This window comes from Electrona antarctica, assembly GCF_951216825.1.
Source record: "Electrona antarctica genome assembly, chromosome: 2".
In the NCBI taxonomy this organism is placed as follows: domain Eukaryota; kingdom Metazoa; phylum Chordata; class Actinopteri; order Myctophiformes; family Myctophidae; genus Electrona; species Electrona antarctica.
This window is the reverse complement of record NC_136807.1, coordinates 14,330,114-14,402,202: the sequence shown is the minus strand read 5'-3', so window position 1 is coordinate 14,402,202 and position 72,089 is coordinate 14,330,114. Positions and strand designations below refer to the sequence as shown.

At 42.8% G+C, this 72,089-nt stretch overlaps 2 protein-coding genes across 5 annotated transcripts; both read right to left on the bottom strand.

The window, feature by feature from the left end:
* Window positions 1-3,577: 3,577 nt before the first annotated feature.
* On the bottom strand, window positions 3,578-25,805 carry LOC306918522 (uncharacterized protein). 4 transcript variants are annotated; one of them, XM_079496082.1, is made up of 10 exons: window positions 25,338-25,805; window positions 24,582-24,830; window positions 18,847-18,915; window positions 18,377-18,520; window positions 17,744-17,929; window positions 17,141-17,226; window positions 12,543-12,696; window positions 8,344-8,760; window positions 7,375-7,738; window positions 3,578-6,617 (listed from the first exon to the last, which is right to left on the bottom strand). In XM_079496082.1, coding segments are annotated over exons 1-10 (1,764 nt in total). In that variant the 5' UTR covers window positions 25,431-25,805; the 3' UTR covers window positions 3,578-6,615. The 4 variants fall into 4 exon arrangements, with proteins under 4 accessions (XP_079352208.1, XP_079352209.1, XP_079352210.1 ...); XM_079496083.1 differs by having other exon boundaries at window positions 7,375-7,735; XM_079496084.1 differs by having other exon boundaries at window positions 7,375-7,735; window positions 8,353-8,760.
* Window positions 25,806-29,170: 3,365 nt separating this feature from the next.
* On the bottom strand, window positions 29,171-69,700 carry LOC306932194 (immunoglobulin-like and fibronectin type III domain-containing protein 1; the record flags this gene model as incomplete). Its single annotated transcript, XM_079513891.1, has 26 exons — window positions 29,171-29,302; window positions 29,557-29,755; window positions 31,212-31,339; window positions 31,520-31,816; window positions 32,397-32,589; window positions 33,554-33,639; window positions 34,659-34,967; window positions 36,295-36,423; window positions 36,608-36,787; window positions 37,119-37,284; window positions 37,607-37,737; window positions 48,683-49,003; window positions 49,705-49,849; window positions 50,562-50,686; window positions 51,567-51,653; window positions 58,393-58,908; window positions 59,508-59,683; window positions 60,857-60,953; window positions 61,210-61,345; window positions 63,110-63,320; window positions 64,221-64,263; window positions 64,353-64,394; window positions 65,973-66,072; window positions 66,556-66,695; window positions 67,458-67,565; window positions 69,658-69,700. 26 exons carry the CDS (start codon window positions 69,698-69,700, stop codon window positions 29,298-29,300), a joined length of 4,113 nt encoding a protein of 1,370 aa, XP_079370017.1. The 3' UTR covers window positions 29,171-29,297.
* Between the last annotated feature and the right edge of the window lie 2,389 nt (window positions 69,701-72,089).

Here is a 72,089-nt window from a genome sequence, read left to right as displayed (position 1 = left end):
CCCAACATGTAATTCCTGGAAACGCCTCTGGTGTAATGTCTCAGTAAACTATAGGATCATAGAATGCAGAGAGACAGTGTAGTGTCTCAGTAAACTATAGGATCATAGAATGCAGAGAGACAGTGTAGTGTCTCAGTAAACTATAGGATCATAGAATGCAGAGAGACAGTGTAGTGTCTCAGTAAACTATAGGATCATAGAATGCAGAGAGACAGTGTAGTGTCTCAGTAAACTATAGGATCATAGAATGCAGAGAGACAGTGTAGTGTCTCAGTAAACTATAGGATCATAGAATGCAGAGAGACAGTGTAGTGTCTCAGTAAACTATAGGATCATAGAATGCAGAGACAGTGTAGTGTCTCAGTAAACTATAGGATCATAGAATGCAGAGAGACAGTGTAGTGTCTCAGTAAACTATAGGATCATAGAATGCAGAGAGACAGTGTAGTGTCTCAGTAAACTATAGGATCATAGAATGCAGAGAGACAGTGTAGTGTCTCAGTAAACTATAGGGTCATAGAATGCAGAGAGACAGTGTAGTGTCTCAGTAAACTATAGGATCATAAAATGCAGAGAGACAGTGTAGTGTCTCAGTAAACTATAGGATCATAGAATGCAGAGAGACAGTGTAGTGTCTCAGTAAACTATAGGATCATAGAATGCAGAGAGACAGTGTAGTGTCTCAGTAAACTAGGATACCAGGTCAACAATGAACCTGGCATCTGTCTGAACAACATACTATATCACAGTCCGTATGGTCGTCAAGGCTAGATCACATGCTATGGGCTGAGCTGGAGTCGGAATCCATGCTGGATCAATATTTATAACACACACACACACACACACACACACACACACACACACACACACACACACACACACACACACACACACACACACACACACACACACACACACACACACACACACACACACACACACACACACACACACACACACACACACACACACACACACACACGGTTGCGTGAGGGTGTAGTGCGCTGTGAGCTTGTGGATCGACTAATTTCATCACACAGCTACGCAAACACCATGACGGCACCATCGCGGCCCCGCCGAAATACATTTTAGTCAACTAAATAGATTGTAGATTTAGTCGACTAAAATCTTATATTTAGTCGACTGAAACTAGACTAAAGCTTAAACATTTCAGGTGACTAAAATGTGAAGGGAATTTTATTCTAAATACTCTAAAGACCAAAAAAAGCTGTCAAAATGAAGCCAGTTTAAATCTGAGGCTTAGCAGACGTTATGAACATAAGCAAGGATGGAAAGATGGATGGATGGACCAAAACTGATATGTCCAAAACTGTTACTTTTCACGATTCAAATGAAAAACCATCAAAAGTAGCAGATTGTGCTGCGTTTCTTGTGACGCTGCAGTAGGCTATAATAGATCAAGTAAGGGTGTTCACAACAACAACAATAATAATAACAATAATAATAATAATAATAATAAATATAATAATAAATACAAAAGTTAAAATATGGATATATTGTATTATATTGTAGTCACTGTACCTGATGGGGAAGAAAGCTTGCATGGTGATGATGATAATGGAGGAACTGCAGATCTGAGAGAGAGAGAGAGAGAGCTAGGGAGAGAGACTTGGGGAGACAGAGCAGTCAGTTCAGTCAGGACATTGTGTCTACAAAAGTCTGATGATGCAAGCACTTCTGTCGCGCACACACACACACACACACACACACACACACACACACACACACACACACACACACACACACACACACACACACACACACACACACACACACACACACACACACACACACACACACACACACACACACACACACACACACACACACACACACACACACACACACACACACACACACACACACACACACACACACACACACACACACACACACACACACACACACACATGACCACTTCATCCATTGGTTCAATATGTATGACCCCGCCCACACACTTAAAGGACCACTTCACCCATTGGTTTAATGTACTGTATGACCTATCCACAAACTTAAAGGATAATTTTCAACCTATATCGTCATATAACCGGTCGTCACTAATGCTCATGATATTTTGGTCCGCACGCATCCGTCTCGTTGACGGCAGACTGCTGGTCGAGCGCTGGCGCTTTGGAATGGGGGTCAGATCAACATGGAATTAATTCTGTACTGGCTGGCCCACATGTCTTGTACAGGGTTTGATGAGGTCAGATCAACATATGGAATGTCAGAACAGGTCAGCTCCATGTATGGAGATCTAAGGGTGGTAGGCCCGGCCCTGGGGTACTTTTCGGTTAAGGTTAGGTTTAGCTTTACTGAGGTTAGGTGGTCAGCTATTTAAAATGCTCATTTGTTAATTGTAATGTCTTCTTTCTCTCACCTTCAGTGTTCTGTTTATATGGTTTATTGAGTATTGCATATCGTTTTTTGAACTATGCCTAACTGCTCTAATGACTGGCCACGTGTGTGTGTGTGTGTCGTACAAACAGCTGCAATACCGCTGGCTGACCTAAAGTGGCACTGTTGAGCAGCCTAAAGGGCCATTCACACCGAGCACTATAACTATAACTGCAGCCAGCCAGCTGTGTTGTTGAGCAGCCTGCACTGCTCAGTTCACACGTGTGTGATTTTTCATATTGCTTGGCCCCGTCTTACGATGCTTGCAGCTATATTCTTCCTCCCCCCCCCCCCCCTTCTTTTTGAGGTACTAAAAAGGTCTTAAAGTTCTTATAGTCACTTTACTGTCATCTGAGGACCCCCCAAAAGATCATGTGGGTCCCGACCCACAGGTTGAGAACCCCTGGCATAGAGTACTGTTTACTTTACTGTGCTGGCATGACTGGCACTTTCAAACATCAACTGTGGCACTGCCAATATGTCAATGTTTTGGGTCAATGTGAAGCTTGTTTTATGTGTACAACTTTGTATATGAATGTCTCAGTACGACATTGACATTGATCAGTTGAATGTTTTTCTCAATGAAACGTATGTTAGGATGTGCATTATTAATAGCACAGCCAGGAGACTAGGAGGAGGCTGTTTTGTTCTCCTAGATTATTATTATTATTACATCACATCTGCATGATTTGTAGTCTAATTCCATAGACAGTCATGTCTACATGATTTGTAGATCTAATTCCATAGTCACATCTACGTCCATCCATCCATCTTCAACCGCTTATCCGGAGTCGGGTCGCAGAGGCAACAGCTCCACCAGAGAGCTCCAGACTTCCCTCTCCAGAGCAACATTAGTAACTTCTTCCTGGGGGATCCCAAGGTGTTCCAAGGCCAGTGAGTCGATGTAATCCCTCCAACCGCTCCTTGGTCTTCCCTGGGCTCTCCTCCCAGTGGGACATGCATCGAGGACCTCCCTAGGGAGACGCTCGAGAGGCGTCCAAACCACCTAAGCTGGTTCCTTTCCAAGCGAAGAAGCAGCGACTCTGAGTCTCTTTCACGTGACTGAACTTCTCACTCTATCTCTAAGGGAGACGCCATGATTTGTAAATCTAATAACATCTGCACGATTTGTATATAATACAACACACCAAAACACCAGTTGAGTGTAAAAAATGGAGGAACCAGTTTATTCAAAACAAAAACAAAACAAAAGAAAACAAGTGAAAAGGAGCAGACTTGAAACCAACACCTTGGCAGTGAACAGGTTAACAGAGTGAACATTTCCTAGACCTTGGCGTTAAAATGTATCTTTTAAATTCTACAGGTGTTTTAAACTCTGTCCAGCCGGAATTGTATAATCCATTAAAAAAAGTGCAAACAATACAGTATGAGCCAAACTTTATCAAAATCACACCTGCAATATTTAAAGAATTATTAAAACACCAAGTGTTTGTTTACAGACATCAGGTCAAAAAGAAAAGGCAAAAAAAGGATCGTCTATTAGCGAGACTTTCAGTTTGTCGTCCGTACGTCCGTGTTTTGCTCGTGTAAACAAGTGCGACACAATAAATTACTTCCTCTATCCCCCTTTTTTAAAGGGATACTTCACACCCATAATGCATTTCCCCCTATCATTAAACTCATATTTAATACTGAAGCCTTGAATACATGAATCTGTTTTATTCTTTTTCTTTCTTCTAGTACCCTCTAGAGGCAGTAATGTCACACTTTAGTTCTCTAATAGCCTCCTATTTTCTTCAGTTTTCTTCATTCATTTTCTCTTCTGTGTGTATTGTTCATGCATTAATGCCACATCGACCTTTACTTGTATTCCTGGCTTCATGGGGCAAGTAGGGGGGGAAAGAAGGTAGGCTGTCCGCACACCGTTCTTAAGCTCCCAGTAGTTTTATTTAGGATAGAAGGACTCAACGTCTTCATCAGGAATTATTCATTCCTGATGAAGACCCGATAGGGTCGAAACGTTGAGTCCTTCTATCCTAAATAAAACTACTGTGAGCTTAAGAACGGTGTGCTGACATCCTACCTTCTTTCTGTATGTATATTTTTTGTTCAGCACCCGTCAACTTTTTCTGAGATGTGTGTGCTTCCATTTTGGATCTTATCTCGCAAGGGGGGGCATTTTGGGGGATGAAATACCCCTTTAAAGAAGTTAAACACATATCCACATCAGAGCAAAAACTGGCTCAACATAATTATTTGTCTATGGCTTCAAGTGATGTTGTTAAAGGAACACTTCGTCCATTTCCAACCTTATCTTCATGAGATTGGTCCTAACCCAGGGGTCATCACCATGTTGGCTTGTGGTGGAATTCTTTTGCAAAAAATTTAATTTTTGCCACGGACATACAAAATGAGCATTACTAGAAACACGCAAAGAGATAGCCCTGAATGACCATAACAGGCCTGTAACCCTGAAAGTGTACAAATGGAAACAGATGGAACCACAGTGTCAGAGTTATGGTTGTCCTTGTGAATAAAACGTCCGCGAACCATGAACCACTAGTCCTAGTTGTATTCCTAATGTGCCATAGTGTGGCATATATTCAACCTGGAGACTTTACATTCAGTAACTGGGTCTTACATTAAGAACATTATAATGGTGTGTAAAAAGACATGTTGATGACCCCTGGTCCTCACTAATGCTCGTTATAAGATGCCACCATTTCTGGTCTACTCACTCTGTGTCACATTGGAGGACTGTAGACAGTTCAGAAAGCTGCCAAACAGTGACATCATCAATGGGAATTCCAAGCTAATAGAAATTGCATCTATTAAAAAAACCTCATCTGGACAGGCAATGAGCATTGCGAACGACATTGCACGTTTTTCGTGCAATATCGCACGAAAAACTGTCCTGATATGGAGCGTCTGCCATTGCGTTGCGACATAGCCTGAACCAATCAAATCTCATTGGGACAAATGCAATTTGTGGAATGGAATCATACATGCCACACACAGGACATGGCCGCGAAACATGGCTGCGAGTGAATATAGGAGGGGTATAGGAATATAGGAGGGGTGGACAACTTCGCTGCACGGCGCGTTGTCACTCGCGGTACATCAGGACAGTCAGTGAAAAACATGTATTCTAATGAGATTTCATCGTTGGCTCGCTCGCATCGCTGACAGTGCAGATGGGGTGTTAGTGAGGACCAATTATATGAAGGTACTCCTACCCACTTTCCTTCATAGAGCACATTTAAAACCAAAGTGCTGCACACTCAGTAACACATACATAGATATAAGGAAGGTTGAAAATGGGTGAAGTGCTCCTTTAAGTGTTTAGTTTAACCCATTGGCTTGTAGTTTTCCAGTTTGGTGAAAAGAAGAATTGTGTGAATTCAAACTAAAAGGCTTTTTAAACGGCAGAAAAAATAGTTTGAGACCTTTTCAATTGCGGAAAATACCCTTTATGTAAGAAACGCCCCAGACCCCCTGTTGAAGACCCCTGGATTAAGGCTTTTTGAGGTCGGTGTCGGCAGGCGCTGTCAATGTCGTTGGTTAACTAATCATTTATTAAAGACAAAGTGTGCAACTTTGCTCCGTGTTTACATAATAAAATTATATATATATATATATATATATATATATATATATATATATATATATATATATAAAACATTCATGGGTTTCAAATGCATATACCTACACCTGCCACGTTGAGGACCAACACAGGTGTTTCAATTTGTCTGAACAGTCAGTCTGATTGGCGTGAGATTAATTCATTTGTTTGCAAATGTAGCCCTAAACCTGCCATGTTGAGGACCCAACAGGTGTTGTGACAAATCAATTAGTTATACGCCAATCAAACTATATATTGTTTTAGTACGTAAACACATGACAAAGTTACACGCCACGCCTTTAATCAACCCTTCATGGGCCACAACCTGACAGCCGTCTCGCTGCATGAGCTACAGGGAGCCGTAGAACTGACTCTAGAAGGACTTTGCTGGATTCTTGTGACCAAGTTCATGCCTCAGACACTGGCCAACATTCATGTTGCGTTTATAACAATCCATACAGTACAATATGACTGCTTCTCTCCTCTGACACGATGGAGACTGTCTTCTATTTATAATAATCCATACATTACAGTATAACTGATTCATATCTTCTTCTTTCTTCTGTGAGACTTGATCAGGTGGAATTCTGTCCTTTATTCTGCATACAGTAACTCTCTGTTAAAAAAAAAAAAAAAACATCAAAACATTATTAGCTATCTAATATAGTATATTCGTTTCATATAAAATAGTCTCTGGCTAACTTCACACAGGCAGGGAGCGAGTAATGCAGGCGTTGTTGGATGGATCAGCGACAAGGATAGCTCCAGGTCTGCTCATGACTGAGGGGCGCAGGACGCATAGCGTGCAGAAAAAAAAGCTCACCACAATCCAGGTCTAATCGCCCACGGGCGTACGCATGAAACGAGCACTTTGTGACAATTTCACAGGATCGTGTCCGTGAAAATATGCTTGCGTAATCGCCCAACTCCGCGCTTCCATAATAAAAGCACGCCTCACACTGAAAATTAATTACTACTGGAGAACACAAGTCTATTTTTTTCGTATTCATTTAAAATGTGCATACAGAGCAACTGTTTTGGCTTTGACTTGCAAAACAAATGCAAGTCGACGGGCGCGGTCACGATTCTGGCAGTTAATGAGTTATGCTCTTGTGATGATCAAGCGATAAAGTGGATGTGAAGCCTCCTCCCCACTTCCGTTTTGTGTCTCACGGTCGTGCACATTTATCCTAATATAAATGAAAATCATAAATAGTTTGCTGCATAGCAGAAATGGAAATAAAAATAACTAAATGTAAAGATATTTTAAAATACAATTTCGTGAACGGAGGTGTATTTTTATATAGCATTCAGAGATTGTGGAATAGTTGTCTGGCTACGCAAGACTAGTATCGGTCAGAACAACTACTTACATTCTTCATCAGTAACCTCCTGCTCTTCCAACGGTTCCTCCTCTACACTCTCCTCCTCCTCCTCTTCTACTGGTGTCTCCTCCTGCACCTGTTCCTGCTCACTGTCCTCCTTCTCCTCTGTCTCCTCCTCTACGGCAGGCTCTCCTGCAGAAACCTCCTCTGCTGTCTCCTCCTCCACAGCAGCTTCTCCTTCAGAAACCACCTCCTCTGCTGTCTCCTCCTCCACAGCAGCTTCTCCTTCAGAAACCACCTCCTCTGTCTCTTCTACCGACACCTCCTGTTCTGCTTCAGCTGCCTCCTCCTGCTGCTGCTCTGGTGCGTTGTGCGACTCCTCCATGACCTCTGGCACCTCCTCTGGCACCTCCTGGCAGCAATACATTTTGACAGCAATTTAGTGTTTTTTAGTCTTCAGAATAAAATCGCATCTGGTTTATGTTTTAGTTTTTAAGTCAACTTAAACTACAGTTGATTAGAGGGGGATAAGGTGACCACCAAAAACTACAGCGATGTCACGCCGCGGTGGTAAGCGACTCACCACTCACCCAAAAACATCTCTGTTTTTACTAACCACCGTTTCAGTGGTTAGTAAAAACTCATCACCTAAAACTGGAGTATGAATAGGCCTTCAGTTAAACAAAACAAATATTTAGGCGGGCCGTGATGGCGTCGTAATGGCTGATTCATGAAATAGTCAATCTACAAGCTATTGTGTGACACCCACATAATACAATTACTTGTGTTTTAGTTCTACTGTATCTCTTCTCCACTATTCCCTCCTTGACATTTTAGTCTAGTTTTTATTTGTCATTCAGTCTCTAATTTAGTCATCGTAGCTCAGTTTTTATTTCGTCATCAAAAAAGTAGTCGACCAATAGGATCCACCACTTTTTTCGTGCCGGCAATCCGCCCCTCTAGACCAGAAATCACACAGGCTGGGCCAGGCTAAATGAACACAGACTCCTGGCTCACCTCGTCCACCTCCTCTCCTATTGACTCCTCCTCCTCTGAAACGGGGACCGCCTCCTCTCCTGCTGACTCCTCCTCCTCTGAAACAGGTACCGCCTCCTCTCCTTCCGCCTCAGTTGCAGGAACTACTTCCTCTTCTGCAGGAGGCTCCACCCCCTCTCCTCCTCTCTCCTCCTCCTCTGAAACAGGGACCGCCTCCTCCTCTCCTATTGACTCCTCCTCTGAAACGGGGACCGCCTCCTCCTCTCCTCCTAACTCCTCCTCCTCTGAAACAGGGACTGCCTCCTCTCCTCGTGACTCCTCCTCCTGTGAAACAGGGACCACCTCCTCCTCCTCAGCTGCGGGAGCTACTTCATCTTTGCTCACCGACTCCTCCTCTTCCTGTGGTGAAGCGGCCGCTACTTCCTCTACCTGCTCCAACTGTAAGATAAGATAAGATATAAGATCAAATAAGATAAGATAAGACAAGACAGTGACTGTCCGTTGTGGAGGACCCCCATGTTGAAAAATATATATATCCTGAAGTGCCAGGCTTTTCATATTTACTTACTTTTTAAGTTGTCACAGAATATTAGTCTTCACTACGATTGCATCCCGGACCATTTATAATGAGCCCCATTTTCTGCGTGACCGCGAAAAAACATCTGCTTGTAAATCTGATTATGTAATCCATAGTTAGAGCCAATTGAAAGTTCAATGGCTGCCACGGCAAAAGTGGAACGATCCAGGAAGAGAAAAGAAAATTCACATGTGCGAACTGAGCGGTGCAACTATACTTTGGAGTCGAGCTGTTGCTTACTTAAGCTGCGTTCACACGAGCAGATGCAAAAGATACAAAGATACAAAGCTACACAGCGTATTTGTAGCTTTGTATCTTTGTAGCTGAAGTTGAAACCAGCTCAACTTTTGTGTAGCTTTGTAGCTGTTGCTGTCGCTGGCTTCCATTGAAAATTAATGGTAGACTGTATCTTTGCATCTGCCCGTGTGAACGCAGAAAGCCAGTGTGTTTATACATGTAGCAGTAAATGCCTTTACCAGAAGTTAGAGAATAGAGCTAGTGATAACATTACAGCAGCCTAATATCCATGCGCAGTCATCATGCACTCAAATCACATTATTGCATGCACACACACACGCACGCATGCACACACACAGTGAGCAGTCCACACTAGTGCAGTTCACTAACTAGTAACTATGCAACGTACATTACATCATGGACGGTAAATTAAAATCTTATCGGCCACCTTGGTCAGACAACAATCTAGCTGAAATCCTGCTCTGCTTCTTAAATGTTGTATTCCTGCATTCCTGTACTGTACTGTCCAATCCACACAGTACAGTACAGTACAGTAGAGTACAGTACAGTACAGTACAGTACAGTACAGTACAGTACAGTACAGTACATACAACATAGTATGCAAGTACATTGACAGTACAGTACTACCTCTATTGTACACTTCAGCTCTCTCTGTGAATCCATCAGATTTAGGTCAGGCTGATTAATTAACCTCTTCATCTTAATGAGATGTAAATGTGTCATCAGTGTCCCCGGTGGAGACATGGTGAACTAAAATAGTCCAGCGAGCTCACCAAGGCCTCGTTATATCTTCACGCTAATTATTGAAGTCTCTGCCTTCATTAGCAAGCCAGCGTGTCCGGCGAGGAAGGGCTGTGGCTGGCAATTCTGTCTTGGTAGCGGTTTCGGCTGTTATCAGACGATTTAATAGCCGTCATCACACCATGCCATGGTGCCAGTATGGACATTTCCTACAAATTGACGTTGTTGTCAGACATTGTCCGACATCGTGTTGTCTGACTACTAACCCTATTACTAACCCTAACTCTAACCCTAACCTCAGACTTACCCGGACAGTAAACATAAAGCAAAGTTGCTGTATAGCCCAGTTTCACTTTGCTTTCAGTTCGGCTGCAGTATTTTCACTTCTAGGTGCCTACCTAGTCGGAGCATATTGGTGATTATCGCCGGTTGATAACATCCGAAGCGGAGGACCTTGGTGCCTTGACAAGATGCCAGGATGAAACTCATTGTCCTGTCCCCCCCCCCCCCCCCCCCCCCCCCCCCCGAGTCTAAACATAGTAATACAGTCACCTAGCAGGGACCCCCTGACTCTATAAATAGTAATACAGTCACCTAGCAGGGACCCCCTGAGTCTAAACATAGTAATACAGTCACCTAGCAGGGACCCCCACGAGTCTATATGTTCAAGCCCCTAGCTGGGACCTATACCTTTATGGAAGGAATATTTGTATATTTCAAACATGTAACTTTATAATTTTGTGGGACATAATATGCTATATAGTTGTTAAACTTAAAAAGGTGTAGTAGTAGCTGCTTTAAAGAACAACATGAGTTAACTTTAGTTCTAAACATTAGAACTGCAAAGCAGGGTGCTATGGGGGCTGCAGTTCCAAACATTAGAACTACAAAGTGGGGTGCTATGGGGGCTGTATTTCTAAACATTAGAACTGCAAAGCAGGGTGTTATGGGATGTAGTTCTAAACATTGGAACTACAAAGCTGGGTACTTTGGGGGCTGTAGTTCCAAACATTAGAACTGCAACAAAGCGGGGTGCTATGGGGGCTGTAGTTCTAAACATTGGCGACAGCGTCACATCATTGAATCCCACTGTCAATGCGGCTTTTATTCAATTGTATCACGTTACGCAGTGTTTGTGAGGTTAAGGTTAGGTTTAGTCCTAGTTTTTGTGAGGTTAGAGTTAAGGTGAGGCATCATTTTGCAAGGTTAGGGTGTTAGTGAGGTTAGGGTTAGGATTTAGTTCAGGTTGAGGCAGAGTTGCAGAAACGCAAGGGCAGTGAGTACTGGCCAATCACAGTGGGCCTTTGCTGAAGTGCTATAGGCTATGGTAGCAAGCATTTATTCATCCACTAGCATTGAAAACGTATTTTTAATTATATCAGTTATATCTCCGTTGCTGACAATATAGTTACTGGGCGTAGGGTTTAGTTTTCTTCCAAAAACTGGATGTTTTGGGATATTTTTCAACTTTTGATCAAACTCGGCACAATCAACCAGGAGGAGGAACAAGGCGTAAGAAGCGTGCTGATTAGTCGGTCAGGGACCAATCGGAAGTAGGGTTGGGATCCTTGATGAGTTTTAGCGATTCCGGTTCCTTAACGATTCCCTCATAACGGTCCCATTCCTTAACGGTTCCTATAATGGGTTTCCAAATGGACCCTTACAGGACTGTAACTCTGAGAGTGTAACAAATGGAACCAAATGGACCCTTACAGGTCTGTAACTCTGAGAGTGTACACATGGAACCAAATGGACTCTTACAGGACTGTAAGTCTGAGAGTGTACACATGGAACCAAATGGACTCTTACAGGACTGTAAGTCTGAGAGTGTACACATGGAACCAAATGGACTCTTACAGGACTGTAAGTCTGAGAGTGTACACATGGAACCAAATGGACTCTTACAGGACTGTAAGTCTGAGAGTGTACACATGGAACCAAATGGACTCTTACAGGACTGTAAGTCTGAGAGTGTACACATGGAACCAAATGGACTCTTACAGGACTGTAAGTCTGAGAGTGTACACATGGAACCAAATGGACTCTTACAGGACTGTAAGTCTGAGAGTGTACACATGGAACCAAATGGACCCTTACAGGACTGTAAGTCTGAGAGTGTACACATGGAACCAAATGGACTCTTACAGGACTGTAAGTCTGAGAGTGTACACATGGAACCAAATGGACCCTTACAGGACTGTAAGTCTGAGAGTGTACACATGGAACCAAATGGACCCTTACAGGACTGTAACTCTGAGAGTGTACAAATGGAACCAAATGGACCCGTGCAGGTCCATTTGGTTCCATTTGTACACTCTCAGAGTTTTGGTGGTCCTTGAAATTAAAAAACTTTGAGAACCACTGGTATTGTAATTATATAGGGTATAGCAGTGGTGGACATTTTCTGGTTCCGTTGATCCAGAGCCCTTTCATTTTTCCCATAATTTCAAAATATATATATTTAGATGGAAAGCTTGATTCTAGGCTTAAAATAATTGATATACATATTTTGTTTGAAATATCTATGGGGAGAGTTTCCTCGATGTTGGATCCGGTTCCGAATCCCAACCCTATATAAATCAGCAGGCTGTCAAAGGTAGCTCCATTCCAGTGTGTGGACTGACTCCTCACGTGGATTTTTTACCTCCTTCTGGATGCTGTCCAGCTGAGCAGAGAGCTGTTTCTCTACAGCGTGGGCTGAGGAGCTCTGCTCCTCTAAGCTCTGACGTACCGTGTTGAGATGTTCCTCCACTCTATCCTGCTGGTCCTTCTGGAGGTCTATGGCCTGCAGCGTGGCTCTGAGAGAGAGAGAGAGAGAGTTACTACATGATCATCATCATTTTTCGACCGCGGTCGAGATCATGTATTCCACAATGCTACGCCAGACTTCCCGGTCCTTCATTGCCACCCCCAGTTCCTGCCTACTGAAGCACCGGTCCTTCATTGCCACCCCCAGTTCCTGCCTACTGAAGCACGTGTCCCTAGCGATGACATCAGGGAACGACAGCTTTCTACCTCTGGTCCGATATAACCTCATTGTCAAGATATAACCTCATTGTCAGCTCTGTAGCAGTGGCCGGCAAACTGCACTCTTCTGGATAGGACCAGTGAAGAAACACGGGGAAGGTTGCCGTATATTAGATTAGTCGATGGGTGGCTCTTCCAAGACAGATTTTGCGCTCTCATTAGAAGGTGGGTGTAAGTGCCATCCAACCTACAAGTTACTACAAGGGACTGAACTGTCGGTCTCCCCTCTACCTCCTCAAACAACATGTCCCCTATCGCTCCCTCACGTCTAGCGATGCAAACCCCCTGGAGGTCCCAAAGATAAATAAGGGTCCTCCATTTTCAATTCATCAAAACATTTGAAGACATACAAATATACAGTTCTATGCAAAAAAGAAACAATCATATACAAGGTTAGAAAAAAAGAATGTGTACAGTATAGAAATAAAGAGGGGAGGGGGGGACTTTTTAACTCTTTTACGGGGACCAGTTTCAAATTGCAGCTGCCCGTAATAAGTGCTCTTTAGGGCGTGATAGTGTAGGGATTCACATTTCTTAACGGCTGTTGGAGGGCATTCCTCATTTTCGTGGAACGCCCTGTTGCTATGTACAGTAGGCCTATATAGCAATATAACATGTTTGTAATTTTTTAATAAATATAGTTTTTCAGAAAACTTAGGTCAGGATTTACTGTAGAAGGCATTTTGAGAATCGGCCCCAGTCCTAAATGGGAAAATAATATGGTATTATTGGTATTAATAATGTATAATATGGTACAATTTTTGTCAACTCACTCTGTGTCTCAGAGGATGGGGAATCCAAGCAGGCTATTCCTGGAAAGTTAACATGCGTGTGTGTGTGTGTGTTTCGAGCTGGGAAGACCTTGCTCGAAATAGAAGAACATGGAGGAAAAGTCTATAAGAGGGAGCCATGTTCCACGAAAGCAATCTCCACCGGGCTGCCACAGTCAAGAGGCAGCAACGAAAGGAGAGAGCAGCAACCACCATCAGAGAGGCCGTTCCACATCCCACCCCCAGTACCTCACACCCATGCCCACACTGCACAAAAGTGTGTGTTTCCGGAATTGGACTTCTGACAATAAGGACCCCCCAGGAGGACCATCATACTCGACACAGAGTGATCGCCGATGATGGTGTGTGTGTGTGTGTGTGTGAGGGGGTGCGTGTGTGTGTGAGGGGGGTGCGTGACTCCACTGATATGATTGGAGGGGTAATTTCCTCCGGAGAATGTGATCTTTCTCATTTGCTTCCATGACAGTCCATCATACTATTGCTTGATAAATCACAAACAGATGACATGGCCGTAAGATGATTCCTGGGCACCGAGTTGAGCCGCTTCCATTGATAAATGAATGAGGGCCAGAGTCTCAAATTACTACCGTACTATACATGTGGTGGCATATGGTCCACCCCTCACAAGTATCATGACACGTACACACACACACACGCGCGCGCGCGCGTTGAAACACGCACACACATGTTGAAACACACACGTGTTGAGTAACTCCAGGAAGAGGCCCCTGCATGCTTTCACAACAGTGAACTCTCTCTCTGCTAAAAGTCCAGGGGGGAGAGAGGGGAGAGAGACACTGAGTTCAGGTGAGAGAGAGAGAGGGGGGGAGAGAGAGAGAGAGAGACTTAAACATTAACATAAGCACCTCCGTTTACTCTGTTGACCGGGGGTCCCCCAGGGCTCTGTACTTGGACCCCTCCTTTTCCCCTCGAGCTATACACCAAACCTCTTCACAGAAAGTCTTCTAGCTGAGCTTGCATATCGTCTATAGTATTTTGGCTGAGTGACGGCCTATGATGACAGACAGGCCCAGGCACCACAGAACATTCCACAGATTCCTAAACCACATTCAGCTTTTTCAAAGCTGGCCGTGAACTTGTAGATCTGCTCCCTCCTTTTGACGTTCCCTCAGTCTACACCAAGTCACAAAAACATAGGCGATCTACAAAACATGTGGTTGCAAGTCTTCCAAGTAAATTATGTATGGTTGGCATTAAAACCTATTCAAAAAAATATTCCTTAGATTTCTAAGCCCGTATAGAGAGACATATTATTTTAGTGAGTTAGTTGTAAGCTTGTAGATCTGCAATTTTCACATAATTTTACCTATGATGATGCAATGCCCAGCCCGAGGGCCACCAAGGTTTATGGGGTTAAATTTGAACCGCCTGTGAACCAGTACATTCACGTTTGACCTGCGCATTTCACATCACACAGTAACATTTGGGCCGCAGTTATGTCAAACTATTTCTATACTAGAGCCCACAAACCAGTTGTTACTGTTAGGGATGTTTAAAAGTGTCCAAAATGAAAATCGAGTGATGTTCTTTTTTTATTTTATCATCATCATACTAAAATTAACCAAATGTCTGAATGTCTGAATGCGTGTCAGAAACACTGCCTTAGCTCCTCACTGCCTGCACCAATCACTCCCACTTTTCACACAGGCATTGACCATAATAATATGGAGGTCTTAACGAAGCCCTTTTTTCAATTTAACAAATTATAGATTAATATTAGTGAATTAAAAATGCGAAAACGCACCCAGGGCGCAGTACCCCCCGCGGCCACAGGGCGCAGTACCCCCCGTGGTCACCAGGCGGCAAATATTTCACAACAGGTAAGGGCTAGTTTATATAAACCATAAAAAAAGCATCAGTTGTGGGGGAAAAAATAATCAGTTATCCATCCACATAAATGTTGCCTCAATCAGGCTAATGATAACAGATACCATTACCAATTACCATCAATACCAATAATGCAGGCACAATATACTGTAGCATTCAAGTCACCTGCAGTAGGCCTGAGCTAACAAAATAAATGGTATCCTCTAAAATGTAGTTACTATGGGCAGAGTTTGGATTGACAATATTATATCCTTTGCAACACATTTTCTTTTCATATACACAAACAAATATGTAATCATTTTTCTAATAATCGATTTCGATCCAATTAACAATTAATCAATTACCGGTAATCAAGACCCATCCCTACTAGTTACTATGCTTACTATTAGGCATGTAACGATTAACTCAACTCACGGTACGAGTCAAATCACAATACTAGGTTCACGATACAAAACTTTCACTACTTTAACAGTTTTTTTTCCTGAAAAATGTTTTTTTGTATTATCTTTCTGCCACAAATCCAGTATTTTCTTCCCTCTTTTTATTTGCATTTATTTTTTACTCTGCCGTTTGCATCACGATTCAAATTGCGATTTAATCACGGTTGAAATCGTCACCAGTTTAAATCGATTTTAGTCTATTCACAACATAGCATTACATGCCTAGTAGTTACTATGGTTATAAAAATGATGTTAAGGCTAAACTCCTCCTATACTAGGGGCTACAGAGCAGTTGTTACTATGGTTATTAAAAGGACGTTAAGGCTGAACTACTCCTATACTGGAAGCTACAAAGCAGTTGTCACTGTGTGAAGGTAATCTAACACGGGGACTATATGGGGCCCGTGAAGTGACACCACATCAGAGCGAAGCAGGCAGCAGACAGGAGGCTTTGACTGTGTCAACATCAACTTCTTCTTTCTGCCTCAGAGGAGAGAAGCTATTTGATCCTCACAGGCTGCAGGATAGTGGTCATATTGACAGCAAATGTGGATGCAGTTTTAGTCATAGTCTTCTGAATAAAATATAATTTAGTTTTAGTCATATTTTAGTAATCTGAAATGTTTCAGTTTTAGTCAAGGTTAGGTCGACTAAGTATCATAAGATTTTATGTTTAGTTGATTTTGTCGACAAAATTGTGCAACGTCATCAAGACAGACCTTGATGGCGTTGTAATGGCTGATTTTTCTGATGCAGAAAATAGCAGATCTACAAGCTGACAACTGAAACCCCTCAAGCTATCCAACAGAAGCACCGAAAATACATGACTGAGTTGCATACCGTTTCTCTAACATTTCCTCGTATTTCTAGTTTATTGAAATAACGTCATGCACATTTGTCCAGTGCATAGCCTACTGCAGGCCTGGTTGACTAGATTTAGAAGACATTTTGAAGCTCTTGCTACAGAAATGATCGATTATTTATATGGAGAAATCCCGTCATTTAACATATCAATGGGTGAGAGGGAAAAGCTTGCCAATGTCTCCTCTCTTAGTAACCGTTGCTAACGTGCCTATTGGACAAGGACGGGTTGGGGAGGGACTTAGCGAAGGGCTAATTGACAGAGCTTCCTGTACCTGACAGCGGTCATCTCCAGTGAGCTGGTGTCCAGATGTGTCTTGTATTGTTCCAGCTGTTCCTTCATCGCCACCAACTGAGCAGCCTGACAGATCATGACATGTGAATTATGACATAATGATTTCATCACATACGATTGTATGTACAGTAGGTTTACCAGGGCAGTGAATCTTCAGCTATCTCACACAGTATTTGATTCAGATTGTTGCTGGGGTCACAATTTGATTTAAAATAAATAAATAAAAAAGACTAATTTAAACTCACAAACTATCAAGTATATTGTACCTGCTGTATCAGTGTACTGAGTGTATTTGTAGCATGTTGTATGAGTGTAGAACTCAGTGTATTTGTACCTGTTGTATGAGTGTAGAACTCATTGTATTTGTACCTGTTGTATGAGTGTAGAACTCAGTGTATTTGTACCTGTTGTATGAGTGTAGAACTCAGTGTATTTTGTACCTATTGTATGAGTGTAGAACTCAGTGTATTTGTACCTGCTGTATGAGTGTAGAACTCAGTGTATTTGTACCTGCTGTATGAGTGTAGAACTCAGTGTATGTGTACCTGCTGTATGAGTGTAGAACTCAGTAGTGTATTTGTACCTGTTGTATGAGAGTGGAGCTCAGTTTCAGGACCAGGTCACTCTTCTCCTCCAGTTTGGAGTCTGCCACCCGCAGGCTGGAGGTCAACGTCTCCACGTTCTGGGACAGCTCCGCGCTCAGCGCTGCCAGACCCTCCACCTGCAGCCGCACGCCCTCAAACTCCTCGCTCTTAGCCCTGAGAGCCGCCTGCATGTAGATTATACAGTCTGTTAGATATAGGACTCTTATAGCCCTGAGCGTCGTCTGCATATGGATTATACGTTCTGCTAGATATAGGACTCTTATAGCCCTGAGCGACCGCCTGCACATGGATTATACGTTCTGCTAGTTAGACAGACCCTCAACCTGCAGCCGCACGCCCTCAAACTCCTCGTTCTTAGCCCTGAGAGCCGCCTGCATGTACATTATACATTCTGTTAGTTATAGGCCTCTTATTCCTGAGTCACAATTATTACATAATCACCTTGACATAATCATCATACTCGTTTCCAGGTTGAAAAATGTTCACACGTTTTCAATTTTTTTCCAGAAATAACAGAAATAGTATAATAGGAATAGTATACAATTATTACAGTAAATATGTCAGTAATGTATTTTTATGTTTACTGTAAGTTACTCGGCCCTAATCCATACCTGCATCTGATCCATGGTTTCCATGGAGACGGTGGTATGTTGCATCTCCTGCAGTCTGGTCTTCATCTCCGTGTGTAGAGACAAGACCTGAGCCGGAAGGTCTGAGGACTTCAGCTGCTCTGCTGTAGCCAGAGCCATACCCACCTATAAAACACATAAATATTCATATTAACAAGTAAGACGCGTGAACGCGGGAAGCGAACGCAGCTCGTAAATTGCAATAACAACAATTAGAATAAATTACGTACTTTTTTAAGGGTCTTTTTTTAAAGATTTATTTTTAAGTTAAGTATTTATTATATATTATTATTATTCCTACCTTGTTTCTGAGCCAGAGAGTAGGACTGTTAATAAAGACAATTTATCCTACCTGTTTCTGAGCCAGAGAGTAGGACTGTTAATAAAGACAATTTATCCTACCTGTTTCTGAGCCAGAGAGTAGGACTGTTAATAAAGACAATTTATCCTACCTGTTTCTGAGCCAGAGAGTAGGACTGCTCCAGACCATTCAGACGGTTCTCCAGACCATCTGAGATGCCCTGTTGGAAACAGAGACACAAACACGGTTAGTTTAGGGTAGGTTTAACCATAGATATTATAAAAAATAGATGCCTCACTGGCCGTTGCAGTTCATTGGAGCGACGTGTATCCCAATGAAGGCGGAAGTGCAGTGCTGAAGGCTTTTTTTTTTTTAAACAAATCTTTATAACAGTCATGACAATATACTGTACATTACAATACAAAACAAGACAAACAAACAAACACAAACAACAAAGGTATTAACAATACAACATCAGAGCCAGGGGGGATTAGATTACTAACAGAAAACATTAAAGAGTGAACACAAAGCAACAGTTCTCCGCAGCTTTCTTATTTAGAAGTGCTGAAGGCATTTGCTGAAGGCGACTGTGTCGCTGCCCAAGTGACGTCACTCATGCGACTCCTCCATGTCTCTCGCTGTCACTCAAGTGACTACTGGCCAATCACAGCGCGTCTTTTCCGGGACTTATGTTACGCACGCGGAAGCTTGACAAGCTTCCGCTAATGCTTTGCAAGGAATGTCGGGAAAATTGTGCCTTCAATGGTGACACGCGCCTCAGAGCCGGAAAGGGCGTCTACGTATATATGTCTATGGGTTTAACCCTATTTGTGTCCGGATATCTCAGTCGGTAGAGCTCTCGCCTTTGGACCACAAGTTCATAGGTTCGATCCCAGGCACCGTCAACTTAGCGTATGAGTAGCATGGCTTGTGTGGTACTGGGAGCTGATGGTAGGTGTTGCGCTCCACCTCAGCAATCCATCTCCCAGGGGTCTAGCGCATTGTGACGTGGACAGACTCCCACGTGTTACTGGCTGATACCGACAATAAGCCACTCCCGACCTACTTATTAAGCCTGGTCTAACCCTAACCCTGGTGTAACCCTAAGCCCGGAAACAGAGACAGAAACAAGTGTTAGTTCAGTTGTTCTGACAATGTAAACATTCTCTGTGCAAAATAAGAGAACCACTTTGATTTAACCCATTAAACCCGGGAAATCTGTGTAATTGTAGATGGTGGCGTTTGGCTATTCAAAACTAGCAGATATACAAGCTTGTATTGTCACTTCGTGCCACGCTGGCGAGCTATTTTTGAACGCTTTTGAAAAAAGCTTTAAAGTGTGAGTACTCCTGATTTAGAAGGCCTTAGTAGAATCGGTCTCAGGTCTTAAAGGGTTAAGTAATGTTATGTTTTCTTTCTTCTCTATCGATGTGCCGTTGTTGCTGACGATACAAATAAAATAAGTTTCATATATGCTAAACATATACATTATGGCTGAGATTTCAGTTCCTTCTTTCTTAGTTTCTTTGTCAGGAGAAGTCTTGTCAACTGATCTGCGGTTTGTCATGACATGAGATGTCTTTCCGAGTTCTTTGTTCACCACTACTGTATTGTTGTTACTAAAGAGAGACTGACATCTTAATCTAATCTTAAATCCCTTTATTTTAGATTTGTTTAGTAATAGTATAACATAAACATTACAGTCAGAGACTTTAGTTGTCACTGTACAATACTTTAAACAGTTGTCATGTTGCACACATGCCTAAAATTGCTGATATTTGCGCCGCTCTCATTGAAAACAATGTATTTCAAACTCCATATTGTCACAATCCAGCTCTGCTTCACTAGCGCTAGAGCGCTGTTTTCTGCCCCCTCAATGACGCCACTCTCCTCTACACCACTCTGGTTGGTGCGTTCTTTTTCAGCCGACAGTACACCCGACAGTACAGTACAGTACAGTACAGTACAGTACAGTACAGTACAGTACAGTACAGTACAGTACAGTACAGTACAGTACAGTAGAGGGACCCCCTCGGGACCCCCACACGGTAAACTCACGGTCCTATCTCAACCATTTCGGATGTGGGGCGGCTCGCTGTTCCGGGGACCCCTGGGGATCCCCACACAGTAACTCTGACATCTCTGGACCGTTTCGGACACGGGGCGGCTCGCCGGAACCGGGCCGGCACCCTGGGCGCGTTCCTGTGGGCCTGGAACTTCCGGGGACCCCTACACAGAGTTGCAACACTCACTTCACACGGGTGTGATTTTCTTTTATTATTTTGAAAAACATTTTTAGAGCTACAAGCTCACAACATGTTGACATAGATGGGCTAGTTGAACAACTTTAAAAAGTTTTGCAAAATAGTAAAAGAAAATCACACCCGTGTGAAGTGAGTGGTGCAACTCTGTGTAGGGCAAAAATAGGGCCCCCTTAAGTCTCTTCACCAAATATAGAAGATCTACACTATTTTGGTGAATGTTCCCCCCAGAACACGGATGCTGGGTTTTAAGTACTTTAACTTTTTTAGTAAGTAATTTTCAGTCTGTCTGTCCTAATGAAAACGAATATTCTCTACAGTTATCCTCGTTACATAGGCCTATTGTATCTTAGGGGGAAAGATTTACATATTTACGTATCGTTAATATGACAAAAGGTGCTATAAAGTAACACTGTAATTCAGGTGGTGACCTGAGACAAAGACGTTTGAGAACCATCGATGTACACTTGTACAGTACTCACGTGTGTTTTTCCACCTGTATGCACAGTACTCATATTTATTTTTATACCTGTATGCTCATATTTGTCTTTCTTCTCTCTACCAGGAACTGTTTGATGAGCTGACCTTTGTTTCTATCCTGTTTTCTTTGCTCCTCTCTCTCTGTTATCTCTTATTCTTATTCTTCTTTCCTGGAAAACTACAACTGATGGGGTTTGTAGTTTGCATGATAAACATAACTCCACCCACTTACACATACATATTAAATGGTAAATGGTAAATGGTGCATTTATATAGCGCCTTTATCCAAGGCGCTTCACATAGATTGTGCATTACATTCACCCATTCATACACCGATGGCGGCGGAAACCATGCGGCGGAAATTGCTCAAGGACACTTCGACACTAACTCTGGGGGAGCCCGGGTTCGAACTGGCGACCTTGCGGTTACCATCCGGAAACTCTACCCCTGAGCCACCGCCGCCCCCATATTCATTTGGGGGTCCTTGACATGAAAATATTTTACATATAATATGTAATATGAAGTCAACATGCACCAGTGTGTAACTACCATAACAAGAAGTTAGAACAAATCAGCATGCACCAGCATTTTCAATATAAACACATTGACAAACCTCTCAACTGTTATTCCATACCAATAACTACAACAGGCTAAATTTAAACTGTATCGCTGTACCAACCTACCAGTGACAGAGAGACGAGACAAGTGTTGAATCTACCAGTGAGTCAAACCAGTAGCCACACGACCAATAGAATAATGCTCGCCCCAAAACCCTGGGTCAAATCCTGCTGCGACCTTAGAACGGTCACCAGCAGGTATTCCTAAACTTAAGATGAAATTGTGGACTAGTCTACTTCCTGGAGCCTCCGACCATCGGCTGGCATTATCACACCTCATTAAAACAATGAAACCGAACCTTATTCCTAAACTTAACCTCATTAAAACTATGTATATAAACCAAACCTTATTCCTAAACTTAACCTCATTAAAACTATGCCTATAAACCGAACCTTATTCCTAAACGTAACCTCAGTAAAACTATGTATATAAACCAAACCTTATTCCTAAACTTAACCTCATTAAAACTATGTGTAAACCGAACCTTATTCCTAAACGTAACCTCATTAAAACTACTGTATGTCTTAATATTCCTTATTCCTAAACGTAACCTCAGTAAAACTATGTCTAGTATAAACCTAACCTTATTCCTAAATGTAACCCCAGTAAAACGAATACAAGAATACAAGAACTGATAGGGGTACTAGGCTATCCCATGCTGGAATAGCCTAGAGCTGCATGTGTGTAGTACACATAAATGTTGTTGAGTGTAGGCCTACTACCAATAAAGTCAGTACGTTGTATGAATGTGAACATTGTAGGTCAAACATAACCCTCTCGTTATGAACGTCAACAGCTGCGTGACCCGTATGCTCACCTTGTGTCATAGGCGATAGAAATAGAACTGCACACGCTCACGCACGCACACACACACACGCACGCACGCACGCACGCACGCACGCACACGTGCAAAAACACAGCGGTTTGTATTACTAATACTTGTGAGGACATCAACGTTTTAAACCGTAAGCCTAAAGCCGAAACATAGCAGATCTACCAAGCTCGTAGATCGCTTATTGTTCGCTACATGATGTGCGCAACTTTAATTTTAAACATAGTTTAAATGTGGCATGATTCTATCTCTAATCCATAAACATAACCTCTAAATGTCTGATCATAACCCCACGCTGAATCTGAACTGTAAATGTATCTCTAAAAATATTATAATCAACCATAAAGCAAAGGAACAGGGAAATGGTTCCTTACAAATATAACACACACACACACACACACACACACACACACACACACACACACACACACACACACACACACACACACACACACACACACACACACACACACACACACACACACACACACACACACACACACACACACACACACACACACACACACACACACACACACACACACACAGCAAAGAGAAATATGATAACAGTCTGCAGAGCAGCACGGATCAACTTTCCTTCCTATACTTCCTCCCTGTACTTGCATCAGTCTGCTCACATGTGGTGGTGGGGGTAGGGGGGTCGTTTCTGATCACATTATTCAAAGTGTAAATATGTAAATATTGTTTTGGTAAATCAATGCAGAACAATGGCATTAATAAGTGGCCAAAATAACTTTTGCATATTGTGGTAGTTTGGTAAGCTATGCATTACAGGCCACTAGACCATAACTCTGAGAGAGTTATGTGTTACACTCAGAGTTACAGACCTGTAAGGGTCCATTTGGTTCCATTTGTTATACTCTCAGAGTTACAGACCTGTAAGGGTCCATTTGGTTCAATTTGTACACTCTCAGTCTCTGAATTACAGACCTGTAAAGGCCTATTCATACTCGGTGATGAGTTGTTTGTGTGAGCGGTGAGTCTCTTACCACCGCAGCGTGACGTCATGTTGTAGTTTTCGGTGGTGACCTTATCACCTAAAACTGGAGTATGAATAGGTCTTAAGGGTCCATTTGGTTCCGTTTGTTACACTCTCAGAGTTACAGACCTGTAAGGGTCCATTTGGTTCCATTTGTACACTCAGAATTACAGACCTGAAAGTGTTCATTTGGTTCCATTTGTACACTCTCAGAATTACAGACCTGTAAGGGTTCATTTGGGTGCATTTGGTACACTCTCAGAGTTACAACCTATACTCTTCGTCAGGTGACAAAGGGGAAATGGGGGGTCGAAACGTTGTCATCCTTCTAAATAAATAAAATTCCTGTGGGAGCTACGAAACAGTGTGCGGACTACTTCTCCTTCTCCTGTACGTCTTTGTGTTCAGCACCTGAAAGTTTTTTAGAGATGTGGATTCCGTTTCACAACCTATACTCTCACCTTCATCACCTGACCTGCGGACATAATCGTGTGGATATTAGCCTATACTCTCTCTCTCTCTCATAATAGTTACATTGAATAAACAAATCGATAAACATATTTAACATAATTAATCGCCTTATCACCTGCAGTGCAGACATAATGGTGTGGATATCAGCCTATACTCTCTCATAAATCAAAATAGTTACATTGAATAAACACATCGATAAACATATTTAACATAATTATAATAACCTTATCGCCCGCCCTGCGCACCTCCTCGTGCGCGGCCTGCAGGCGGACCACTCTCAGCTGCATGGAGGTGAGGTTGTCGGTGAGAAAGCCGATGGTCTGGTGCTGCTGGAGGCAGAACCAGGAGGCTGAACCCCCCGTCACTATGATCATCAGGAAGAGGATGAACAGCAACGTGTAGTGGTGACCGCCGCCCCCGGAGGAAGAACCACCACCACCCCGGCCCGGTTCTGGTTCTCCGTCCAGGCCGTCCTGTTTGGAGGGATGGGACCATAATATTGTGATTAAAAAACAAACAACAACAAAAAACTCACAATCCTCCATCATACACTAGGATGAATGAATATTTGTTCAATATGAATGAACAGTTTGCAGAATTACAGTACAATTCAAGCACAACTCAATACAAAGACTGTTAACTGTGAGTGGACGACCCAATAAAGCATTACACTTGATTACAAGAGGGTCCACCTTGTTCAATGCGCTTGTAGATAGGCTATTTTTGGGGGATCTACAACAAGCCACAAGTGTTGCGTTGCAGCACGTTTTGTGCACTTGTAGATCTGCTATGTTTGACTTGTAGATCGGGCATTTTTGGGGGGGCTAACGTTACCCCCAGAATAGGGATGCTGGTGGGTTACTTAAAGTGATAAATAAAATAATATCATTAATTGCGCCACATTTAAATTGGCCACAATTAAATAATCGTGAAGTCAGGTGTAATTTTCTTTCATAAAGGTCACATCCTCAATTCCCCACCTGTTTGGAGAAGAAGTTGTCTTCATGGTTCTTATGGTTGTTGCTTTGGTTGTTCTGGCTGCCCTTCCCTTTGCCCCGGTGCTTGGCTGTCATCCTGCCCGCAGAAAGGACACAATGTTCCGGCTTAATGTTCTGCAAGGAGCCGCTGATCTGGAGGTCCCGGTCTGGACGGTGTTGATTTGAACCTTCGTGTAATCCGGCGGGTTTGTTGTTCTAAAGAGTTTTCTAATGGAAGCAGCACCCTAGGATCGGTACCAAACAGTCCGGCGCGGTCCGGAGCGGAGGTCCTCTGAACAGCGGTGTTTCGGTGGGGATGTGGGCCGGGCTGGGGGCTCTGGGAGGCGGGGTTAAGGTCCTCCTAACAGCGGTGATTCGGTGGGATGTGGGCCGGGCTGGGGGCTCTGGGAGCTGGTGAAGGGGGCGTGATGCTCCTGCGAAGCCGTGGTTCCTCCACGCTGTTGGAGTGGTTGCCAGGTTTGTTTCCCCGAGCGAAAGAAATAAGCACACTAGGTTTATGGGGAAAAAAAACACAAGCCCTATTTTGCAGTGATGGAAAAAGTTGCCTACATTTTTTTTTCTTAAGTAAAAGTATCAATTTAGAAATAATCTGTTACAAGTAAAAGTCCGGAATTCAAAATGTACTTGCAAAACTATCGGAATCAAAAGTAGAAAGTACTCATTATGCAGAAGGTCCCTCCCATTTCACAAGTAAACATCTTTTGACAATAGCAGATCTAAAACCTCACAATGTCAACACATTGTGAGCTTGTAGATCTGCTATTTGCATGTTTTGTAATAATAATCCATGAATCCATATCTACAAATTAATTAGTAATAGTAAGTTTTCATATAAATGTAGTGGAGTACAGTATTTGCCTGAGATGTAGTGGAGTAGGCCTAGAATTAAAAGTAGGGCCTACTGAAAACTGGAAATACCGGTAGACCTATGCCAGTAAAATAAAAAAAATAATACCTCAAAATTGCATTTAAGTACAATGCACTTGAGTAAATGTACTTTGTTATACTTGTTTACACCACTGCTATTTTGATTGATTGATTGATTGATTGATTGATTGATTGATTGATTGATTGATTGATTAATTGAATACTTTATTAACAGTTTGCTAATAGTGTGGTTTGATTATACATTATACAATTATGCTAAAATGATAACACAAAAAGCCTGAGGCCTTGTGGTTGTGTAACTTGTACGTGTGCACAGTGCGCATGCACGCATACACACACGCACACGCACACACACGTGGCTATTTGAAAATATAGCCAATCTACTATAGGCTAAGATTAGAGCTACAAGCTCTCATTGTTGCAAGGTGTGAAATATTAGGATCGCACGAGGGTTTGGCACAAAATAGTTCCAGACAGCAGTAGGCCTATATGTAATACATATACATTTTGGATGTACGACTCCTTGACTGAAAATGTTTGAGAACCACTGGTTTAAACAACATTAGGAAGTAAGCCCAAATAAGCAAATCTTTTTTGTTTTATTTATATTTATAACTACACTCCCCCCAACTAAATTGTTTTAGTAAGAAGAACAAAAAACATAAAAACAAAACAAAGCTAAAATGTGCTTATAATAAGCAGACATGGCAACAACCAGAGCAACGTGGGAGGCGTGGCACATGTGAATAGGCTAGAAGTACTCAGATGTTTTTACTTTAAGTATACATAAATAGGTAAAATAAAAAAGTAATTATACAATTTTGAAATATATGTTGCCCTGGAGTCCCTGGATTCAAAATTTCTAAATACAAACCTAACGAGTCAAGTAAAGTAAAAAAAATACATGTATATATATTGAAAGAAAAAAACATATTTATACTTAATTACTAGTCTCCAGTATGCTTTGGTAAATGTACTTTTCAGTGAGGGGGCGTGGCCTCTGAGCGACCATGTGGCTGCAGCAGCAGCATCCTATATAACTATTTGCATCCAATGAGAAGATGACACGTTATTACCAGTGGTGGAAAAAGTAGGCTATAGTACTCATTGTTTTACTTAAGTAAAAGTATCAATACTGCAACGTAGAACTCCATAGTAAAAGTCCGGAATTCAAAATGTAGGCCTACTTGAGTAAAAGTACAAAAGTATCAGCATCAACATTTCTCCATTGCTCTGTAAAGCACTTTGAGCTGCATTTCATGTCATGAAAGGTGCTATACAAATAAAGCTTTATTATTATTATTATTATTATTATTATTATTATGTACTAATGTAGGATACTTAAAGTACTAAAAGTAAAAAATAGTCATTATTCAGATCATGTGCCATTTTCAAGATTTCAAACATCTTTTGAAAATAGCAGGTCTACAAGCTCACAATGTGTTGCATCGCGACACATTGTGAGCTCTAGATCGGCTAATTTCAAATGGCCGAAATGTATAGGCCTGAAGTGGTTACTGTAGCCTAAAGGCTAATAACAATCAAAGTAACTAGTAACTAAAGTTTTTAAATAAATGTAGTGGAGTAAAAGTATATTATTTGGATCCGAGATGTAGTGGAGTAGAAGTAAGAGTAGGCCTATTGGAAATTGGAAATTCTCCAGTGAAGTAGGCTTACAAATACCTCAAAATGTTACTTAAGTACATGTACTTAGTTACATTACACCACTGGTTATTACTGACAGAAATATGATTTAATAGTGTTTATTACACATTTATTATGTTACCATAGTTTATATTAAACACATTCATATTCTGTTTATTACACATTTAGTGTACTGTTTCACAATGAAAGAACGCATGATGTACTGTAGTTTAGCAGGGGTCATCAATATGTCCGTACATTTGTCCGTGGCAAAGACTTGGCCTTGTCCATGGCAGATTTTTTTTACGATTTTGCAACCCATTTTTTCACCCAGTATCAATTATCTAATGTAATCCTGTGCGCTACACTTCCTCTGCCAACCTGGGGAGTTCAGCAGACTGACCTCATGCATGCTTCCTTCGAATACTGGACAACTCACCCCGGTGCTTGCCCGTTTTTCCTCCCGGAATTTTCCCCAGTGAGGGGGATAACTTTGTAATATGCTATTGGCTGTTTGTATTCTTTTTGGACAAATATAAAAAGATACTCCTGTGGAAAGGCTATATTATTTTACTTATATTGACCCTATAAACAATTTAGTATTATTTAGTATATGTAAGATTTTTCCCACTCAAATGGTACCTCGTCAGATAATCCCCACATAGCCTACAACAACTTCTGTGAACAGACTTCACTGTAGTAGCTTTTCATAAATTATATTTGTACTTAGGCTGTCTGCTGTCGTGAAAGTTTATAGTTAGATAAATTCAAAGTACAGCCGTCTGCTGTCCAGCCTCTCCCACCCCTCACTGGGGAAAATTCCGGGAGGAAAACAGAAAAGGGGTGAGTTGTCTTGTTACCCTTCCTTCTATGTATGAGGAGTCCAAGCTGCTTCTTTTCACCTGACAGGGGGGAGTTTACCCGGCCAGACGTAGCGCGTGTAAGGAACAGGAACACATTAGTACAACCAGTTCCTTTCCCTTTTTTTTTTTTACACATTTCACACATTTGGGTCCATATACCTATTTTGGGTCCATACTGTATATCTAAATACCTAATTGAGTTATAATGTAAAAGCAACATGGCACTGTAGCAACTTTACTTCCAACTTATACATGATTCATCTTTATGTATTAATTAATTTCATAGACCTACAAGTAAATGGACTTGTGCAATGCAATCTTTTATTTGTAGTCAGTGAATAGAGTTACATTTAATTAAAAAAAACAAAAACAATAATGTATCTTGTTCCTTTGCTACAACCAGTGCGTGATATTTTAAAGCACATTTACAACCATCATGCATTTTTGAAAACACAAATAATTCAAACTGAATTTCCGACGTCCTGAATATTATGATAACTATTGTTGAACACTGGATGTTTTTTATTTCACCAATTGGGCTGTTTCTTCATTCTGTGGGAGGAAGAGAAACAAAGAACATGTGCATGAATGCTTTATTCTGTTCAGTTCTTACACTAATTTAAACACTCTTATACAGAATACTTTTTTTTGCGGAAATAGCTGATCTGCACCCCCCTGTGTGAAATGAGAGGTGCAGTCTGCTCAACAACACTTTTTTTGCAGCTGTTCATACTACAAACATACAGACACATTGTCATTGGAGCGATTTGGCACCACTCAAAAAGTGAAGTCCCTCTGGCTATTACCTCTGACACTGAGGATAGTGGAGCACAGTGCCCTCCCCAGGTTGTTCTCTGCACTGACGCTGTACTCTCCCATGTCCTTGGCTCCCACACGCAGGATGAGCAGAGAACAAACCCCACAGGTGTTGGAGATGTAGTAATTGGTGTCTGTGTTCAGGCTCACGTTGTTCCGGAACCACGTGATGCGAGGCTTGGGGTCGCCCTGAGACAGACAGACAGACAGACAGACAGACAGACAGACAGACAGACAGACTGTGTCATGAATTGTTGCTCTTTTTGATTGATTGATTGATTGATTGATTGATTGATTGATTGATTGAAATATTTACAGTACATTTCAAGCACAAACTCAATACAAAGACTGTTAACTGTGAGTGGACGACCAAATTAACCATTACACTTGTTTACAAGAGGGTCCACCTTGTTCAATAAGCCTATCTCACAGAATTTCCCCGCCCCCCTTAATACGCCCCCTTTCGGGGTTAGTGGTGATAGCGTGACGTCACTCCATAGACGCTTCATGTTAACAGAGGTAATTTAAGAAGTCTACAACTTTTGTTTTCTCAAGGTAAGGTTTGTTCTATCTGTTCGAGCTGATTTACCATCTTGTTTGCTTCATAATAATATTGGTCTGTCACATTTTTACATTAGAAAATGTACTTAGATTCTCCAGAGAAAAAAACGTGTAAATGCTAATGTTAAAGACACCACTATTTACCGGAAGTGGGCGTGGAAAGCGGGCTGTGAGATAGGCCTATTCATCAAAACATTTAAAGATGTACAAATAGACACTTCTATATAGACAAAGAACAGAACAGGAATTCATCATAAGGGAGGTCAAAAGGGGAAAGAAACATATACAGTGAGGGGGAAAAAAGTCAATGTAGCACACACTGGACTGACATCCTGTCTGGGCGTCCATCTTTAATGCTAAATAAATAGTGTCAATGCTAGCGAGCATATTCGAGGGATGACTTCCGCACACCCGGTTCAATTTTATAGCAGGTGCATATAGGTCCTGGCAGTACAGCAAACGTTATGAGGAAGGAGGAGAGACCCGCACACCGCCACTTGCTGGTTCAAGAACTTTATTTTAAAGAGTCATAGCAACGTTTCGGCCTTTCGGCCTTCTTCAGGCATGCTAGCGAGCTAAAATGAAGCCATCCATGCTCTAGAAACCACCGGATAATCAGCAAAGACCTCCGAACATCGCACATTTTATCCAAACCATGGAGAGCTCCGTAGATTTAGAGTTATTCCGCTTTTTAGTCAGCCTGTACAATGGGAGGTGGACAGCAGTGCGGTTGCGCAATCCGGTCTAGGATCGATAAAGAAGGAAAGGCCAAGCCAAAATAATAATAAAATGATATCAATAATAAAGCTTATCAGACGGAACATTACGCCTGAAGCAGTTGCTGGTTGGATTCCTTATGACGGAACGTTCGGCCAGGAGCAGTTAATTTGTTAAAAAAACACCCTGTGCTTATAGCAAAACATGAACAAACAAACTCACCAATCACAGTGTCATTATATCGTCATTAGGTCATTGTGTCATTATGTCATTAGGACATCACAGAATACACTGATATGTTTACCGTGACCACAGTGATATCGGTGCAATAACCGCAATGTAAAACGTTAATTAAGTAGTTGCTAACCTTGACGGCACAGCTCATGTAGCACTCGTACCCCTGGGGGGCGCTGTGGAGTTTCAGTGGAACGAAGAAGGCCGGAGCGCAGCGCAGGTCGCAGTCCTTCTGCGTCGGGACGTTCACCACAAATTTTTCTACCAGGAAAAGAACAAGCATGCAGAGATTTGAAGATACTTGGGAACGACGCAAGTTGGGATGCAATACCCATTTTCATAGAACCAGCTTTAACCGTCTTGTCTGTCCCTTTTGTGCCCATCTCTGTCTGCCTGTATCTGAAGAGTGCAAACTGACTGTGAAAAGTGCACTGTGTGTACCTTTGGTTTTCTCCCGTCCCCAGGTGGGAGACTCGGATGGGACGGAGGTTCCCATGTCGTTTCGGGCGTACACCCTGAAGTGGTATTCCCGGCCGGGCATGATGTTGCACACGGTCAGCTTGTGGTTGAACAGTCGCTCGGCCACGGTGCTCCAGGTGCGCTTGGCCGAGTCCAGCTTAGACACCACGTAGTGGAGGCGGTCGTCTCGCTTCTCGTCCGGAGACGGATCCCAGCTGACGGTCACCGTGCCCGACACGTTCTCCTCCAGCTCGATGGGACCGGGGGGTTTGGGGTCATCTGGAAGGTTAGAATCACAATCATTGGGTGAAATGTGTTTTATGTGTAGTTTTCAGGAAAGGAAAGAAGAATATAGCCTACATAGAAGTATGACACCTGATTTATTAGTAAAATAACACCTGAAAGTTATGCGGGAACGACTACTGAGTGGGGAAAAAAACAGAAAAGTCTGATTGCATTAAACAACGTTAAACTGACCGTTAAACTGTCACTCACTTTATGCCTGCACATATGCTCTATAATTAAGACAAGGACCACCTGTTAGAGAAGGTTATTTAATATATGAATATAATTAGGGTTGTCCCGATCCGATCACGTGATCGGAAATCGGGGCCGATCACGTAATTTTCACATGATCAGGAGCAAAAAAAGGTGATCGGGACATCCCGATCCCTAGTATCAATATTATATCCATATCATGATATTAGACTGGATGTTGCCATTTTGGATATTGTACTACTGTGATATGGCAAAATACTCAAAATCAAATGATCGGAATCAGATCGAAAGAAAAAAATAATAATAAAAAAAAATTATCTGGACATCGATCCCTAAATATAATAATTCTGAGCGGGCGCACCTGTGACCCGGACCTCCATGGACACGGTCTCCTGGCCCACCATGTTCTTCACCAGGACGGTGTAGACCCCCGAGTCGGAGCGCTCCGACGTCGGGATGAGCATCTGAGACGAGCCTTCAGAGTTGCTGACGGTCACTCGCTTGGAGACGGGGGCGTTGTCCTTCAGCCACAGGACGTCAGGACGCGGAGACGCCTGGTCATATGTACCGTAAACAATATGTTCATGTCAATATACTTTTTTTTCCAGTGACGAATGGATACGGGACTACAACTTATAAGGTAAAATGACCTTACAAGTCAAGGGTTTGATGAGGGCCCGGCGCTACCTGGGCCCTCATCAAACCTTGTAGGCCTACACTCAAGACACTGCCCCCGCTGACACCCTTAGATCTCCATATATGGAGATGACCTGTTCTGATATTCCATATGTTGATCTAACCTCATCAAATCCTGTGCACTCAAGACACGCTCCATATATGGCCAGACCTCATCAAACCCTTTACACTCAAAACACGCTCAATATATGGCCAGTACAGAATTCATTCCATATGTTGATCTGACCCACCATGCCAAAGCGTGAGCGCTTGCGCAACAGTCTGCCATCACCCAGGCGGATGCGTGCTTCTCGCCCTCAGGGCGTTTTACTGGTAATAATAATAGCTTGAATTTATATAGCGCCTTTCATGAACTCACGGAGAAAGGAGGTCTTTTGCCAAGTCTGACCTGGCAAATCAGACACGAAAATGTGTGTGTGTGGGGGGGGGGGGGGGGTGGGGGGTCTCAATCTCAATACTTTACAGGGCAAGTTCAGAGAAACGAAACGAAGAGGTCAGATGTCATGTCCGAAGTATCAAGTCTTTGCGCTCGATTCCAGACTCAGAGTGAAGTCTGACAACCTTTCCTTGCGAGTCCCAAACAAGTCCTAAACTTGTTAGATGTAAGTCAAAACGTGTGCTCAAGCCAAGTCACAAGTCATTGGCGTTGAAGTCCAAGCAGTGTCCAAGTATGTTTTTTGTTTGTTTTTCATAAGTGATTTTGAGGCTCCAAGTCAAGTCTCAGGTCCAAGTCTGGAGTCCTCAAATCTCTGCGTCAATAGTCTACTAATTAGATTGTTTGTTTGTTTGTTAGTTATATTGTTCATAATGGGGTTATCTCACCTCAAAGTTGATGTTGATCCTGACAGAATTTCCTGCTCTGATGACCATGAAGGTTTTCATCTTGTTGTCTGTGAAGCGCGGTCTGACTGAAAATAAATAATATACATTATTACATTATACACACACACACACACACACACACACACACACACACACACACACACACACACACACACAAACACACACACACACACACACACACACACACACACACACACACACACCAAATACTAAATTGCACAAATTTAGTGGTGCTACTGCAGTTACACTAAAGCCTGCGTTCTCTGAGGCTATAGTGTTACACTGGCCCCCATCTGAAAACATGTTGTGCTATGATTATGATTACTACTAATATTATCATTATTATTACGATCATTGTTGTTACTAGACCTGTGCCCATCGGACACTGGCCTACCTGGGAACGAAGTTTGGAACAATGAAAATCGGGAATGCAGGCCCCACCCTGTTATACAATACCCGTTATATCCATTGTCATGGCACTGCACACCATCGGGTCATCTGCGACGCGCATGTCAGATTTGAAGTCGGTGCGTGGGAAGAACGGTTCTAAAGTTGTGTGGATTACAGACGTACATACTGTACGTACGTGCAGTACATGTGATTCTGTGCATTTATTGTAACTAGACCTGTGCCAGTCGGCCAATAGCCTACTTGGGAACGATGCAAGTTGGGAACCTATATAGTATGCAATACCCATTGTCAGTGCCAGTGTCTGTCTGTGTCTGAAGAGTGCAAACTGATGAAAGTGGACTGGTTAAGTAATCAAATGGCAAGTGTGGGATTGCCATGGCAATCAATTGGCTGAGGCAGAGGCTGGGAATTCTACAGGTGAGGGGACTTAGGCTCATTAGGTCCACTGGAAGAGCCTGACCAGAGCCTTTTGTGGCGGTTCTGGACAACGGTGTATCCCACCGACTCAAGGCCGGGGACTGCACTCCCTGTGGTGGTGTGGAACGCGTGTGGCACATTTGAAGTTGGTTGGGCAAACGGTTCTCAAGTTATGCAGATTAAAGCTGTACATACACATGTATAGACAGAGACATGGTGCATGTATTGACTGTAAGATAAGATTGATTCTACGTACTGGGCAAGGGCATGACGAGGATGTACTTGTCCAGGTCCTGCGGCGGGCCGTCTCCTCCGTGGTTGGTGGCGATGACCCGCACCCAGTACAAGTCCATGGGCTTCAGACCCTTCAGAGAGTAGGAGGTCAGCAGGACCGACGTCACATTGCAGCGCGACCACTCTGACACCTCGGTCTGTCGGACCTCCACGAAGTAGCCCTTGGCCTCGTCCTGCACGCCCTCCTTGACCTCCGGCTTGGTCCAGGACAGAGAGAAGTGGCTGTAGGACGTCTCCGTCACCTTCACGGCCATCACCTTCCCCGGAGGCTCTGCAGGTGTGGGGTGGAAGAGGCTCAAATTAACCCTGGGGCTCTGCAGATGTGGGGTGGTCAAGAGGGTCAAATTAATCCCGGAGGCTCTGCAGGTGTGGAAGGGGCTCAAATTAAACCTGGAGGCTCTGCAGGTGTGGAAGAGGTTCAAATTAACCCTGGAGGCTCTGCAGGTGTGGAAGAGGCTCAAATTAACCCTGGAGGCTCTGCAGGTGAGGAAGAGGCTCAAATTAACCATGGAGGCTCTGCAGGTGAGGAAGAGGCTCAAATTAACCCTGGAGGCTCTGCAGGTGTAACCTGACTCCGCCAGATGGGGCAGCTAGAGGCGGGATCAAGGCAGCACTGTGTATGCCTTGATCCCGACTCTAGCTGCCGCTGATTGGCCAGGCCATTTTGTGGCCGGAGCATCAAGTCTGCCTGAGAGTTCCCAGATGAGAGCAGGAGAGGGGAACCCAGTGTACTCTCTGCTGCCCCATCTGGCGGAGTCAGGTTACTGCATGTGTGGAAGAGGCTCAAATTAATCCCGGAGGCTCTGCAGGTGTGGAAGAGGCTCAAATTAACCCTGGAGGCTCTGCAGGTGTGGGGTGGTCAAGAGGGTCAAATTAACCCTAGAACACTAAACCCAACTTTTGTCACACCATGACTTTTGTTTTACCCTATTATATTAAAGTACAGCAATACAACTTGAGGTAGGCTACTTACTCTTTCTTTATATTTCAACATAAAATATCACACAAAAAAGTGTGAACTGAGTTGTGTAAGGTCTTATATAGCCTGATCAGCTGTGGTCTGACGTAATGTCTGACGTAATGAAATCACACCCGTGCTAATTTTTTGGTACGAACAGACAGACAGACAGACAGACAGACAGACAGACAGACAGACAGACACGTAAACTAACAAAGCCAGTCGTAGGAGTGGTTTACACCACTCAAAAAATAGATAGTATGGGGGGGACAAAATTGTCAAAAATGTGGGTATTATTTAAAAAATCACACCCATGTGAACTGAGTGGTGCAGTGACGTCACACACTAACCATAGCAACCGTGCTTATCTGTACGTGGCCCCACGTACAGGTACACACATACACAGATACAGACAAAGCTGGTTGTTGGAGTGGTTTGCACCACTCAAAAATATATATATATAAAAAAAAAGAGAAAGTGCCCAGGTATATATTTTCTGATTCAAGTTGTTCCTGTTGAGCACCAACGAGCCCTTCTACCGTCTGTTGGCTGAAGCACGCAGGACTTCTCTTTACCTAATGTAAGGGGCATGTCTGTCACCTTCACATATGTTAATTAGTGAACCGGATTAATTACTTACTTTTAGGATCTCTGGCATAAACAAACTCTGAAGGGTTGCTGGATTCACCAGGTCCTGACAGGTTGATAGCAGCAACTCTGAACTCATACTCCATTCCTTCTACGACGTCCGTCACAGAGCATTTCTTCTCTAGAATGATACATAATATGATACATACAGTAGATGCATATATAATGTTGTTACATATGATACATAGATACATGTTAAAGTATGTAATATGTTACCATGTTATTTTTAAATAAAGCCTCATTATCAGAGTTGATGAAACTCCACATGTTAATATGTGTATATTAAATATAATAATATGTAAAACCTTTAATTAATTCATTATCAGGGTTGATGATAGTCCACAGGTTGCTGTTGTTCTTGCGTTTCTCCAGGATGTATCCCAGGATGCGAGACCCTCCACTGTAAGCAGGGGGAGCCCAGCACAGGTTGATGACGTCCTTAAAGGAGCTCACCACCGTGGGCGGGGCTGGAGCACCAGGAAACGCTACAGGAAATGACGGTGAAAACATTCATACATTCATACAAAAAAACTAACGGTTACAAAAAATATATATTGTGACCCGTTTTGGGTTTTCAAAAACGGGATGCCACGGTCCCATTCTGTGGATTCATTAACTAAAGCACTAACCTATAGGTTAGTAATGGATGCTATAGCATCCATTAATCTAGCCTCCATTAACCTAGCATCCACTAACCTAGCATCCAATAACCTAGCATCCATTAACCTAGCATCCACTAACCTAGCATCCATTAATCTAGCCTCCATTAACCTAGCATCCACTAACCTAGCATCCACTAACCTAGCATCCACTAACCTAGCGTCCCAGCCTGCAGGTCTTCGGTCTCCAAAAGGTTACTGAAGCCCTCAGAGGTCACCGCTCTGATGCGGTAGCAGTATCTCCTCCCCAGCTCCACATCTGTATCTCTGTAACAAGGAACACCTGGAGTCTCTCCCAGCTTCTTCCAGGTGTTACGGCCCACCTTGGTTCATTGAACAGACAGACAGACAGACAGACAGACAGACAGACAGACAGACAGACAGACAGACAGACAGACAGACAGACAGACAGACAGACAGACAGACAGGGTAGCAACTGTTAGCATTTAGGAGTCAACAATGATCCCTATAATATTCAACAGTATACATTACACTACAAGCCTGAAACCAGTAAAGAAGGAATAAAGTCTTTCTCTTTTTGAGGTGCCGGACCGAGCACATCGCTCCGCTACGTACCGCCGACGGAATAAAACCAACAAAGAAACGGCCAATCCGCAACATTGTTTTCATTCGGCCTGCGCACACCTGTTGTCTCTCCAGGGTGTAGCTGATGATCTCTGACCCTCCGTCGTCTTTGGGGGGTCTCCACTTGAAGTGGACGCAAGAACCGGAGCTCTCTAGCACCTCTGCTGGACCCAGGGGGGAGGTGGGCTTATCTGAAAGATGAAGGACAGTGGCTTTAATGTTTTTGTATGTCCAATGACCCCTGCCTGTATGTCCTCTGTCTGTCCACATGTCCCCTGTCATGTCCACATGTCTCCTCAAGGAGATGGCACTCATGGAGGACAGTCACACCCTTCCGAGCTCCCTCCATACTCCAAAGGAGGACACATTGCGTTTGAAACTCATCCAAAGCCAGCTCAACTACTTTGTGCTGGTCTACGCTGCAATACTACAGGGATTTATCGAAACACGGGCAGTTACCAAGGATTAGAAAAAACAAACTGAACTTTACAGAGAGACGGTGCTTCGTTGCTGAAGGCTGCGAGTGAAAATTGGTCCCATCAAGGAGGAAAGAAAACAGCGAGATGGCAGTAACAGTAAAGGAAAGTCATCTGTTTGACTTTAATTCTGTCTGGAAACTGTACTGGATCAGTCACCATCATGGGGACTCCAGCCATTAAACAACATATAGGCCTATGCCTCAGACCTCCTCAACTGTTATGGATGTACGACAACAACACATATGTCCATATGTCCTCTGTATGTCCACATGTCCCCCATGGTGTAGTTTAACCCTGTCTGTTTAGATTTTCTTAGCCATTACTTTGGCGATCACTGATCAATATTTTAGGTGTTTGCTTTTAGTTTGAAATTATATGCAGTGAGTGAGTTTTTCAATGTGGTGTGTCTATTAATAAAAACAGTTTTCACAAACGTCTAAAAGCTCTGTAGACTGGCTGTTTTGGAACATTATTGAATGGGGCTTACTAACGTTCTGTTGAAATGTGTAGTACTTCCGCTAACCACTAGATGGAACACTTTCCTAACTTTCTGTGTGTATTTTTATACCACGTGCAAAGAACCAAACACACACCCCTGAAACTTTATAAACCTTGCATTTATGGCATATTACGTAAATATGTCAATCTTTCCAACTAATATACAGTTATGTCTCTCTTGAGAGAATATCTCCGACTCCATTATTGGATAGATTGAAAATACCTTGATACCACTTGAACCCCAGCATCCCTATTCTGGGGGAAATATTTGGCAAAGATAGCGCTGTGAGCTTGTAGATCTGCTACCTTTGGAGATTTGATAAAGGTTAAAAAATAACACACCAAGTAGTAGTCGAGTAGATTTTGTATATTTAGTCGACTAAAATCGTATATTAAAACTGTCACTCACGAGTCACCCAGTACAATGAACTGTTACCTGTCTCACTCACCCAGTACAATGAACTGTTACCTGTCTCACTCACCCAGTACAATGAGGTTACCTGTCTCACTCACCCAGTACAATGAGCTGTAACTGTAACTCACCCAGTACAATGAGGTTACCTGTCTCACTCACCCAGTACAATGAGCTGTAACTGTAACTCACCCAGTACAATGAGGTTACCTGTCTCACTCACCCAGTACAATGAGCCGTGTGGAGGCCTCGGTGGTTACCTGTCTCACTCACCCAGTACAATGAGCCTTGTGGAGGCATCTGTGGTTACCTGTCTCACTCACCCAGTACAATGAGCCGTGTGGTAGACTCGGTGGTTACCTGTCTCACTCACCCAGTACAATGAGCCTTGTGGAGGCCTCGTGGTTACCTGTCTCACTCACCCAGTACAATGAGCCTTGTGGAGGCCTCGGTGGTTACCTGTCTCACTCACCCAGTACAATGAGCAGTGTGGAGGCCTCGGTGGTTACCTGTCTCACTCACCCATAGTACAATGAGCAGTGTGGTAGACTCGGTGGTTACCTGTCTCACTCACCCATAGTACAATGAGCAGTGTGGTAGCCTCGGTGGTTACCTGTCTCACTCACCCAGTACAATGAGCCTTGTGGAGGCCTCGTGGTTACCTGTCTCACTCACCCAGTACAATGAGCCTTGTGGAGGCCTCGGTGGTTACCTGTCTCACTCACCCAGTACAATGAGCCTTGTGGAGGCCTCTGTGGTTACCTCATCATAATATATGTTTCTGAGTATGAGAAATCCAATTCTGCATTTAGAACATCAAAATTATTTAATATTATGATGATACAATGGGAATTAAACGATGAAGTGGGGCAGATTAAGTCCATATTCCATAATAATCCTTCATGTGGTGGTACAAGCACCAGATTTGGCACAATTGATGTCCAGGAAGTACGTTTTCCAGCTGAAAATCCAAGATGGACGCCAGTTTTCAAGATGGCCACCTCGTCAAATGAATAAGTAGAACTTTAGTGAACAGAAATGTGTGATCCACACATTGATCCAAACAAATTAATGTATTCTGACTGGAATAACTGAATGGTGTCAATTTAATTCCAATATGGCCACCAGTTTTCAAGATGGGGGCTATTACGCAACTCAAAATTTGCGTTTTCGGAAGCTGTCTGATCACAGATATTGTTGAAGGGCAACATCACCATTCATTGAAATGCTGTGATCAAGCTCTATTGGTTTGTAATTTTGTATATAAGATGATGTCAAAGCACAACCAGGACACACTGGTGACATCACTGCTGTTAGACTCAGCATGGGGTTCAGTGTCGGCTTGTAACATAGCTGTAGGTGTGGTTTACAAACTGTTGTAGTCGTGTACTCACTGTAGTTTGTAGTATACTTTAGTGTCCTAAATGCTATCTAATAAGCCCCTGTATACTGTATATCTCAAATAGAAGTTTAGTTAGTTGTAGCATTGTAGTTGATAGCCGCACCTGAATTGACAGGATGTGTCAGCGTGGGAGAGCTGAGACAAGGGTAACAGGGATTCAGTTACCTGGATGATGTACAGATCGCACAGGACTTGCACTGGATGAATGGTCGGGCTAGGTGTAGGGCACCAGATGCTTGAACCTAGATGCATCCCATATTTCAATGTGCTTTGATGTTTTGTACGGTTGGGTGGTAAAAGGATATAGCCCTCGGCCTTTAACCGTATAACACAAGATGTTCCGCTACTAAAAGTGTCAAACAGATACGAAAGAGGAGTTGAAGTCTCACCGTATTTCAGGCAATACACCTGTTGCCCATCATGTTAGACTCATCCAGATTGGATGATGGAGGTGGCAGTGAGGATACATTGAGGCAAAACAGTACAAAGTATCACCAAAATTGTCGGGCAAATGTTTAGCAACTGAAACTCCAGCGTTCCACTAAGAGAGCAGCTGAAATTCAGAATGATCCTGGTGAAGGACACGATCTCCCCCCCATCGAAGCCCTGTATGACGATCATTGTGTCAGCAAAGCTCGTCGTGGAATTATGAGGGACCCAAGCCATCCCAACAAGACTGTTTGAGATGCTGCCACATGGAAAACGTTTTCGCAGTCTCGAAGCCACTGGAAATAGACTGCAAATATGCTTCTTTCCCCAAATAATCATGAACATGAACGAACTGATAAGAACCAGGGCGAGAGTTTAACTAACTTTGCTACTACAGGGAAACATGCACATGTACACTACTATTTTTCTAGCACTCTTTATTCTATCCCTTTGTTTTGCTGTGCTTGCTGGGTTTTTTGTTGTTTGAATATTAGCCTATGCTATCTATGCCGCTGCATTGTCTGTAAGGAAGCCAAACAAAAATAAGTTTTACTCTTATGTACCTGTACATAAGATGTAACAATAAAGTCCAACCTTGAACCTTGATCTAGGTTCAAGCATCTGGTGCCCTACACCTAGCACGACCGTTCATCCAGTGCCATTTAAGTCCTGTGCCATCTGTACACCATCCAGGTAACTGAAGCCCCGTTACCCTTGTCTCAGCTCTCCCACGCTGGCACATCTTGTCAATTCAGGTGCGGCTATCTAACTACAATACTACAACTAACTAAACTTCTAGTGGAGATATATACAGGGGCTAATTAGCATTTAGGACACTAAAGTAGCCTATACAACAAACTACAGTTAGTACACTACAACAGTTAGTAAACCACAACTACAGCTACGCTACAAGCCGACACTGAACCCCATGCGGAGTCTCACAGCAGTGATGTCACCAGTGTGTCCTGGTTGTGCTTTGACATCACTCTTATATACAAAATTACAAACCAATAGAGCTTGATCACAGCATTTCAATGCATGATCAACGAATGATGTTGCCCTTCAACAATATCTATGATCATACAGCTTCCGAAAACGCTAATTTTGAGTAACGTAATAGCTGCATCTTGCAAACTGGCGGCCATATTGGAATTCAATTCCAACACCATTAAGTTCTTACAGTCAGAATACTTTCATTTTGATGTTTGGATCATTAACACATTTAAATTCTACTTCGAAAACCTTTTTGTTGTTTTGTTTTCTTGCATTTGACGAGCCGCCCATCTTGAATACTGGCAGCCATCTTGGATTTTCAGCTGGATATGGTGCTTTTCATAGAAAGTACATCCTGGACATCATGTGTGCCAAATTTGGTGCTTGTACCACCAAGTGAAAGATTATTATGGAATATTGACTTAATCTGCCCCAGCTTTTCGTTTAATTCCCATTGTATCATCATAATATTCAATAATTTTGATTTGCTAAATGCAGAATTGGATTTCTCATACTCAGAAACATACATTTCGATGTATAGGCCATCACAATAACATTATTCAATCAAACTATAGTTCAAACACTGTTTAAAACCATTTTGAAAGGCAGCCATCTTGAAAAATGGCGGCCATTTTGTTTTTTCAAGTGGACAACGTACTTTTCTGAGAGAGTAGGTTCTGAAGCACTTGTGTGCCAAATTTGGTGCTTGTATGATCAAGTGAACGATTCTTATGATATATTGACTTAATCTGCTGCACTATCATGGGGACTCCAGCCATTAAACAACATATAGGCCTATGCCTCAGACCTCCTCAACTGTTATGGATGTACGACAACAACACATATGTCCATATGTCCTCTGTATGTCCACATGTCCCCCATGGTGTAGTTTAACCCTGTCTGTTTAGATTTTCTTAGCCATTACTTTGGCGATCACTGATCAATATTTTAGGTGTTTGCTTTTAGTTTGAAATTATATGCAGTGAGTGAGTTTTTCAATGTGGTGTGTCTATTAATAAAAACAGTTTTCACAAACGTCTAAAAGCTCTGTAGACTGGCTGTTTTAGAACATTATTGAATGGGGCTTACTAACGTTCTGTTGAAATGTGTAGTACTTCCGCTAACCACTAGATGGAACACTTTCCTAACTTTCTGTGTGTATTTTTATACCACATGCAAAGAACCAAACACACACCCCTGAAACTTTATAAACCTTGCATTTATGGCATATTACGTAAATATGTCAATCTTTCCAACTAATATACAGTTATGTCTCTCTTGAGAGAATATCTCCGACTCCATTATTGGATAGATTGAAAATACCTTGATACCACTTGAACCCCAGCATCCCTATTCTGGGGGAAATATTTGGCAAAGATAGCGCTGTGAGCTTGTAGATCTGCTACCTTTGGAGATTTGATAAAGGTTAAAAAATAACACACCAAGTAGTAGTCGAGTAGATTTTGTATATTTAGTCGACTAAAATCGTATATTAAAACTGTCACTCACGAGTCACCCAGTACAATGAACTGTTACCTGTCTCACTCACCCAGTACAATGAACTGTTACCTGTCTCACTCACCCAGTACAATGAGGTTACCTGTCTCACTCACCCAGTACAATGAGCTGTAACTGTAACTCACGCAGTACAATGAGGTTACCTGTCTCACTCACCCAGTACAATGAGCTGTAACTGTAACTCACCCAGTACAATGAGGTTACCTGTCTCACTCACCCAGTACAATGAGCCGTGTGGAGGCCTCGGTGGTTACCTGTCTCACTCACCCAGTACAATGAGCCTTGTGGAGGCATCTGTGGTTACCTGTCTCACTCACCCAGTACAATGAGCCGTGTGGTAGACTCGGTGGTTACCTGTCTCACTCACCCAGTACAATGAGCCTTGTGGAGGCCTCGTGGTTACCTGTCTCACTCACCCAGTACAATGAGCCTTGTGGAGGCCTCGGTGGTTACCTGTCTCACTCACCCAGTACAATGAGCAGTGTGGAGGCCTCGGTGGTTACCTGTCTCACTCACCCATAGTACAATGAGCAGTGTGGTAGACTCGGTGGTTACCTGTCTCACTCACCCATAGTACAATGAGCAGTGTGGTAGCCTCGGTGGTTACCTGTCTCACTCACCCAGTACAATGAGCCTTGTGGAGGCCTCGTGGTTACCTGTCTCACTCACCCAGTACAATGAGCCTTGTGGAGGCCTCGGTGGTTACCTGTCTCACTCACCCAGTACAATGAGCCTTGTGGAGGCCTCTGTGGTTACCTCATCATAATATATGTTTCTGAGTATGAGAAATCCAATTCTGCATTTAGAACATCAAAATTATTTAATATTATGATGATACAATGGGAATTAAACGATGAAGTGGGGCAGATTAAGTCCATATTCCATAATAATCCTTCATGTGGTGGTACAAGCACCAGATTTGGCACAATTGATGTCCAGGAAGTACGTTTTCCAGCTGAAAATCCAAGATGGACGCCAGTTTTCAAGATGGCCACCTCGTCAAATGAATAAGTAGAACTTTAGTGAACAGAAATGTGTGATCCACACATTGATCCAAACAAATTAATGTATTCTGACTGGAATAACTGAATGGTGTCAATTTAATTCCAATATGGCCACCAGTTTTCAAGATGGGGGCTATTACGCAACTCAAAATTTGCGTTTTCGGAAGCTGTCTGATCACAGATATTGTTGAAGGGCAACATCACCATTCATTGAAATGCTGTGATCAAGCTCTATTGGTTTGTAATTTTGTATATAAGATGATGTCAAAGCACAACCAGGACACACTGGTGACATCACTGCTGTTAGACTCAGCATGGGGTTCAGTGTCGGCTTGTAACATAGCTGTAGGTGTGGTTTACAAACTGTTGTAGTCGTGTACTCACTGTAGTTTGTAGTATACTTTAGTGTCCTAAATGCTATCTAATAAGCCCCTGTATACTGTATATCTCAAATAGAAGTTTAGTTAGTTGTAGCATTGTAGTTGATAGCCGCACCTGAATTGACAGGATGTGTCAGCGTGGGAGAGCTGAGACAAGGGTAACAGGGATTCAGTTACCTGGATGATGTACAGATCGCACAGGACTTGCACTGGATGAATGGTCGGGCTAGGTGTAGGGCACCAGATGCTTGAACCTAGATGCATCCCATATTTCAATGTGCTTTGATGTTTTGTACGGTTGGGTGGTAAAAGGATATAGCCCTCGGCCTTTAACCGTATAACACAAGATGTTCCGCTACTAAAAGTGTCAAACAGATACGAAAGAGGAGTTGAAGTCTCACCGTATTTCAGGCAATACACCTGTTGCCCATCATGTTAGACTCATCCAGATTGGATGATGGAGGTGGCAGTGAGGATACATTGAGGCAAAACAGTACAAAGTATCACCAAAATTGTCGGGCAAATGTTTAGCAACTGAAACTCCAGCGTTCCACTAAGAGAGCAGCTGAAATTCAGAATGATCCTGGTGAAGGACACGATCTCCCCCCCATCGAAGCCCTGTATGACGATCATTGTGTCAGCAAAGCTCGTCGTGGAATTATGAGGGACCCAAGCCATCCCAACAAGACTGTTTGAGATGCTGCCACATGGAAAACGTTTTCGCAGTCTCGAAGCCACTGGAAATAGACTGCAAATATGCTTCTTTCCCCAAATAATCATGAACATGAACGAACTGATAAGAACCAGGGCGAGAGTTTAACTAACTTTGCTACTACAGGGAAACATGCACATGTACACTACTATTTTTCTAGCACTCTTTATTCTATCCCTTTGTTTTGCTGTGCTTGCTGGGTTTTTTGTTGTTTGAATATTAGCCTATGCTATCTATGCCGCTGCATTGTCTGTAAGGAAGCCAAACAAAAATAAGTTTTACTCTTATGTACCTGTACATAAGATGTAACAATAAAGTCCAACCTTGAACCTTGATCTAGGTTCAAGCATCTGGTGCCCTACACCTAGCACGACCGTTCATCCAGTGCCATTTAAGTCCTGTGCCATCTGTACACCATCCAGGTAACTGAAGCCCCGTTACCCTTGTCTCAGCTCTCCCACGCTGGCACATCTTGTCAATTCAGGTGCGGCTATCTAACTACAATACTACAACTAACTAAACTTCTAGTGGAGATATATACAGGGGCTAATTAGCATTTAGGACACTAAAGTAGCCTATACAACAAACTACAGTTAGTACACTACAACAGTTAGTAAACCACAACTACAGCTACGCTACAAGCCGACACTGAACCCCATGCGGAGTCTCACAGCAGTGATGTCACCAGTGTGTCCTGGTTGTGCTTTGACATCACTCTTATATACAAAATTACAAACCAATAGAGCTTGATCACAGCATTTCAATGCATGATCAACGAATGATGTTGCCCTTCAACAATATCTATGATCATACAGCTTCCGAAAACGCTAATTTTGAGTAACGTAATAGCTGCATCTTGCAAACTGGCGGCCATATTGGAATTCAATTCCAACACCATTAAGTTCTTACAGTCAGAATACTTTCATTTTGATGTTTGGATCATTAACACATTTAAATTCTACTTCGAAAACCTTTTTGTTGTTTTGTTTTCTTGCATTTGACGAGCCGCCCATCTTGAATACTGGCAGCCATCTTGGATTTTCAGCTGGATATGGTGCTTTTCATAGAAAGTACATCCTGGACATCATGTGTGCCAAATTTGGTGCTTGTACCACCAAGTGAAAGATTATTATGGAATATTGACTTAATCTGCCCCAGCTTTTCGTTTAATTCCCATTGTATCATCATAATATTCAATAATTTTGATTTGCTAAATGCAGAATTGGATTTCTCATACTCAGAAACATACATTTCGATGTATAGGCCATCACAATAACATTATTCAATCAAACTATAGTTCAAACACTGTTTAAAACCATTTTGAAAGGCAGCCATCTTGAAAAATGGCGGCCATTTTGTTTTTTCAAGTGGACAACGTACTTTTCTGAGAGAGTAGGTTCTGAAGCACTTGTGTGCCAAATTTGGTGCTTGTATGATCAAGTGAACGATTCTTATGATATATTGACTTAATCTGCTGCACTATCATGGGGACTCCAGCCATTAAACAACATATAGGCCTATGCCTCAGACCTCCTCAACTGTTATGGATGTACGACAACAACACATATGTCCATATGTCCTCTGTATGTCCACATGTCCCCCATGGTGTAGTTTAACCCTGTCTGTTTAGATTTTCTTAGCCATTACTTTGGCGATCACTGATCAATATTTTAGGTGTTTGCTTTTAGTTTGAAATTATATGCAGTGAGTGAGTTTTTCAATGTGGTGTGTCTATTAATAAAAACAGTTTTCACAAACGTCTAAAAGCTCTGTAGACTGGCTGTTTTAGAACATTATTGAATGGGGCTTACTAACGTTCTGTTGAAATGTGTAGTACTTCCGCTAACCACTAGATGGAACACTTTCCTAACTTTCTGTGTGTATTTTTATACCACATGCAAAGAACCAAACACACACCCCTGAAACTTTATAAACCTTGCATTTATGGCATATTACGTAAATATGTCAATCTTTCCAACTAATATACAGTTATGTCTCTCTTGAGAGAATATCTCCGACTCCATTATTGGATAGATTGAAAATACCTTGATACCACTTGAACCCCAGCATCCCTATTCTGGGGGAAATATTTGGCAAAGATAGCGCTGTGAGCTTGTAGATCTGCTACCTTTGGAGATTTGATAAAGGTTAAAAAATAACACACCAAGTAGTAGTCGAGTAGATTTTGTATATTTAGTCGACTAAAATCGTATATTAAAACTGTCACTCACGAGTCACCCAGTACAATGAACTGTTACCTGTCTCACTCACCCAGTACAATGAACTGTTACCTGTCTCACTCACCCAGTACAATGAGGTTACCTGTCTCACTCACCCAGTACAATGAGCTGTAACTGTAACTCACGCAGTACAATGAGGTTACCTGTCTCACTCACCCAGTACAATGAGCTGTAACTGTAACTCACCCAGTACAATGAGGTTACCTGTCTCACTCACCCAGTACAATGAGCCGTGTGGAGGCCTCGGTGGTTACCTGTCTCACTCACCCAGTACAATGAGCCTTGTGGAGGCATCTGTGGTTACCTGTCTCACTCACCCAGTACAATGAGCCGTGTGGTAGACTCGGTGGTTACCTGTCTCACTCACCCAGTACAATGAGCCTTGTGGAGGCCTCGTGGTTACCTGTCTCACTCACCCAGTACAATGAGCCTTGTGGAGGCCTCGGTGGTTACCTGTCTCACTCACCCAGTACAATGAGCAGTGTGGAGGCCTCGGTGGTTACCTGTCTCACTCACCCATAGTACAATGAGCAGTGTGGTAGACTCGGTGGTTACCTGTCTCACTCACCCATAGTACAATGAGCAGTGTGGTAGCCTCGGTGGTTACCTGTCTCACTCACCCAGTACAATGAGCCTTGTGGAGGCCTCGTGGTTACCTGTCTCACTCACCCAGTACAATGAGCCTTGTGGAGGCCTCGGTGGTTACCTGTCTCACTCACCCAGTACAATGAGCCTTGTGGAGGCCTCGGTGGTTACCTGTCTCACTCACCCAGTACAATGAGCCTTGTGGAGGCCTCTGTGGTTACCTGTCTCACTCACCCAGTACAATGAGCCTTGTGGAGGCCTCGGTGGTTACCTGTCTCACTCACCCAGTACAATGAGCCTTGTGGAGGCCTCTGTGGTTACCTGTCTCACTCACCCAGTACAATGAGCCTTGTGGAGGCCTCGGTGGTTACCTGTCTCACTCACCCAGTACAATGAGCCGTGTGGTAGACTCGGTGGTTACCTGTCTCACTCACCCAGTACGATGAGCCGTGTGGTAGACTCGGTGGTTACCTGTCTCACTCACCCAGTACAATGAGCCGTGTGGAGGCCTCGGTGGTCCCGTGCTGGTTCCTCAGCCTCAGGGTGACGGTCCCAGAGGTCCTGCGGGTCACCTTGCTGAGCAGCAGTCTGCTGTGAGACGAGAACCTCTCGATCTTCACGCCTCCTCCACTGCCGGCGTCCTGGTCGTGGAGCTCATCCCCCTCCAGGAACCAGCCAATCGTCGCGGGTCCTCCGCCGCCGCCGCCCACCAGGAAGGGCAGCCTGAAGACTGCGTTGTGACCCGCCCGGACCGTCAGCGGCTCCGAGAACGAGGCCAGGTCGCCGGGGTCGACCCGGGGCGGGTCTGCAGCGGCAGGGAGGTGGAAACGCAGATTTAAATTAGGGCTGGGACTTTAACTGATTAATTTCAATTCATTTAATTACAGAAACAATAACATAAATTACGCATTTTAATTGCGCATAGTTTTTGCACCACGGAACCTTTCTCACTGGATGAGTTTCAGGCTACTATGCACAGTATGCAGTGCACGCAATGAGAGGAGAAGCCGATCAGACCGCTTTGCTTGGCCCAGTGGATGGGACATTAAAATGAATCACGTTTTCACGTTATCAATGTTTGACCTTTTTCAATTAAAGCTGATTGTGGTATAGTACACGAGTGAATCAATGAGTAAGGTTTTTTTATATATACATTTTATATATAAAAAAACCTATATGCGACATAGACTCCAATTGTAACGAGCCTCCGTTGCATTTCCGGGTTATCAGGGAGGAGGGCGCTGTTGTTGTGAGCAGTGATGGTTAGCATTAGCGCAATACCCCTTACCTCTCGTCAGAAACGGTTACATGTCCGGAGGGATGCGAGACAAAGTCACGAATGAAATCCGATCATTGGATGCATGACGGCTCACCATGGACAGCGCTCGAAGCTTTAGATATACATGGCTTTGAATATCCTGCTTTTAATGGAGATACATGGAGCCTGGAAGTAGTAAAAATCCCGTTAAGTAGCCTATGTCTACTGCATGGATGATGACCTCTGACCTTTGACCTGGACGGTGGCCTCCGTCTTGCGTCCGTCGGCCTCGAAGCGGTACTTTCCAGAATGTTCCTCCTCACAGCTGACGATGACCAGCCTGTGACTGCAACCATCCTGGCTGATAATGAGGTCGCCCTCTGCTGGACTGATCTGTAAAGTCAAAGTGACATAATGGACCAAGGAGAAGGTAAGAGCACCCGCACACTGGTTTAAAGACAACTTTGTTTTTGTTTTTTTCAACCAAGGTTCATGTTTCAGGTTGTTATTAGAGAAAGTAAAACACAAGTGTTGTTTATTTTCCACTTGCTGCTTTCTTTCTTTTTAACGATTTTAGCTATTTTTGACAGGGGGGTGGGGCATTCAAACAAGAGGCTAAATATGTTCTTTTTTACAAAGTTTTACAGTGATTTCTTTATTATTATTTACTATAGTCCTACTAGACCCCAGGAAATTACATCTGGCTACAAAAGATCACAGGATATATTGAATGTGAAGGAGGAGGTGACAAACTGACATAGGGTGAAGCTCCACCCACGTGGCAACTTGCCGACGCTGCAAATTGCCGCATGGGTGGAGCTTAATTTCCATCCACCAGCTGTCTAAAAACCCGGAAGAGACACCTGCCGCTCACGGCTTTTGGCATCTTCGTGACTCCACTGTCTGGAAGCAGTGATATTGAGCCTACACCACACAGTATGGCATGCCCCTAGTATCCCTCGGCTGTTTTATTTACACTAGTTTTGGGTCCCGGGCATTGTCCCTCGAGTAAAAGGCATATAAGCCTTATTACCCCGGAGTCCCATATGAAAAGATGAAGGCAATAAAAAACCTAGATAAAGGTTTTGCGGCATACGTTCGTTACCTTCTTGCCGTCTTTGAACCAGCAACCATCACAGTGGTCAGCGCTCAGCTTGCAGCTCATCTCTGCTCTCTGACCCACAATGGTGGTGACGTCACACAAGCCTCTGACGAAATGGACTCCTGTACCTGGTAGGCAGGCAAGCAGGCAGGCAGGCAGGCAGACAGACAGACAGACAGACAGACAGACAGACAGACAGACAGACAGACAGACAGACAGACAGACAGACAGATTTACTCTGCAGCTAAAGAGAAGGGGGCCGGGAACTTATATATATTTCCACACAAACTATACAGTATATTAATGACTTAGTTCAATGTAGAATTCATTCCCCTTTAAACACCATAGTATTGCTGTCCTGTTTTAGCCTTAGGCCTCACTCAGACCTTTACTGCATTGCTGTATGCTTGTTGGATGAATGTTGTGTAGTGTCATGGCCGCCCCAATGCATTTCCAATGGGAGTCAACATTTGTGTTGTATGAGGGGGAGGGGCGCAGTCGAAACACAGTTTTGGAGTAGTGTTGGGGTTAATATCAGGTTAATATATATATAATAATATATACGTACATAATACATACTATTCTGTATACTGCATGAATTCAGTGGTGGAAAAAGTACTTAAGTAAAGGTATCAATACTGCAACATAGAAATACTTGAGTGAAAGTACAAAACTATTGACATCAAAATGTACTTGTTGCAGAATGTAATTATGCAGAATGTCCCTCTTCAAGTTTTCAAATGTATACAAATATTTCTTTTAAATAGCAGATCTGCAAGCTCACAATGTGTCGCACCGCGAAACATTGTGAGCTTGTAGATCTGCTATTTTCAAATGGCTAAAAGGCTGAAGAAGTGTTTAATGTATGTTTTATAATAATAAAAATCCAAATCTACACAGTAACTTGTATCGGATCCGAGAAGTAGTTGAGTACAAGTAAAATGATTGGCAATTGGAATTAATGTACTTAGTTACTTCCCACCACTGTATGAGGTATAGTTTTCTTACCGATCTCTGTGTCCTGTATAAGACACGCTGGTCTTTTACGTCTAGAATGCATCAGGACAACATCTGTGTTCTCGCCTGTGCTTTCACCTTCAAATGAAAAATAATCAAGTCAAACGTATATTAACATTACATCATCGTATCAGGGCATCACAGGACAGATAGGAGATGGCAGGGGTCTTCAACAGGGGGTCAGGGGTCCTCTGAGATACTGTGTGTGTGTGTGTGTGTGTGTGTGGGGGGGGGGGGGTATCTTTGTGTGAGGTCAAGGGTTACATTAAACGGCTCTCACCACCAGTCACATGATCATGTTGTGTGTGTTGGTCCGTTGGCTTCACACTGCGTCCTTCCTCGCCATAGTCTTCCTCATTGTAGTCTGCATCACTGTCACCACAGTCACCTAGTGCTTCGTTATCACCTGATTATTTTAATACATCTCTGTCACCACAGACACCTGCTTCATTATCACCTGGGTTTATATTAAAACACTAAAACAATATGAATAATTCAATATCACCTGTTTAGAATATTACTGACGAGTGATGAATGTTGAATGGATGAACTGATGGATGAATGCCAATAGAATAAACGTACCATACTTTAGTTTATAATAGTTACTACATGGTAGACACATCGGTAACCCTTCATTTTACGGTACGGTAATTACCAGGTAACTACCAGGTAATTACCTGGTAATAATAGGTAAGTACCTGGTATTACCTGGTAACAACCAGGTAGTAGTTATAAGTATTTACCCATTAATTACCTGGTAATTACATGGTAACTTCCAGATACATTACTCAGTAATTACTGAGTAATTACCAAGTATTACCCAGTATGTATAACTATTTACTGTATAATCTCCTGGTAATTATATGGAACTTACCATGGTAAATGACACACTGGTTGCCAGGTAATTACCAAGTATGTTCCTGACAATTACCAGGTATTTATACGTTTTTAGTATGTAATTACCAGCTAACTACCCAGTATTTATAAGTATTTACTCTGCAACCAGGCACGATACCCTGGTTGCAGGTACTATAGGTATGTAGGTACTATAGGTATACCAAGTATTTTCAACAACTACCAGGTATTTACTCTGCTACCAGGCAAGTTACCCAGTAGGTACTAGGTCATTACCAAGTATTTTCCTGACAACTACCAGGTAATAACATGGTAACTGTATTCACTGTGTTTACATGGGTACTACCCATGAAACACGTGGGTAGTAGCCTACCAGGAAATGACCAGTTGTTACTAGGTCATTTCCTGACAACTACCATGTAATTACCTGATAGGTAACCAGTAAGGACGGAGGAACTGTACTGTAAAAGGAAGCGTGCTCTATTTCCATGATATTACCATGTACCTACCTGGCAATTGTAGATTATAATCCTCCCCATTACCCATCAGGGTGTATTTTGAACTTTGAACTTTGAATTTTGAACTGGCAATAACTGTTAATTACCAGGTATTTACTGTGAAAATTAACAGGTAAAACCAAGCAAGTTACCGTGTAAGAAAGGTGTAATTGTACTGTGAAAGGAAGCGTGGTTTGTTACAGTGAAAGTACAGGGTAATATTATGGAAACAAACCACGCTTCCTTTCACAGTACAGTTCCACCTTTCTTACACGGTAACTTGCAAGGTTTTACCTGTTAATTTACACAGTAAATACTTGGTAATTAACAGTTATTGCCAGTTCAAAATTCAAAGTTCAAGTTCAAAGTTCAAAATACAAAAAATACGTTTACATGGGTACTACCCATGGCAATAACTGTTAATTACCAGGTATTTACTGTGTAAATTAACAGGTAAAACCTTGCAAGTTACCGTGTAAGAAAGGTGGAACTGTACTGTGAAAGGAAGCGTGGTTTGTTTCCATAATATTACCCTGTACTTTCACTGTAACAAACCACGCTTCCTTTCACAGTACAATTACACCTTTCTTACACAGTAACTTGCTTGGTTTTACCTGTTAATTTACACAGTAAATACCTGGTAATTAACAGTTATTGCCAGTTCAAAATTCAAAGTTCAAAGTTCAAAATACACCCTGATGGGTAATGGGGAGGATTATAATCTACAATTGCCAGGTAGGTACATGGTAATATCATGGAAATAGAGCACGCTTCCTTTTACAGTACAGTTCCTCCTTCCTTACTGGGTACCTATCAGGTAATTACATGGTAGTTGTCAGGAAATTACCTAGTACAACTGGTAATTTCCTGGTAGGCTACTACCCATGTGTTTCATGGGTAGTACCCATGTAAACACAGTGAATACAGTTACCATGTTATTACCTGGTAGTTGTCAGGAAAATACTTGGTAATGACCTAGTACCTACTGGGTAACTTGCCTGGTAGCAGAGTAAATACCTGGTAGTTGTTGAAAATACTTGGTATACCTATAGTACCTACATACCTATAGTACCTGCAACCAGGGTATCGTGCCTGGTTGCAGAGTAAATACCGGGTAGTTAGCTGGTAATTACATACTAAAAACGTATAAATACCTGGTAATTGTCAGGAACATACTTGGTAATTACCTGGCAACCAGTGTGTCATTTACCATTGTAAGTTTTATATAATTACCAGGAGATTATACAGTAAATAGTTATACATACTGGGTAATACTTGGTAATTACATAGTAATTACTGAGTAATGTATCTGGAAGTTACCATGTAATTACCAGGTAATTAATGGGCAAATACTTATAACTACTACCTGGTTGTTACCAGGTAATACCAGGCACTTACCTATTATTACCAGGTAATTACCTGGTAGTTACCTGGTAATTACCGTACCGTAAAATGAAGGGTTACCGACACATCAGAGTTGCCATGCCTCCTTATTATAAGCAACATTGGGCTTGTTTTTTTCTTTCTTCGGTAAAGTCACTTGTACATAGTGGTAGGCTAGTTATTGTTTGGGGGAGGGCGGGCGGCTTGCTTCTAAAGTGTAATAGTTTATTTGGACTTGCTTCCTAATGCTGTTTAAACCAGCGGTTTAAACCCCGAACATGTATTTTCTCCATCTGAAAATACGTTATTTATTTTGTATTTTCTTTAATAGCTTTTAAAACACTTTACTGTTCCTTCATGGCCTCGTTTTCATATAGACCAAGCCGCTTGTCCACAATGTCCAGGGGTCATCAATTATGTCCTACAGGGGTCAGGGGTCATCAATTTGTCCTACAGGGGTCAGGGGTCATCAATATGTCCGTACACAGACAAATATGTGCCCGTCTCAAAGACTTGGGCTGCGTTCGAATTCATAGGGTTGTTCCCTACTCCCCATGGGGATCCAGACTTAAGGCCTATTCATAGTCTGGATTTTCGGTGGGGAGGTGACCACCGCTCCGGTGGTGAGCTGACCAGCGGAGCTGAAATAACGTTGAGCGGTGGTGAGTAAAAACAGAGAGAAGGGCTGGGGCGGTGGCGGTGGTTTTCTCTTCACCGCGGCTCGTGACGTCATGTTGTAGTTCGGTTGTCACCTAACCACCGAAAATCCAGACTATGCATGAGCCTTTAGTGGACTCTAATAGTGATGATTTCGGACAGTACTCTATATGGGGAGCACCAAGTCTGACGTCAATATCGGTACAGGGCGCTATAAGTCCGCGGGTTCATGTCTTTTTTTTTTGTGCATCGTAATCCCCATAGGGTTTTTTCAGATAGCCTAATTAAGAACAGTTTGAAAAATAAACAAATCATCCCGGCCGTTTCACTCATATGGATATGAAGAATCAACTGACCCAGTCAAAACCAGTCAAAACGTTAATGTTACTGCTGCTGAATTAGTACAATTTTCGCTAGAAACACTGTATCAAATAAGTGACTGCAGGCTGTCGTAAACAATAGAGAGCCACCTCACTGACAAGGACAGTTTGTTAAATTATTTTTAAATTCATGGATGAATGAAGGAATGAATGAATAAATAGGTTAATGAAAATATGTTTGCAGGCATTTAGGCCTATGTTTATGATAAAAAAGGTTACTCTCTTAAAATAGCATAGGCCTAATGATTATTATCAATAAATTAATATTGTATCCATATTAACCAGCAATATGAAAACAGTGCACCACCTTGACAATATGAAAACATCATCAGCATTAACCACATAACATGAATCCCCGCTATGCCTGGGGGAGAATACGCCAAAAATAGCCGATCTATAAGCAACGTGGCGTCCGTATTGTGAGCTTGTAGATCGGCTACTTTTGGTAAAGAATTACCAAAAGTAGCCGATCTACAAGCTCACAATACAGAAACAGCAGTCCAATAAATTACTATCTAGGCCTTATCGCAATTCAATGAAATAATGTTATATAATATATATTTCATGTCAGGAATTAATTAATATTAATAAAACATATGTTCGTGACACAATTAATGTGTCTCACATGCATGTATATGTAGCATACGTTTGAGATAAAATAGGTTATTCTAAGTATATTCTACAGCTAGCAACTGATTTCTCCTATAACGTCATGCTCTGGGTGATACAATGAATCAGATGCTATTGCAAATGAATACACTTGTTTTATTATACAAAAAACAATTGCAAATAAATGCACAGATCATTTGTCTCGAGATCTGTAGCTTCGAGATCCGCCAGGGAAGAAGGAAAACAAACGTTTAAAAAGTACATTTGTGTTGATTTCTTTCACTGGTTCAACTTCTGCCTCATCTGAGTTGGAGCGCATTCATGCAGAAGCAGCGCACATGCGCAAACGTGTGCATATGCGCTCAAGAGCGAGCTCACGCAATGCATTATGGGGTAGATTTGCTTCGCTGCGGCAATGTAGTGACCATCGGATGGTCCCTACAATTCCCGGTGCATTGTGGGATACTTCAGTCCACTACATTAGGGTGCTCACTACACTACTGTATAACAAAATGGCGGAACCCCAAAGTAGTGCACTATATGGGGCATAGGGAATGAATTTGGACGCAGCCTTGATAGCCTGGTTCGTAGGGATGGAGCTCGTTCATTTTTATTGATAACGAGCACCTTATCGATCAGGCCACTCCCACTTGAAATCGCATTGCAGAATGGAATGAAATGTTTCTGAGCATCACTGAGAACCCTAACCCATTACTAACATTATCCCAAAGCATAACCTCACAGGAAGCCACGGGTGATTTTTAACACGCAGCACGGACTAGTTGTAACCCGCCATGCATGTCAGGGGACCACGAGTGATTTTTAACCCGCATCACAGGTGAGTCTTGACTGGCCACGCAAGTCTGACTAACGGGATGTCTGACTTATGTGCAGTCCCCGTCTAGGGGACTGCACATAATGTGATTATGTGATTAGGTTAGGATCTTGCCTGTTATGTGATGCTGAGACAGGACACCTGGCTGTCCCTGGCCACCTTTAAGACCAGATTTCTGGCCACCTTTCTGGACACCTTTCTGGGCAGCTTGCTTTGAATCTATCGGATGCTTGGTAGAGTCAGTGGATTCCCACAGGCCGACGGGATCTTCGAGATTCTGTCCTTTAAATGAGTTCAGTGTGAATGTTAACGTAACACTAATGTTAGCAGTAGAATGTAGCAGCTAGAGACTCACTGGAAACTTTAGCAGTAGGCCTAATGCATTACTAACGCTCTTCAGACTCCACCTTAGCCCCTTAGCACTTGGCCTGCCCTCAACGACCTTGCAGGATTATGCAAAGGCTAACATGTAATTTAGATAGCATGTTATGTAGACATATGCCAGATCATTGTTGATCTGGCATCCTATAGTGTGCATCGTTTCAATGTACAGATTCTTGATTTTTGAGGGGCGTTAGCCCCTCCTATGCCCAGCTTTGTGTGTTTGTGTACCAAAATGTAGATGATTTGATTGGCTGAGCACGGAATGTGATGTACGTATGATGATGTATGACGATAAGAGTGCCCCTCACTTCACACAAGTGTGATTTTCTTTTCTCCTTTTGGGAGGGGGCTGTTTGACTGATGATAGGTTATTGGTTTACCTATAATCCAGTAGGCCTAATCCTAGATGACAATTTCTATGTCTTTGATGTATTACCTTGTGTTGTCCTTGTCACTCTGGATTACGAGTGTCTGCTAAATGCCTGCTGGATGTGAACTGTTTGTGCTTGGCAGCTTAGACCCCGCGTAATAAAACCTGGAACAGAACATTGATATTCAAGCGAGTATACAGTGCAGTGTTTTCTTACCAGCTACTCCGTCCGAAGCAGTCCGCACACGTGTTTGTGTGCGTCGCCTGTTCTCGTCGTCATCCACCATCAGATCCACTCCGTCGTTAGAATCCAACGCGTCGCTGCCATCCTCTCTCCGGCCTCCCGCCGTCGCCACGCCGTCACCTCTACGGCCCCCCGCCTCCAGAGGCATAATTTCACAAAGAAATAGGGGGTTGGCAAAAAAATAACTTAAAACATAAGCCCTACTTCTAAAATAGCGGAAATAGTGGATCTAACAAGCTATCGACACGTCGCAAGCAACGCATTGATAGCTATTACACTATTTTCGCTATTTGTTTGGGGTCAAAAAGAGAAAATGTTTGCAAATGTTCGCCTATGACATTCCCAAAATAGGGATGCCGCGTTGAAAGTGGATAATACATGTATGGTTCCATATATAGAATGCTTATAAAAAGGCATATTAAAAAATGACTAAAAATCTATACTTATCAGATTAATCTAATCTGCTAAAACAGTTGGGGAAAATAATATGCATGAAATAACTGAATTTGAGGTTAAATGTGAACATGTGAAATGTGAACGCAATTGCCAACCCCGGATGACCCAAATGCCCAAACGCCCAAACGCCCCTGCCCACCTCTACACCATCTGCTCTCCAGCCCTCTTCCTCCACGCCATCTCCTCTCCGGCCCCCCGCCGACCCCACACCGTCACCACTCCGGCCCCCCGCCACCTCTCCGCCATGTCCTCTTCGGGCCACCTCCCCATGCTCTGTCCTCCCCACCTTTCCAGACGTATCGCCGTCTCTTGACGCCTGATCAGACGGCGTCAGCGTGTCCCTTCTGGCTCCCGGCGCGTCGGTGACGCTCCTGTCTTCACCGTTGGCTATCGTCACTCCACGTCTACTACCGTCACTTGTTTTATCACCGTCGGTCAGCCTGCCATCAGCCGCGGAGAAGAACTCCTCGGCTGACTCATCCATGTTCCTCATCGCTGATTCATTAATTATCTTCATGATCTTCATGATGGCTTCATTCATCTCCTTTTCCTGTTGTTCCCGGTTCATCTTCCCCAGGTCAGTCTCTGATCCCAAACCTGCTCCGTCGGCCGAGGTTGTTTTACCTTCTCTCTTCTTCCCTGCGTCTGTCGGGTCCGCGTCGGCTGTGAGGACATCAAAAACCACAACATGATTCATAATGTTTTTTTATATTATAATTTCTATTATAATTCAAGGGGACAATTACAATTACAATGTAGGCATTTAGCAGACGTTCTTAATCCAGAGCAATTTACAGTAAGCAATAACAACACATCAAATACATAAAAAATTGAAATCAAGAATCATAAGTAAGCTAAGAACCTAACACCTGTCTAACAATAGTTCTGTATACAATTTGGATGCAGGACTGTTCCTTACCTCCCACCAGCAGCCAGGACTGTTCCTTACCTCCCACCAGCAGCTAGGACTGTTCCTTACCTCCCACCAGCAGCCAGGACTGTTCCTTACCTCCCACCAGCAGCTAGGACTGTTCCTTACCTCCCACCAGCAGCTAGGCGCTACAGGACTGTTCCTTACCTCCCACCAGCAGCCAGGACTGTTCATTACCTCCCACCAGCAGCCAGGACTGTTCCTTACCTCCCACCAGCAGCCAGGACTGTTCCTTACCTCCCACCAGCAGCCAGGCGCTACAGGACTACATGACTGTTCCATACCTCCCACCAGCAGCCAGGCGCTACAGGACTACATGACTTTTCCATACCTCCCACCAGCAGCCAGGCACTGCAGGACTTTGCTCCAGCGATAGCGGCATAGACTCCTCTGTCCGCCTGCCTGGCGTCTTTGATGAGCAGCCTGTGGGTCAGTTTATCTTCTGATGCCACCAAACTGTGTTTATCTCCACTCTGCAGCATGGCGTTCTTCCCCATCCATCTGATCCTGGAGGACACCACAATACCCTTATTAGAGTTGACACTTATTACCTTAATAGAGTTAACAGTGACACTTATTATCTTATTAGGGTTGACATGTTTTACCGAGTGCCACCTGGTGGACGAAAGTGGTGGTGCCACGTGATTACAAGCAATACCACTATGACATGTGTCCGTTTTTGGGTTCCATCTTTAGCAAGCTAAAATGAGGCCATCCTTGTTCTAGAAAACGGCAATGTTCCAATCGCGACCACCGGACAATCAGAAATGACTTACGAACATCGCTGATTTGTTCAAATCCATGCAGCGCAGTAGTTTCTGAGAAAAGAGCGTGCAAAGGCTGCGGCTAAAACTGAAGCTAATGTGGTTGGTCTTACAGAAACGGTGCAGGCAGGGCCCTAGCAACCATGCATAGCAACCGCCCCGGAGCGGTTCCAAAAATGAAACACAGCGAGACAATCTTATAGCGATATCAAACGCCTCAAGACGAGCCCAGTCGTCATTAGCACTGCGCATAATTTATTTATGATGAGTAAACCTGTCCTTAGGATCCAATAGAGCTAACGATTAACTAAACATCCATCTGATCTTGGACACCACAACAACAGTGATGTTGACGAAACATGTCCATCCACTTTGAAAACTAATAACTTGGACATGGGGTGACCAGTGAAAACTAATAACTTGGACATGGGGTGACCAGTGAAAACTAATAACTTGGACATGGGGTGACCAGTGAAAACTAATAACTTGGACATGGGGTGACCAGTGAAAACTAATAACTTGGACATGGGGTGATCAGTGAAAACTAATAACTTGGACATGGGGTGATCAGTGAAAAATAATAACTTGGACATGGGGTGACCAGTGAAAACTAATAACTTGGACATGGGGTGACCAGTGAAAAATAATAACTTGGACATGGGGTGACCAGTGAAAACTAATAACTTGGACATGGGGTGACCAGTGAAAACTAATAACTTGGACATGGGGTGACCAGTGAAAACTAATAACTTGGACATGGGGTGACCAGTGAAAACGAATAACTTGGACATGGGGTGACCAGTGAAAACGAATAACTTGGACATGGGGTGACCAGTGAAAACTAATAACTTGGACATGGGGTGACCAGTGAAAACTAATAACTTGGACATGGGGTGAGTGAAAGCTCTATACTAACTTGGACATGGGGAGAGTGAGCACACACTGGAACACGGCATCCTCTCCCTCCTGGGCCTTCACCTCCTCGATCCGAACAACAAATCCCACATTGCAGACTAACGCAAAAGAGATAGAAATCAAGTTAGGCAGGAACACACACACACACACACACACACACACACACACACACACACACACACACACACACACACACACACACACACACACACACACACACACACACACACACACACACACACACACACACACACACACACACACAGCATATAGAATTAGAGAGAAATGAGGCAACCAGGTTCTCATGTACTTGGTACAGTCCTGGCCATAGGTCATATGGCTATATTTGTATACCTTTGAACTCTGCGCTGAGCATCTTGACCCCTCGATCCACATGGTTCCGTCCAGTGTCTTCAGGTGAATGGTCACGAGCGCCGATGACCGTCTTCTTCCCCACAGACTTCAGGATGTTTTTCTGATCCTGTTCACCCTAAAATATATTTTACAATATATTAATATAATATGATCCTATTCACCCTACAATATACAATATATAAAAATTATATTATCCTGTTTCATTTCATTTCAATCTTTATTTAGTTCTCGGAGAACACACTGAGGGCTGGGACCCTCTTCTTCAGTGGTGCCGAGATGACAACAACAACAACAACAACAACAACAAAACACCTGTTCACCCTACAATATACAATTTAATATGTCTCTGATCCTGTTCACCCTAGGAAAGGGGCTGCATTTTGCATTAATGCTGCATTTGTGGTCTGGGTTTGGTCCGACGGAGCATTGGTCCGAATGACAACCTACCTCAAACCCTCACCCTAACCCTAACCTCCCCCGGGGCAGCACACCTAAACCTAACCCCAACCCTCTCCCGACCCCCAGCGCACCTCGGACTAATGCTCCTTCGAAGCAATGGTCCGTCGGATCATAGTATGCCTCCCGTCTGGAGAGGGCAGCTTTTCACAGACGGGTAAAAGGGCAGAGGCTCGAGCCCCCTTTGTTGTCTATGTGTGTACGTACATGGGATGAATGCATGGGATATAGTCAACATACTGATGGAGACGTACAGTACATGAGATGAAATGAAGTGTAAACATGATGTTTAAACCGGAGTTGGTCTGACATACTAACAGTCTGACTCCGACATGCATGGCCGGTTAAGACGCATGCGTTTCCGGTTAAGACTCTCCCGTGGCTTCCGCGTGCGGTTAGGGTTTAGGGTTTAGGGTTTAGGGTAGGGTGTCGGAGACTACTGCGTGTGTAACATGGTTAATAGAGCTTCCACTTGCCCAGGCATTGTATTGTGAGTGTCCTGTCACTTTAAGAGTTTGAGCGGTTGCCTTTAAAGGACCACTTCACCACTTTTCAACTTCTCTTCCTATAATTGGTCCTAACTAATGTTCATGATAAAATATCACATTTCTTTCCTACTCAGTCTGTGTCTCATAGGATCTAAATATATTTTAAAACAAATCTTGTTTAAAAAATAATCTGCCTAATGATGATGTCACTGGTGGACGGGTGTCCGAACTGCCCAAAGCCCTCCTACGAGACACAGACTGAGTAGGAAAAAATGGTGGTGTTTTATCATGAACATTAGTGAGGACCAATTATATGAAGAGATGTTGAAAAGTGGTGAAGTGGTCCTTTAAGGAAATGATGTAACCTATAGCGCACTTCCCATTTCATCTGTGCTATATGAAAGCTGTAGGTTGTGTGTATATATATATATGTATATATATATATATATATATATATATATATATATATATATATATATATATATATTTATTTTTTAATATATTTATATATATATATTTATATATATCTTTATATATGTGTACCCAGAGTTCTTAGGCTACACACTGTATTTTCATTGTACTGCATCTGTTCAGTTTACAGAAACTATTAATGTTGAACACATTAAAGAACAGAGCAGTGATTCTGTTTTGTCAGGTATATTGTATGTATTGTCATTATTAACTTCCTATTTCATCTGTGCTATGAAAGCCAAAATGTTAATGCTGAACACATTGAAGAACAGTGCAGTGATTGCCACGTTGTCTCTTTTGCCAGAATAAATCCACTCACTGCTGAGATCCTGATCTGTGGTACTTCCAAGTTCATAACACAACGCAAAGATCACGAGTCACGACTGTTTCACGTGTCGGACTGTTAGTACGTCGGACCGAAGATATACAACCGTTTTAAACCAACGTGACTGAGGATGAATGACCTTTGACCGCTCGTCCTCTCTCTCCTGTTTCTTCTCCTCCAGTCTCCTGAGCATCCCCCTCAGGTCTTTGACGCCGAACTCTGTGCAGATCCTCTCGTAGTCTCGCTTCTCCGAGCTCATCAGGATGTCCCAGAAGCTCTCGTCCACCTCCCCTCCGTCCTCCCTCTTCACCACCACCTGCTGCTGCAGCTGAGGAGCTTCTGGCTCTTTGCTGTTGAAACAACGAAGCAACGAGAGAAAGGCTTAAAGTGCACGACTTCTGTCTGTTTCAGGTGAGTATATGACGATGCATTTTGTTCGAATAAGAGGTCAATTGTCTAAATGTGGTGTTAGTGCATATATCTGCTGCCAGGCAGAAAGCAACTATGTCTAAAATATTAACTTTTCAGGGCAAAAAACAAACAAAGATTTTGAAAACAACACAACACTGCCTCATCAAAGTTTGTATGGTGACTTCATACATTCTCAGATTCTCAGATGTTCTTATATTATCATCACTTTACCCAAAAATACAGCGCAAGTGGACTTGAGGGTTCTCACCATTAAGAAATAGTATAAATAGTTGTTTTGTCCATCATTGATTAGAATGACCAAGACAGACGGGGAACTATAGTTAGGAGATTTGAGGATCCAATGGAGGTTTAGTCAGAAGCACTTATTACCCAATTCCCTCCCGTTACCATAGGCAGTAACGTGAGGCCAGTGCCAGTGAAATGCGCAACATGAACAGAGAAGAAGAGCCCTCATCCGGCAGACCCGGAAGTGATTGCCCTCCATTGTCTCGCCAGTCTCGCTCGCGGCTGTGAACTGCCGATCCGACTATCATTATGCTTAGCCTCGAATTAATACTTTATCAAGCTCCTAACATCATACTTTATCCCATTCTGAGCACTTAAACACTAATGACTGTGTGTGCGCGCGCATGCAACGAGGATGCAACTGTGTAGGATGTAGGCTGTTTCTAGTCCTATGGGGTCCAGCCGCAGAAGGGGAAATAAGGATATATATATATATATATATATATATATATATATATATATATATTATTGTTTTTTTTAATGGAGAAAGTTGTTTCTGCCCGACACCGACCTATTCTCCTCAGTTTTGGTACCTTTTCCTGAGCAGTTTCCTGAATTCCGCAGGGTCTGGAGCAACTAAAACAGAACAGAGTCTGACAGTTAGTTCATATTTTTTTAATCTTAGGTTCTTTCTTTCTACAAGAAAAGGAAGGTTATTTACTCACCAACATCCTGCATAACATCCTCCTTCTGTTTGTTGGATGCAACTACACATGGAATGGACATGGATGGATGATTATATTATATGAGATGATATGGTAAATGGTGCATTCATATAGCGCCTTTATCCAAGGCACTTTATTAGATTGTGCAGTACATTCACCCATTCACACACATACACGTTCACACACCGATGGCGGAGGAAACCATGCAAGGCACCGAGCTGCTCATCGGGAGCAATTAGGGGTTTAGAGTCTTGCTCAAGGACACTCTGAGGGCCGACACTAACTCTAACTCTAGAGTGGCCTAACGCGGCCACTCTACCTCCTGAGCCACTGCCGCCCCATGATATGATACAGTATGAACATCTAACAAACAAAACGTTCATAAATGTGTTTTTGGTAGATCATGTCTCTATTGTAACGATTCTTAATGACAATCACTTTTATACAGTTGGAAAGCCTGTTTATTTACTTTAATGGAGCCTCATTTCTAAATTGCATGAGTTATTCAAGATTTTTAATCCCATCCATTAAAATGGAGCTGGACCACTTTGGATGACGGACTAGCCGGATCGAATGTTGCCCAATAGACGCTCCCAGACTGTAGACTGGTGCGCTCTGTTATGAAACGAGTAATGTCCCGTCTTTTGATTAATCTCCATCTATGGCGTCGGGCGTAATTATTTAATAGGACGGAGACCTCCGTATGGGGCGAAAATAATGTTAACTATGGAATTGTGCATTTCCCGTCAGTGTGTCAGGGTGAGAGAGCACGTGACATCATCAGGGAGGGAGATGTCATCAATATTAAGCCCATATATGGAGATCCCTGATGTCATCAATATTGGCCAGAAAATCTGACCTCAAACCTCAAACCCTTAGATCTCCATATATGGAGCTGACCTGTTCTGACATTCCATATGTTGATCCTTCCCCATCCATCCTTCCTCTTCGATGTCTCCCTTTTGACTGATACCTGTCCATTTAAACTCTAGACGGGCCTGCCCCAAAGTTAGTAGTGCATGCAGCCGTGCCCGGCAGCTGGCAAAAACAGGCCCGGAAATTAAGGTCTTGTCACCCAGGCAGATATGTTGATCTGAACCCCCATTTCAAAGTACCAGCGCTCGCCCAGCAGTCTGCTGTCACCCAGGCGGATGCGTGCACACCACCTCGCCCTAAAGGGCTTCTCGCCCTCAGGCGTCTTACTGGTATATAAAATAATTGTATTGACGTGTGTCATTGCAGCTACAGCTTTGTAGCTTTGCATCTGGAAGGTGAAGCTGTGAACCCATGTCAGCTTTTGCAGCAGCTACAAACGTCAGATGCATCTTTGTATCTTCTTGTCACTGGCTTCCGTAAACTGTATCTTTGCGTGTGAACGCAGCATCAGTAACATTATACAAGTTATTGCCATAGAGACAAAATATAATATACCAAACAAACATTTATGAACTTTTCGTTTGATGTTTATGCAATTGGCAATGAAGGAAATTACACATTTTGGACACAATGCACACCCGCGCGCGCGCACGCACGCACGCACGCACGCACGCACGCACGCACGCACGCACGCACGCACGCACGCACGCACGCACACACACACACACACACATGATAGCTTACCCACTATGACATTCAGAGCAGCCGTGCAGACAGCCTTGCCATATTTATTGACCGCAAAACATTTGTACGTGTCTCTATCGTCCTCACATACCGTAGGAATCTACCAATAAAATATAACAATTTATATAAAAACACATACCTTAGGAATGTACCGATACAAATATAACACATTTATATAGTATAAAAACACATACCTTAGGAATGTACCGATACAAATATAACACATTTATATAGTATAAAAACACATACCTTAGGAATGTACCGATACAAATAACAATGTATACTTCCGCACACGGTGAGTAGAGATACGTCAGTGTTTTGCAAACCTCACGGCACACTTGTTTTCAGAGTTAAAATAGCTGATTTACAAGCTCACAAGGTGTTACAAAGGTGCACGATGTGACACCGGTGAGCTTGTAAATCTGCAATTTTTTATTTTATTCTTTTGTTGAAAAGTATGCACATGCCCCAAATAATTTGTTCATGTATAGAAAAACGTTTAACAATAATAAACAGTAATAAATAACATATCATTCGCTAAGAAAATTCTCTGTATATTTTTTTCTCAGCTCTATAAACTCACCTGTAGCGAACATTCGCCTGTGGACTCGTCATATTTACTCATAAATCTGTCCTGGTCCGACATGTCGCCTTTCGCCCGTTTCCACGTCACCTGCGGTTTGGGCTGACCTGTGACCTTGGCCCTGAAAACCGCCGCGTTCCCTAAAAGTTACGCAAACATTGACCACATCTATGAAGTCCATTGTATCGGTTCATACATGGTAAATATTAATACATCTATGAAGTCCATTGTATCGGTTCATACATGGTAAATATTAATACATCTATGAAGTCCATTCTATCGGTTCATAGGCCTACATGGTAATTATTATTAATAAATCTATTATGAAGTCCATTCTATCGATTCATGAATGGTAAATTAACAAACAGTACAAGTATTTGTTTTGTTTGCAGGTTGTGTTGCTTTGCTCTCATGTAAGAAGACATGTCTGCCAGTGGTTCCCAAACATTTCTCTCTGTTGTAGATGTTGCATAATATCCATGGACTGAACATGATATAATGTTTAACCAGCGACGGCTCCAGAAAATTGTGACTGGGGGGGGACTATGGGTGGGCTGGCTGTTTGGAGCGGGGGCTAATTCATGTTGGTTTACATAGAAGTCAGTCAATTGGGTTTGTGGGGAGGGGGTCTAAGACCCCACTAGCATTATGGGAAACTCTGTTTTAGATCTGACATGATACATGATAAGGCAAAGCTAAAAGCAAAAACTACAACAATGCTTTGAATCATTTGACTTTATTTGAAATGCAAATAATGATTCAAAAGTATTTAAATGTGAGTGTTCATAATATTGTATTCATATTGGTTTGAGACTCACCCTCCTGTATGGTCAGTAAGTTCAGAGGTCATGGGGTCAGACTCACCCTCCTCTACGGTCAGTAAGGTCAGAGGTCAGACTCACCCTCCTCTACGGTCAGTGGAACAGTTTTCTTCAGAAAGACGGGAGTGTTTTCGTCGTCTTCAAACTGACCGAGCAACAGTCCAGGAAGACGAGATCTCTTCTTCACTTCTTCACCGCATGCACGCACAATACAACACAACACAAAATTACACGGGATATGCATACATCACCAGTGGTGTAAAGCAGTGGTTCCCAAACTTTTACATGTCAAGGACCCCCAAATTGACACTCATTGAACCACAGACCCCCATTTGAAAACATATGCCAAGGACCCCCATAAGAGAAGCTTTTTACAGCTCTAGCAATGATTTTCAAGCATTTTCATTTCAAGGGCCCCCGGGTTGACCTGAATTAGGCTACGGTCCCCTATTTAATTTTTTTATTTTTATTGAACCTTTATTTAACCAGTAAAAACACATTGAGACTGCGTCTCTTTTACAAGTGGGAACTGGCCAAGAGGCAGAAATAAAATTACACTTCAATACCATCGTCAATGTTACATTTTGGACCAGCAAATACAACATCCATAATACACCTTAAAGTACCTATGAATAAATACAACAAGTTACCAAAGTCCTACTTTTTAGTAGCAGGGCACAATATACACGATCTGAACCGACATAATACATATATAGGCATGAACATAGGCTAGTAGGCTACATATCCAAACATGTGCAGACCATGTGTTAATTGGACTGTACATCTAAGATGATCCTTAATGGCATTTCTATCTCTGGGACCCCCATTTATATTGTAAAATCAAAGTTAATTTAACTCTGAGAGTGTACAAATGGACCCATTTGGTTCCATTTGTACAATCTCTGAGTTACAGACACATAAGGGTCCATTTGGTTACTAACTATCATTTAGCTGGGGACCCCCTGGAACTCCCTCAAGGACCCCCGGGGGTCCCCAGACCCCACTTTGGGAACCACTGGTGTAAAGTAACCAAGTACATTTCCTCAAGCATGCACCTCTATTTACGGCTTGGTTGAACGCTTGATTCTGATTGGAATTGGTTGGGATTTCAACTAAACGTTGCTCTCAGGAATGTTTTTGAAAACATTTGAAGCGAGAAATGGAGTATAGATGCAGCAATCGGAAATGTATTCTATTATATCAACAGTATTATACAGTACTGTTACGCAACGCCCTCAGTGGAGCCCCGGCGTTGCGGTACTATTTTTCTAACAAAACAAACAAACGAGCGAGTGTTTTCACCTCTCTTGGTTCCTGACACTCCTTCGAATTGTTGGATATATCGACTGACCAGGGAGTAACCTGTAAAAGGACAGGAAGTCATCACTGATTGGTTAGTTAACCGTTCATAATATCAAATATCTAAATATCAAAAAACTGTCTGGTGAAAAACTGTCTGATGATGTCACGCTATGCGCGTGACATCATCATCATATCCGTAAGTTATGCGGTAACGCCTACTACGTGAAAAGAAAATCGACTTTCTGGCCTTGACAGAAAGTAGTTTCTGTCAAAAAGTATATAAACCAGTGGACTTAGCACCCTCTACCGATATTGACGTCAGACTTCGGTAATCGAGGCCCCTCCCCCTGCATTTTCTCTGAAAATAGTAGATCTACAAGCTCATCGTGCTGGGGTGTGTTTGTATAGATCTGCGGCGTGTTTGTAGATCTACAATCTGAGCTCATCGTGTTTGTAGATCTACTATCTGAGCTCATCATGTTTGTAGATCTACTATCTGAGCTCATCGAGTTTGTAGATCTGCTATATGAGCTCATCGTGATGGGATGTGTTTGTAGATCTGTTATTCTCGGTGTGATAAAAAAAATAGAAAAACACTGTCTGGTGTTAATTAAAATCGGTTTACATGAATAACTTGACAAATTCATACCACAAATAGAAATAATAATACTGCCACTAATAATAACAGTAATTGAGGCTATGCGCGTGACATCATCATCATATCCGTAAGTTATGCGGTAACGCCTACTACGTGGCAAAAAAAACAAACAAAAAAAAATCTACTTTCTGGCCTTGACATATCTGATTGACAGCCCATACAGCCAAACAGAAAAGTCCTATCTGATTGACAGCCCATATCCAAACAGAAAGGTCCTATCTGATTGACAGCCCATACATCCAAACAGAAAGGTCCTATCTGATTGCATTAAATGCATGTGCATACCCTATATTATAATAACAATATTATTAACAATAATACCTTTGACAGAGGATGCTTTGCTGCTCTTGGTTCCTTTCCACATCTTGGCAGCTGTTCGTTTGTTTGGGGATTAATGGATTAATGGACACCCTGTAATAAAAATAAATGCATAATGTTATTACAAATTAAATGTAATTAAAACACTAAATGTAAGGGTACAAAGTGTCCTCTGAGGATAAAACACTTTGTGTGCACGCACGCACGCACGCACGCACGCACGCACGCACGCACGCACGCACGCACGCACGCACAGACACATGTAACGCGCAGAATCAAACACGGGTCTTGTGAAAGTCCAACATCTTAACCAATAGAATAGACCAAAGGGATATCTGGACTGTCTGGGGGAGATATCAGACTTGTTTTTAATCAGGCTGAGGCAGTGAGTACTCTGCCACACACACACACACACACACACACACACACGCACACACACACACGCACACACACGCACACACACACGCGCACACACGCGCACACGCACGCGCGCACACATGCAGCCTCTTAATGAGTCGTGTAAAAACATGACGACTATTCCATGGATGTCTCGGCCGGCCACCTGTCACTCAGCCGGGATGGTGACGTGACAGTTAAAACGGTCTGGGTCTCAATGTGCGGTTCGGGGACCCCCAGGGGTTCAGGGGCCCCCAGGGGTTCAGGGACCCCCAGGGGTTCAGGGGGAGGAGGAATAGCACATCTACAAGCTCGCAATGTGGCACTTCGTGTTGTCATTTATGTGAAGATTCTCTTCTGGGGGTCCCTAGCTGGCAGGCTGGCAAAAAACATTTTCAGATGGGGGTCAAAAATGTTTGAGAACTACTGCTTCAGAAGGCATTTGTAGTGGTGGAAAGTACATTTTCTTAATTACTGTATAGGCCTATATACTGTACTGTTGTACTATTTCCAATTTCCAATACTTTAACTTCAGTTACTAGTTACTTTGTAGATTTAGATTGTTATTATAGGGATGTCAACCGCTCGTAAAATATCCAAATATGCTTATCGGCTTCATGGTTTAATTTGCATAATAATAAAATGCATGTTCCGCATTTTCCTGGTGGTGTTATATGGCTATGGGGAGATTATTATTATTATTCTAAACACACTGAAGAGAGTAAAAAATAACACTAGAAAAATATAATTTCTGCAAATGCCGCTGTTCCACAACAGGTGCTTTGCGGTAGTCAAAACTAAAAGAGCTGCAAGTGATAGCGAGATGAGAGTTGGCATTAAATCCATTGGCCTGGGGGAAAGTGGAAAGTTCCCAGGAGACTCCGTCTCCCCAGATTTGGCTACCTGAGCCACTGGCGCTATCTGTGTGTAAAAGGCAGGTTGATTGATTTAATTGAATACTTTATTAGTCAGAAATGTAGACAGTAGGACCTTATTGGTTCCCTCGGATAGCGAACAGTCAACAGAGTGTGCACTAGATTGACACTGACACCAGAACATATATTTGCATTAATCGTCAATCGTTTCCATGCTGAAAAATGTCCATACATTTCCAAACATGTTTTTTCCTCAAAAATAGCAGATCTACAAGCTTACAACTTGTAAGCTTGTAGATCAACTATTTCCACTATTTTCTGCATTTTTGGAAAGAAAGAATCATGAAAAAGTCTTAAATGATTTATTTGTATATTTAAGGACGACTTCACCACTTTTCAACCTACCTTCATATAATTGTTCCTCACTCAGATCATACACTGTATATGGGGAATCCAGGCTAATAGAAACTGCAGGCTTACAATGCAATAATGGAAGCCATCATTTGTATGTATTTTTAATTTGTATCTGCCTAATGATGATGCCACTGGAAGACAGGTTTCTGAACTGCCCACAGCCCTGCTATGAGGCACAGACCGAGTAGATATATATTTTTTTGCTATATTGTATCATGAACATTAGTGAGGACCAGTTATATGAATATACAGGTAGTTTGAAAAGTGGTGAAGTCGTCCTTTACGTTGCCCTGTGCAGTTAGTGATTACGAAGCCAAAAAGGCAAACGTTCCAATGTTCAACGCCAAAAAAAAGAAAAAAAGAAACACAATTAAATCGTTAATCGCAATTATTTGTGTGACATTAATCGTCAAATTAAATTTGCAGCTCTATACCTGTTTCAGAGTTGTCCACGCAGTCTCCCTCTCTCTCAGACAATGTTTTTAGATCTCTGTGTCGTTCCGGACACAAACTTTAGCTGGATAATATGAATCCTCTGGCAGGGGGGGTCTATAGATCTGATGTTAACAGTATCAATCCTCTGGCAGTTGTTCTGTGGGTGTAGGTTATTGTTGAGCTGCTGGACATTGCAGACTGATGTCCAAGTGAAGCTGCAAGTATGTTATACAGATGGATGCTAGTGTTGTTGGTGGAGGGAGGGGTGTGTGTGTGTGTGTGTGTGTGGGGGGGGGGTAGGCCTATTATAAGGAG

What these genes read in the sequence shown, in the direction of transcription:
- LOC306918522 (XM_079496082.1), bottom strand. Translation starts at nt 25,430, where the DNA reads ATGACAGCCAAGCACCGGGGCAAAGGGAAGGGCAGCCAGAACAACCAA. An exon ending in ACTCTCTGGCTCAGAAACAG is followed by an intron (nt 18,521 to 18,846) that starts GTAGGATAAATT and finishes TGTGTTTTATAG; the next exon opens with GTGGGTATGGCTCTGGCTAC. An exon ending in TAGGAGAGGAGGTGGACGAG is followed by an intron (nt 7,739 to 8,343) that starts GTGAGCCAGGAG and finishes TATTGCTGCCAG; the next exon opens with GAGGTGCCAGAGGAGGTGCC.